This window comes from Globicephala melas, chromosome 10 (genome assembly GCF_963455315.2).
Source record: "Globicephala melas chromosome 10, mGloMel1.2, whole genome shotgun sequence".
NCBI lineage: Eukaryota > Metazoa > Chordata > Mammalia > Artiodactyla > Delphinidae > Globicephala > Globicephala melas.
In genome coordinates, this window is record NC_083323.1 from 12,766,440 (window position 1) to 12,838,528 (window position 72,089).

General features: G+C 40.6%; 2 long non-coding RNA genes across 2 annotated transcripts in view; both read left to right on the forward strand.

Annotated features, from left to right (window-relative positions):
• LOC132597922 (uncharacterized) overlaps positions 1-120 on the forward strand; it is a 2,930-nt gene extending 2,810 nt beyond the window's left edge. Inside the window, exon 3 of the long non-coding RNA XR_009565428.1 lies at positions 35-120. This is a non-coding gene — a long non-coding RNA (uncharacterized lncRNA). The remainder of the gene's footprint in view (positions 1-34) is intronic.
• Positions 121-12,606: 12,486 nt separating this feature from the next.
• On the forward strand, positions 12,607-42,959 carry LOC132597921 (uncharacterized). The gene is made up of 3 exons (XR_009565427.1): positions 12,607-14,984; positions 35,914-36,068; positions 42,660-42,959. It is a non-coding gene; the product is annotated as an uncharacterized lncRNA (long non-coding RNA).
• Positions 42,960-72,089: the final 29,130 nt, after the last annotated feature.

The following is a 72,089-nucleotide window of genomic DNA, read 5'->3' on the forward strand; positions in this document are numbered from 1 at the left end:
CCTGGTACATAACAAATGTTTTGATTTCTCGCAGTTGAGAGATTTGAAACAACACCCTGGATGAGGGGGAGACACAGTGAAAGCAGGAGATTCAGCAGCTGATGGCTGGCAAAGAGGTCGAGAGGGACACGCAGCTCTATTTGTTACAGAAATCCAACGTATACCAACAGCACTTCACAGGCAAGAAATGACTTTTTATTCTCTACACACTCATTCACTCAACAAATATTTATTGAACATCAATTCTGCATGAGATGCTGTGAGGCAAAACTAGAAATGAACTTTGAATCCAGCCTTCTTCAAATCAACCCAGTTCAGTTTGGAAAGGATGGATGAGGTAGCCCTGAAATGAGAGTCACTATAAAACCAAAGACTTGCTCTTTGCCTTCAAGGAGTCCAAAGTCTGGCTGGAGAGACAAGACTAAAACGCAAGGAGTAATTATATATTTAAGATATTAATCATATTATCTGTCACGTTAGTGCAAATATTTTGTCAGTTTGCTTTTTGCTTTTTACTTTGTTTATGTGGATGTTGACATGGAGAAACTTTTAATTTGTGTGTAGTCAAATCTATCAGTCATTTTTTTTCAGCCTCTTTGGGTATATGAGTGTGCCTATGAAGGCTCTGATTGTTTCTGTGTTGGTGGGATTTTTATTTTTGCTAACTGGCCTTTTTTTTTTTTTTTTTTTTTGCGGTACGTGGGCGTCTCACTGCTGTGGCCTCTCCCGTTGCGGAGCACAGGCTCCGGACACGCAGGCTCAGCGGCCATGGCTCACGGGCCCAGCCGCTCCGCGGCATGTGGGATCTTCCCGGACCGGGGCACGAACCCGTGTCCCCTGCATCGGCAGGCGGACTCTCAACCACTGCGCCACCAGGGAAGCCCTGGCCATTTTTATTTCTATGCAATGAGACTATATTGAATTGTAGTAAGAAAAAACTTTTTTTTTCCATTTTGCAAAGGATCATTATAAAATCAAACAGAATACATCAGAATTGAACAAAGAAAGAACCTAAGTATATCCAGGAAGAGTGAAAATGTGTTCCAAACCTTCTGATTAAGAAAACAAGGGACTTCCGGGAAGATGGCGGAAGAGTAAGACGCGGAGATCACCTTCCTCCCCACAGATACACCAGAAATACATCTACGCGTGGAACAACTCCTACGGAGCACCTACTGAACGCTGGCAGAAGGCCTCAGACCTCCCAAAAGGCAAGGAACCCCCCACGTACCTGGTTAGGGCAAAAGAAAAAAATAAACAGAGACAAAAGGATAGGGACGGGTCCTGCACCAGCGGGAGAGAGCTGTGAAGGAGGAAAAGTGTCCACACACTAGGAAGCCCCTTCGCGGGTGGAGACTTCGGGTGGCGGAGTGGGGGAGCTTCGGAGCCGTGGAGGAGAGCACAGCAACAGGGGTGCGGAGGGCAAAGCGGAGTGATTCCAGCGCAGAGGATCGGGCCGACGGGCACTCACCAGCCGAGAGGCTTGTCTGCTCGCCCGCCGGGGCGGGCGGGGCTGGGAGCTGAGGCTCCGGCTTCTGTCGGAGCGCCGGGAGAGGACTGAGTTGGCGGCGTGAACACAGCCTGCAGGGCGTTAGTGCACCGCGGCTAGCCGGGAGGGAGTCCGGGGAAAAGTCTGGACCTGCAGAAGAGGCAAGAGACTTTTCCTTCCTCTTAGTTTCCTGGTGCGCGAGGAGAGGGGATTAAGAACGCTGCTTGAGAGAGCTCCAGAGACGGGCGCGAGCCGCGGCTAAAAGTGCGGAGCCCAGAGACACACATGAGACGCTAAGGCCTTTGCTGCCGCCACCAAGAAGGCTGTGTGTGAACACAGGTCACTATCCACACCCTCTTCCGGGGAGCCTGTGCAGCCCGCCACTGCCAGGGTCCCGGGATCCAGGGACAACTCCCCCGGGAGAACGCACGGCGCGCCTCAGGCTGGTGCAACGTCACGTCGGCCTCTGCCGCCGCAGGCCCGCCCCACACTCCGTGACCCTCCCTCCCCCCCGGCCTGAGTGAGCCAGAGCCTCCGATTCAGCGGCTCCTTTAACCCCGTCCTGTCTGAGTAAAGAACAGACGCCCTCCGGCGACCTACACGCACAGGCGGGGCCAAATCCAAAGCTGAGCCCCTGGGAGCTGTGAGAACAAAGAAGAGAAAGGGAAATCTCTCCCAGCAGCCTCAGAAGCAGCGGATTAAAGCTCCACAATCAACTTGATGTACCCTGCATCTGTGGAATACATGAATAGACAACGAATCATCCCAAATTAAGGAGCACTGTGGATGAAAGGCTTTTGGTGCTGCAGCCAGGAGTCAGTGCTGGGCCTCTGAGGTGGGAGAGCCAACTTCAGGACACTGGTCCACAAGAGGCCTCCCAGCTGCACATAATATCAAACAGCGAAAATCTCCCAGAGATCTCCATCTCAACGCCAGCAACCAGCTTCACTCAACGACCAGCAAGCTACAGTGCTGGACATCCTATGCCAAACAACTAGCAAGACAGGAACACAGCCCCACCCATTAGCAGAGAGGCTGCCCAAAATCATAATAAGTCTACAGACACCCCAAAACACACCACCAGACGTGGACCTGCCCACCAGAAAGACAAGATCCAGCCTCATCCACCAGAACACAGGCACTAGTACCCTCCACCAGGGAGCCTACACAACCCACTGAACCAACCTTAGCCACTGGGGACAGACACAAAAAACAACAGGAACTACGAACCTTCAGCCTGCAAAAAGGAGACCCCAAACACAGTAAGATAAGCAAAATGAAAAGACAGAAAAACACACAGCAGATGAAGGAGCAAGATAAAAACCCACCACACCTAACAAATGAAGAGGAAATAGGCAGTCTACCTGAAAAAGAATTCAGAATAATGATAGTAAAGATGATCCAAAACCTTGGAAACAGAATAGACAAAATGCAAGAATCAGTTAACAAGGACCTAGAAGAACTAAAGATGAAACAAACAATGATGAACAACACAATAAATGAAATGAAAAATACTCTAGATGGGATCAATAGCAGAATAACCGAGGCAGAAGAACAGATAAGTGACCTGGAAGATAAAATAGTGGAAATAACTACTGCAGAGCAGAATAAAGAAAAAAGAATGAAAAGAACTGAGGACAGTCTCAGAGACCTCTGGGACAACATTAAACGCACCAACATTCGAATTATAGGGGTTCCAGAAGAAGAAGAGAAAAAGAAAGGGACTGAGAAAATATTTGAAGAGATTATAGTTGAAAACTTCCCTAATATGGAAAAGGAAATAGTTAATCAAGTCCAGGAAGCACAGAGAGTCCCATACAGGATAAATCCAAGGAGAAATACACCAAGACACATATTAATCAAACTGTCAAAAATTAAATACAAAGAAAGCATATTAAAAGCAGCTAGGGAAGAACAACAAATAACACACAAGGGAATCCCCATAAGGTTAACAGCTGATCTTTCAGCAGAAACTCTGCAAGCCAGAAGGGAGTGGCAGGACATACTGAAAGTGATGAAGGAGAAAAACCTGCAGCCAAGACTACTCTACCCAGCAAGGATCTCATTCAGATTTGATGGAGAAATTAAAACCTTTACAGACAAGCAAAAGCTGAGAGAGTTCAGCACCACCAAACCAGCTCTACAACAACTGCTACAGGAACTTCTCTAGGCAAGAAACACAAAAGAAGGAAAAGACCTACAATAACGAACCCAAAACAATTAAGAAAATGGGAATGGGAACACACATATCGATAATTACCTTAAATGTAAATGGACTAAATGCTCCCACCAAAAGACACAGATTGGCTGAATGGATACAAAAACAAGACGCATATATTTGCTGTCTACAAGAGACCCACTTCAGACCTAGAGACACATACAGACTGAAAGTAAGGGGATGGAAAAAGGTATTTCATGCAAATGGAAAGCAAAAGAAAGCTGGAGTAGCAATTCTCATATCAGACAAAATAGACTTTAAAACAAAGACTATTAGAAGAGACAAAGAAGGACACTACATAATGATCAAGGGATCGATCCAAGAAGAAGATATAACAATTGTAAATATTTATGCACCCAACATAGGAGCACCTCAATACATAAGGCAAATACTGACAGCCATAAAAGGGGAAATCGACAGTAACACATTCATAGTAGGGGCCTTTAACACCCCACTTTCACCAATGGACAGATCATCCAAAATGAAAATAAATAAGGAAACACAAGCTTTAAATGATACATTAAACGAGATGGAGTAATTGATATTTATAGGACATTCCATCCAAAAACAACAGAATACACATTTTTCTCAAGTGCTCATGGAACATTCTCCAGGATAGATCATATCTTGGGTCACAAATCAAGCCTTGGTAAATTTAAGAAAATTGAAATTGTATCAAGTATCTTTTCCGACCACAACGCTATGAGACTAGATATCAATTACAGAAAAAGATCTGTAAAAAATACAAACACATGGAGGCTAAACAATACACTACTTAATAACGAAGTGATCACTGAAGAAATCAAAGAGGAAATCAAAAAATACCTAGAAACAAATGACAATGGAGACACGACGACTCAAAATCTATGGGATGCAGCAAAAGCAGTTCTAAGAGAGAACTTTATACCAATACAATCCTACCTTAAGAAACAGGAAACATCTCGAATAAACAACCTAACCTTGCACCTAAAGCAATTAGAGAAAGAAGAACAAAAAAACCCCAAAGTTAGCAGCAGGAAAGAAATCATAAAAATCAGATCAGAAATAAATGAAAAAGAAATGAAGGAAATGATAGCAAAGATCAATAAAACTAAAAGCTGGTTCTTTGAAAGGATAAACAAAATTGATAAACAATTAGCCAGACTCATCAAGAAAAAAAGGGAGAAGACTCAAATCAATAGAATTAGAAATGAAAAAGGAGAAGTAACAACTGACACTGCAGAAATACAAAAGATCATGAGAGATTACTACAAGCAACTCTATGCCAATAAAATGGACAACCTGGAAGAAATGGACAAATTCTTAGAAAGGCACAACCTGCCAAGACTGAATCAGGAAGAAATAGAAAATATGAACAGACCAATCACAAGCACTGAAATTGAAAATGTGATTAAAAATCTTCCAACAAGCAAAAGCCCAGGACCAGATGGCTTCACAGGTGAATTCTATCAAACATTTACAGAAGAGCTAACACCTATCCTTCTCAAACTCTTCCAAAATATAGCAGAGGGAGGAACACTCCCCAACTCATTCTACAAGGCCACCATCACCCTGATACCAAAACCAGACAAGGATGTCACAAAGAAAGAAAACTACAGGCCAATGTCACTGATGAACATAGATGCAAAAATCCTCAACAAAATACTAGCAAACAGAATCCAACAGCACATTAAACAGATCATACACCATGATCAAGTGGGGTTTATTCCAGGAATGCAAGGATTCTTCAATATACGCAAATCAATCAACGTGATAAACCATATTAACAAACTGAAGGAGAAAAACCATATGATCATCTCAATAGATGCAGAGAAAGCTTTTGACAAAATTCAACACCCATTTATCATAAAAACCCTGCAGAAAGTAGGCATAGAGGGAACTTTCCTCAACATAATAAAGGCCATATATGACAAACCCACAGCCAACATCGTCCTCAATGGTGAAAAACTGAAAGCATTTCCACTAAGATCAGGAACAAGACAAGGTTGCCCACTCTCACCACTATTATTCAACATAGCTTTGGAAGTTTTAGCCACAGCAATCCGAGAAGGAAAGGAAATAAAAGGAATCCAAACCAGAAAAGAAGAAGTAAAGCTGTCACTGTTTGCAGATGACATGATACTATACATAGAGAATGCTAAAGATGCTACCAGAAAACTACTAGAGCTAATCAGTGAATTTGGTAAAGGCGCAGGATACAAAATTAATGCACAGAAATCTCTGGCATTCCTATACACTAATGATGAAAAATCTGAAAGAGAAATTAAGGAAACACTCCCATTTACCATTGCAACAAAAAGAATAAAATATCTAGGAATAAACCTACCTAAGGAGACAAAAGACCTGTATGCAGAAAATTATAAGACACTGATGAAAGAAATTAAAGATGATACAAATAGATGGAGAGATATACCATGTTCTTGGATTGGAAGAATCAACATTGTGAAAATGACCCTACTACCCAAAGCAATCTACAGATTCAATGCAATCCCTATCAAACTACCACTGGCATTTTTCACAGAACTAGAACAAAAAATTTCACAATTTGTATGGAAACACAAAAGACCCCGAATAGCCAAAGCAATCTTGAGAACGAAAAACGGAGCTGGAGGAATCAGGCTTCCTGACTTCAGACTATACTACAAAGCTACAGTAATCAAGACAGTATGGTACTGGCACAAAAACAGAAATATAGATCAATGGAACAGGATAGAAAGCCCAGAGATAAACCCACGCACATATGGTCACCTTATCTTTGACAAAGGAGGCAGGAATGTACAGTGGAGAAAGGACAGCCTATTCAATAAGTAGTGCTGGGAAAACTGGACAGCTTCATGTAAAAGTATGAGATTAGATCACTCCCTAATACCGTACACAAAAATAAGCTCAAAATGGATTAAAGACCTAAATGTAAGGCCAGAAACTATCAAACTCGTAGAGGAAAACATAGGCAGGACACTCTATGACATAAATCACAGCAAGGTCCTTTTTGACCCACCTCCTAGAGAAATGGAAATAAAAACAAAAGTAAACAAATGGGACCTAATGAAACTTAAAAGCTTTTGTGCAGCAAAGGAAACCATAAAGAAGACCAAAAGACAACCCTCAGAAGGGGAGAAAATATTTGCAAATGAAGCAACTGATAAAGGATTAATCTCCAAAATTTATAAGCAGCTCATGCATCTTAATAACAAAAAAACAAACAACCCAATCCAAAATTGGGCAGAAGACCTAAATAGACATTTCTTCAAAGAAGACATACAGATGGCCAACAAACACATGAAAGAATGCTCAACATCACTAATCATTAGAGAAATGCAAATCAAAACTACAATGAGGTATCATCTCACACCAGTCAGAATGGCCATCATCAAAAAATCTAGAAACAATAAATGCTGGAGAGGGTGTGGAGAAAAGGGAACCCTCTTACACTGTTGGTGAGAATGTAAATTGATACAGCCACTGTGGAGAACAGTATGGAGGTTCCTTAAAAAACTACAAATAGAACTACCATATGACCCATCAATCCCATTACTGGGCATATACCCTGAGAAAACCATAATTCAAAAAGAGTCATGTACCAAAATGTTCATTGCAGCTCTATTTACAATAGCCCAGAGATGGAAACAACCTAAGTGTCCATCATCGGATGAATGGATAAAGAAGATGTGGCACATATATACAATGGAATATTACTCAGTCATAAAAAGAAACGAAATTGAGCTATTTGTAATGAGGTGGATAGACCTAGAGTCTGTCATACAGAGTGAAGTAAGTCAGAAAGAGAGAGACAAATACCGTATGCTAACACATATATATGGAATTTAAGAAAAAAAAATGTCATGAAAAACCTAGGGGTGAAACAGGAATAAAGACACAGACTTACTAGAGAATGGACTTGAGGCTATGGGGAGGGGGAAGGGTAAACGGTGACAAAGCGAGAGAGAGGCATGGACATATATACACTACCAAACGTAAGGTAGATAGCTAGTGGGAAGCAGCCGCATAGCACAGGGAGATCAGCTCGGTGCTTTGTGACCGCCTGGAGCGGTGGGATAGGGAGGGTGGGAGGGAGGGAGACGCAAGCGGGAAGAGATATGGGAACATATGTATATATATAACTGATTCATTTTGTTGTGAAGTTGATACTAACATACCATTGTAAAGCAATTATACTCCAATAAAGATGTTAAAATGAAAAAAAAAAAGAAAACAAGGAAATGTGTATTATCTTTAAGAATTATTCCCATGAAAAATGTCAAATTAAAAGAAAATAAATCTTAAGCTGTATTGAAAATTGAAACTGGAGACCTTCCAGGAAGTTCCCTACATGGAGTCTGAGAACCCCTTTCCCCCTTTCCCCAAGCTGCCTTGTGTTGTTTTTCCTTTTAGGGGAAGCAGATGAGACTGTTAAAATGGACACCAGGTTTGAATATCCCCAAGAAGACAAAACCATTTAAGTCATGCAAGCAGAACTAAATTTAGTTTATTTCATGAACATAAGCTAAACTTAACTTAGGATATTTCTTACAAATGTCACTGATAATCATAAACAAAACTTGTCATCTTCTTAAAATAGTACAGGATAATAACTTTTAACCAATCCCCCATTGTAATAACCAATCCCTGTAAAGATTATTTATTAAAACAACTCCCTCATTTTTACTTTATAAGCTTCCTGTAATGTCGTGCCTCTCAGCTTCATGCGAATTTTGGGTTTGAATTTTCCCAGTTTGTGAACTGTTCTTTTATGAATAATAAACTCTTACTAGATACTCTGTTACTGATCTGGTTTTAATTTTTACTGTTTCTGGATTTTAGACAAGACACACAGGCTGTGGCTATTATCAATTATTTTTAAGCAGGGTGCCCAGGTCTGGTTGCTCATCTCAGAGATGCACCACCCGTTTGCCACATGGGAGAAAAGTGTTTGCAACCTCCCGTTTCATGTTCCTTTGTTGGCAAGCATACTCACTTGCCTGTTCTGTTGGTATCAACATCAGGAAGAAGTGTGCGTCCCTTTGGAGCTTAAATAAGACAAAAGATGATTATGAATTGATTTTCCCATAAGGAGTGACCTGTCTCTCCAGGAGGGGGTTATCTGCAGGCTGTTCTCTGCTTCCTCCAATAGCTGAGTGAGCAATAGCCGCCCTGGGTCTTTGCCACTCACACAGCTTAAGACTCCCACCTTCACAAGGCATCTGGGTAAAGGTGGTTCACTGAACACATATGTTGACTACTGCTCCTTCCATCACCAGTTTTTGTTCTTTGTTTTAAAGCTTGAAGTTATAAAGACAAAGAGAATAGACAACACTTTTGGGGAACAGGGAGTCAGATGAACCTAAGAAAGCTAAACTGAAGCAGTGGTGAAAGCAATTGCAGTGCTTCAGAGAGGCTCAGAACCAGGCTCGGGTCCAAGTAAATATGGAGGTGAATGTGGGGCTGCAAATACAGGAGTGACTGAAAGTCTATGAAAGGAGTTAAACCCCATCCATTCCCCCACCCTTCCAGAAGAGTGGTGTTTCCACCTTGGAGATAATGAAAGAAAATGGCTGATAAAATGAAAACGAGGAAGTTGTTTAACCTTTACAACGATGGGTTGTTACCATGGGTGCTTCCAGACGGCGGGTGATTGGCTAAAAGTGATGATCTGGTACCATTTTAGGAAGATGACTTCAGTTTTGTTTATGATTATCAGAGGCATTTACAGGAAATAACCTAAGTTAGGTTTAGCTTATGTTCTTGAAATAAGCTAGATTTTGTTCTGCTTATGCGGCTTAAGTGATTTTGTCTGTTTGGGGGATTTTCAAGCCTTGTCTCTATTTTATTTTATTGTAACAATTCTGACTAGAAATTCTCATAACAGATGGTCAAATGGATTACCTCATAGTAAAGCTCCCCAGCTTATACTAAGGTATAAGCCTTACTAAACCTTACCCCACCCACACAGGGCTTCCAATCATCTTAATGCTCCTCTCTCGTGATGTGAATAGACAGCCAAATATATCCAGATATTTGAGGAAAGATTCCAGAGACAGAGACATAAAAGAAAAGAAAAGAAAGGAAAGGAAAAAATGAAATGAAAACAGTAACTTGGAGAAAATAGAGACGCTTGCAGAACAAGAAAATTAAATGCTCAGGCAGATAAGGAAAGATACTATATTCATGTAACAAAAGCAAGATGCTATAAAAAGCAACCTTCAGAGAGCCAAGCAGAACTCTTCAAAATTAAAAATATGATAGTAGAAATGAAAAACTCAATAGCAAGTATAAAAGATCAATGTGAGTAAATATCTCAGAATAAAGATCGAAAAGAGAGAAATGGAGACTAATAGGAATTCTAGGGAGAGAGAATGCAGAAGACAGAGTGGAAAGTTATCTTTAAAAAAAAAAAGGAACATTTCCAGAACCTCAGGACATGAGTTTCTAGACCAAAAAGTCCCCGAATACCCAGCCTAATGGATGAAAAAGACTAACGTGGAATTTCACAGCTCTAGAGAAGATCCTTAAAGTTTCTAGAGAAAAAAAAAAAGTCACAATCAAAAGAAAAAGTAGCAGGATGACATCAGATTGCACAACAATAGCAAAAAAAAAGATAAAAGACAAAGAAACATTTTATAATTCTGAAGAGATTATAACAATGTTGAACGACCTTCAGTTCTATACTCAGCCCAAAGAATCAATGAAGTATGCACATATAATACATTATTAGATACGCAAACTTCTAAAGCTATACCTACTCTGCTTGCTTTCTCAGGAAGCTACTGGAGAAGGGTTCTACCAACATGAGGAAGTGAGCGAAGAAAGAGAAGATATGGGAGCTAAGAAACAGATGAACCAGGAGAGAGGAAAAGTGGATTCCCAAGGTGATTGTGGTGGTCCCTGAGACTGAAGCAAGAGGAGAGAGCAGGTGTCCTGAGATGATGATGGCTCTTAGATGATGAAGCTGATAAAAATGCAGGGTGTCTGAGCATGTTGAAGGGAGATTTACAAATGTGATAGGGCTTTGGAGATTTGTGATAGGGACACAGGAAATTATGTAACTGAATGAAAAATAAATTGTTAACTCCAAGGTTGGGGGGTGGGGCATGAAACAAGACAGGAAATGGAGTAGGTGTACACTGCCTGGCTCAGCTGTGAATGTGGTTACACAGAAATGGTAATATAACCATAGGATAAATTCTCATCTTCTAACAGTGGGGAGTCAACATATGATGGCCAGAACTGGGAGGTGATGATTCTGCAATATAGGTATATTATTTTGAGATAGGAAGTTTTATTCTAAAAGATACAACTCAAGCAGTAGAAAACGCTTGCCTCTGGGGAGTGGGGAAGATGAGGATAGGAGCAGAGGCAGGCCAGGAGCAAGAACTGCTATTTGTCATTATAAGCCTTTTAGAGCTATTTGACTTCTCATACAATATTCGGTATATCCTTAACAGAAATTAAAATTACATTTACAAAGCAGATAGAAGGCCGGTGATGTGCAGGTCATACCTGGATAATGTTTTGCACTGCATTTGATAGGAAATAAAAGGAGAGTGCAATGGGGCAGGGAATAATCATGCAATTTAGGAAAATTATGGAAATAAAATTATGGATCAAAGTTTGGCTTGGATATGAGGGGAGGTGGCCTAAGCCTGGCAGACCCTAGAACCTGAAATTTAAAGCTGCGAAGTGACAGCACACACACTGTTTAACCCAGTTTCCATGTGAATCCATTATCATTATAGGAAAGGTGATAATTTATCTTCATTCTACAAATGAGGAATCTGAAACTCGCAGAGATTAAATGACTTGGCCAAAGCAACTGACTCATGAGAAGTAGAGCTGGGATGTCAAATGCCAAGTTTCCAGTTTTGCAGTGCCTGTTATTCTAAAAAACTTGAGCCTGTCTCAAGGATGGATTATTGATACAGATAGCAAACAGCTCGAGAGGTACATTTATTTAAACAGTTATTGACTAACCATCTACATTCGCTGAGATGGTTACACGGTGCTCAGCCAGTGGTCAGTCTTCATTGCCCACATGTTTTGGAGCTGGATCCCACAGAGAAATTGGTAAAATAAGGTGACTCAAATACTAGCAGCTTTAGCTCAAGAGTGGAGGCGGCTTTCTCAGACCTCTTGCCTTCCCTGCCTGGTTCTACTACCTATTTTCCATTTGTCAGTGTTCCCTATTTATCTCTGCCTTTGGAAACGCTCCAGCCTCACTACTTGAGGAAATAAAATCTGGTCTTGGTCTCAGCTACAGTGACCAACTTGTCTCAGTTTACCTGGGACTGTCCTGATTTTAGCACTGAAAGTCCCCCACCCTAGGAAACCCCTTAGTCTCAGGCAAAATGGGACGGCTGGTCAACCTAGAGGAGGCATTAGCCACCTTTAGGAATAAGAGCTAGTTCAACCCACATGCTCAAAGATGATCCAACACTTTGAGAATGCTTCTCCGGGAACTCACTTTGTTTGTCTCTAGGTCGTGGCTTCAGCTGACTTGAAAAGCAGGGGGACATTTGTGTGCACATGCGTCCTTCTTGCTTTCCATCCCCTAATCTGATCCTCACTGAGCAAAGATCTGGCTACATAATCTTAAGCAAGTTATTTAAACAGTTTCCACCTCCTCTCTGGGACTAACAAGGCTTCATAGGGGTGATATAAAGATTGAATTATGCCATTTATCAAATGTTTACTACGTGCCAGAAATTATGTACATTATAACTATTTATATTCTGTCTCCCATCAATAGAAGGTTCATGAAGATGGGAATTTTATCTGTTTTCTTTACTGTCGTATCCCAGTGGTGGGGGGTAGGGGTGGTGTTGGAATATATATATATATATATATATATATATATATATATATATATTTTTTTTTTTTTTGCAGTACGCGGGCCTCTCACTGCTGTGGCCTCTCCCGGAGCACAGGCTCCGGACGCGCAGGCTCAGAGGCCATGGCTCACGGGCCCAGCCACTCCGCGGTATGTGGGATCTTCCCGGACCGGGGCACGAACCCGCGTCCCCTGCATCGGCAGGCGGACTCTCAACCACTGCGCCACCAGGGAAGCCCTTTTTTTTTTTAAATATATATATATTCTGAATATTTGTTAGGTGACTAAATGAATGATTATATTTAGTCCTACACAAAACTGTAAGGTAGCAATTCCCATCCCAGTTTTACAAGTTAGGAAACTGATGCTCACAGAGTTTAAGTAACTTGCTATGCCCACGAATGAGTGGCAGACTCAGAATTCAAAATCAGGTCTGCCCAGCCCAAATGCCAGACTCTTGGCCACTGTGCTAAACTAAGACAAGGCATGTGCCCCACACGGTACCCAGCCCATAGCAGAATGGTACCCAGCCCACAGTAGAATGTAAACCCCCTTCTTCTCGCTCTTCTGTACCTCACTCTTTGATCATTGCTGCCGCCAGCACAGAGACTTGTGGCCGATAAATTTAAAGCCCTGGAAACTGCTTCCTCCTGCCTTCCTAGCACACTGAGGTCTGTTCCAGTAGGAAGGCAGGGCCAATGGAGTGGCATTAATTGCTGGTGACTAGTGTGCACATCCGAGCGAGGAAGTGGCACCTTCCATCAGCGCTTGTCTCTTCACATCATCCTGGGAGTAATCTGACCCAACACACCATCACCATTTGACAGGAATGTCACTGCCTGGAGACCCAAAAATACTAAACAGGAAAGCTCCTGCAGAGTGACAGCCGGAACATCCGTGTCTGACAGTGGCGAGTGCTTGCTCACCCCATCTCTCAGCCCGAAGTGCCCCTCATCTGTGTCTGGGTCTGTCGAAAGTATAGGTGGAGGAACGCGTGCCCTCCTGGGTTCGCATCCTGCTGGAGCTCTTCTATGGCTGGATACTTACGCCAGCTCTTTGCCCTCTGCTTCCTCCTCTGGCACCTACCTTTTCATCCTTTTCCCAAAGGTCCTCTGAGTTCTTGGAGTTTTGCAGCTGTTCTTTTATTCGCTTTTATTCTCTCTTCCACTCCCAGAATTCACCTGCATATAGGACATACCCTTTGTCACTAAATTTATCTTTTTTTCCGAAACAAGATGAAAATAGAAAGAATACGTGTATGCATAATGTGGATTTCACTGGAGACTTTGGAACAACAGGCAGCTGTCAAGAGCCATCAACTCAAAATCTCATAGTGGAGTTTGTCCTAATACCAACAGGGGCCTCTTCTTGCCCCATACTGCCCCCTCACACTGCTTAACCTACCACTGCCTTGCAAAATTCTCTCACCCTTCTTTCTTTGCCCTGCAACTCCTCCTTCCAAAAAGAACCCTGGACCTCTGAATTCTTCATTTATGACTCAGAACACAGCAGGTTTCCCTACCTCAAGATAATCAGAAACAAAGGGCCTTAGAAGATAGTTGAGGTTAAACTAAAAAGTAAAAGGAAGAAACAGAATCCTGTTGTATTATTGTTAATATCAATGACTGTGTCGTCCTTGGAGATCACCGCTCTACCTCTTTGCACCCACAGCAGGTTGCCTGGGCTTTCAGGCGGTCCTCCCTGACCCCCGCTCTGTACTGCTATGTGTTGAATTAGTGCTTATGGCACTGCCCCCTCCAGTGGACCACTGACATCGCCCCTGGTGGTCTCTAACCTAACTTATTCCCCCTTCCAGGCTTAGCACAGAGCAGGTGTGCTGGAAGCCGTGTCCATTTAGGCTAATTAGGACAGATGTAAGACCCCAAGTTTTCCAAAGGGACAATGCCATAGCGGGATGAACTGATCACTTTACCCAAAGCACACGCAGCCCCAGAATCAGCTCTCACTGACCTTGGTGCTTCCTTTGGAAGAAGCCTTTGGATTCAGGTCCCATCTTTACTTCCAGTGAAAAGTGGCTGCTCACCTGCTGATGGCCCAGTGTCAGCTTTCCCCGCCCCGCTTACCCTTCTCTTCCCCACTGGGATTTTTGAAACCACCTCCTCCAGCGTGCACATAAAAGGCGAGTATGTGGCAAAGTTGAATCACCTGACGCTGTACAGTGTGTTGTCATTATTGTCACCGCAGTGTAATAAGACATGGTTTATTCATTTCTGAGAACTCCCAGCATTTCGTGCATCCTTCCCACCCCTGCCCGTCACTTAGGAGAATCTATCTTTTCTCACTCAACTTTTTCTTCCTTCCCCACCCTTTAGGAGAACTCTGTGTTTGCTTGGAGGTACCCAGACATACTGGGCAGAATCAGGAATCTGAGTAAAGAGCAAGAGAAGACTGGAGGGACTGGAGGGAAAGAAGATGCTTGCTGTCGAGTTCAGGTGCTCCTTTATTTTGAGCAATGGATGAAACTTCAGAGAGGTCATGTCATCTACATAATAGAGGTTGGTAGAGGAGGGGAGATAGCAAAAATATGGCAGCTGGATGCAGGTGAGGACTTGGAGGATGAAGGGTAAGGCCCTCTGTAGCTGTGACGTCCATCTAGTAGCCACTAGACACATTCAACTCTAGAATTTCGACTTCAATTAAGTAAAGTTAAATAAAAGTAAAATTTCATATCTTCAGTCATAGTCACGGTACAAGTCACAGTTCAAGCGCCCACCAGTCTCGAGTGGTGAGTGGCCACGGTATAGAACAGCATAGACGTAGAACACGTCCATCATCACAGTAAGTTCTTCTGAATAGTGTTGCTCTAGAGCTATTGTAGGGTGTGGAAAAAAAGAATAGAAGAAATTGTAAAGAATTATTATTGTGAATTATAACTTAGATATTTTTTATCCTAGATTTTCTTTATCCTATCTTATGCAAGTGAATGTTGGATTTTTCTTCCTTCTTTTTTTTTTTGGTCATGGAGATACTTTAGACAGCTAATCTTTGTTTTCTTTTGACTATAACTAGGTATAGAATTGGTTTCCATGAGTGCACGCCTCTATGAGTTCCATGGTTCTTCTTAGAAAAGCTTGCAAATATAGTTGTCAACTCGGGGTGTCATTACATAGGGGAGAGACTATGGGAGTTGGCTTCAGAAAATCTAGGTTCAAATCCTAACTTCTCCACCTACTACTTAAAGTCAAAGGACACTGGGTGATAAGAAAGGCTCACTTTCCCACTGGTTTCATCTTGTTATGTGGGAAGAGAACTGTCAGGCAGTGAACATTTCCTGAGCTCCCACTAAGTACATACTGTTCCACAGCTCGGTTCTGAGAGCAAATCAAATGTGAACACATGGGTCTTCTACAGGAACTCTTCGCATAGCAAAGAGATAGAATACAAAGCAAACAAATACCTCAGGGTATCTTCACCTAGATGTACAGACACAGGGCAATCTCAAAGAATCTGGAATCAGGTGGAACTTAGCGTGATTTGAGTAGGTCAGGCATCCTTTAGTCCTCGTCTGTCTCCTTGGGGCTATCTACCCACCTCTTAATTAGTCTTTTATGCCTGGAGGTGATTTTTATCTAGATCCATTAAGTCAAAACACTCACTGGTACTCCATCTCCCAGACTTTTCAGGCATTCATCGGCATAAGTGAAATGAAATCACTTTTGCAAAGAGCCCATCACCAGATGAGGGTTTGCACCTGAAGGTCTTCAGGTCTAAAAGGATGTTTAGATTGGTTTTTGTCAGATCAGGAATTTATCTGGCCTTCCTTTTGTTAGTCTTCTAAGAATCCTTCCCAGGGATCCATGCATTTGTAAAGTAGGATGGTTGTTTGATGGTTTTCGTTGGAGTTTAAGATCCGGAAGCCTGGTGAGAACTACCCCTAAATAAAACCATTGTTTAAGAGACCCTATGTCCTTCTCTTGCTTTGTCCAGATCATTGAACTGTGCTTCAGAAAGACTACAGAAAGACAGTGTTTTACCTAAATAGTGTAAAGACAATCAGGGACGCAAGTGCATTAGAATCACATATGCCCTAACCTCCTCCCTCAAGCCTATGTTTCACCAATTCACTGACACATTTTTTTCCTCCTGTTTTACGACTTGTGCAACTGAGCAAATGAAACCACATGCACTGAAGATGTTCTAACAAATCAAGCCCTAACAAAATATAACTTAAAAATCTTTTAGAGTCTTTGATAGAAGACCTGCTCATTCCCTCTCAAATATCCATTGACTTTCCTTGCTAACAGACCTGTCAAGATAGGCAGTGTGCTCAGCAAATAATTCCTACTTCCAGCCTCCCACGCAGCCAGAGTTGGTCTGTGACATCGTTCTTAACAATAACGACAGCAACCCTATTATGACATGTAGCATTTGCCCATTTCTGCGATGGGAATGCTTCCAACGTGGTTGATTTCAAGCCACCAATGGTTAAGAACTGGCAAGCAAAGTCCCTAAAGATTGAACAATCATCCCTTGCAGGCTAATAAAAGCCAGTTTTGGCAGACAACTAGTTCTAGCCAATTAGACATTGGCTGAGTTCCGCTGGAATCTCTGGGAATTTTTTGCTTTTTTCCAAAAGAAGATAATGCTGGAGTTACCATGGCTCTTTTTCCTGTCTTGAACATCAGTGTGATTCTGGAATTTCATCAGTAGTCTTGCAATCATAAGACAACAAAACGAAATGCCAACGTAGTAAAGTAGAAAGACGGAAAGAACCATAGAGCCATGACTGCGGCTGTGGAATCCCTACCTACAGTCTTCTTGTTTTGTGATATAAACAGATACCAGGTTTGTTAGCTGCAGGTGGAAGTACCTCATATGTGAAAGGAGGCTCTAAGCTGAGTGTGGAGGTGAGAAGCAGGGAAGAGATGGGTGGTGTTGAGGAAGTCACCATCAAAGCAGGAGGCTGAAGCTCATGTTACGTTAATGACCGAGGCACCATCCCCCCCTCCCCCATAGGATATTGTCCCCCCCTTTGGTGTTTGGAGGTTATGTATTCTTTTTTTTTTTTTTTTTTTTTTTTTTGCGGTACGCAGGCCTCTCACTGTTGTGGCCTCTCCCGTTGCAGAGCACAGGCTCTGGACGTGCATGTATTCTATTTTTATTATTCAAGAACTACCCTGGCAATTTTAACATACACACTTAATAAAGTCTAAAGTTAAAGTTAGTCTCCTCCTGAAAACTATAAGGAACTCAGAACATTTTAAATCTGACCAACTCTTTCCTTGTTTGTATAACATTGTTGTCAAACATTTTAGTTCTATCTAGTTTTTTAACCTTCAAATTATCCTCTTCTGCATTCTCTCTATTTTCTCCTCTGACCTTTGGAGAAACATATATTAAAATGTCTTTTATAGCTGGAAGTTTGCATCTTTTGATCACCTGCAGTCACTCCCCTAACCTCCTCCCATCCCCACCTCTGGTTCTCTGTTTCTAGGAGTTTTTGATTTTAGATTCCACATATTAGTGATGTAATACACTACTTGTCCTTCTCTGACTTATTTTTCTTAGCATAATGCCCTTGAGTTTCATCCATGTTGTTGCATATTGTAGGAGTTCCTTCTTTTTTATGGTTGAATATATATATATATATATTTTTTTTTTTTTTTTTTTCCATTCATCTCTTGATGGACACTTAGGTTGTTTCCAAGTCTTGGCTATTGTAGATAATGCTGCACTGAACGTGGAGGTGCAGATATCTTTTCAAGATCCTATTTTCATTTTCTTTGGATGTATGCCCAGAAGTGGGATTGCTGGATCACATGGTAGTTCTATTTTTAATTTTTTGAGGGGCTTCCATACTATTTTCTACAGCAGCTGTACCAATTCAAATTGCTACCAAAAATAAGTTCTGGGTTTGTAATGTACAGCATGGTGAGTAAAGTTAACAATTCTGTATTGTACGTTTGAAAGTTGCTAAGAGTTAGACCTTAAAAGTTTTTATCACAGGAAAAAAATTTTGTAACTACATGAAGTGATGGATGTTAAGCTTAATGTGGTAATCATTTTGCAATATATACATACGTGAAATTGTTATGTTGTACACTTTAAGCTTGCGCATTGTTATATGTCACTTATATCTCAGTAAAATTGGAAAAAATAATCAAATCGCAATCATTTAAAAAATGAAATAAAATGTATCTCTCACCTATATCTCTTCACATTTCCTTTGTACTTTGCATTTACTTATCTCTGTGCTTACATTCTGCATTATTTCTTGAGATATATCCTACAATTCAAAAAGACTCTGATTTTTTCCTAAATTTTTTTTACCACATCAGTTCTTTTTAATCTTTCTACTGAGGTATTTAAAAAAAAATACTACATATTCTGGGTTTCTTCAAGGTCTGGTGGTTCTCTTGCAAGTACACCTGATCATTTTTGTTCATTTCTTGTTCCTGTTTCTTTAATCATACCACATTTATATTATTTTATAGCCTGCATCTGGCAAGTCTATCTGTGGGATTGGGGTAAAAGTCAATTTTTCAAACTAGGGAGCAAAGTGCCCCTTGTTTGTGTGTTGGTCATGCTTAGAATCATGAGAACAGAATTGGAGATGAAGATGGCTATAAACGGATTGGAGCCAATGTCCCTAGGAGAGGCATGAATTCTGTGACATTCTTGCCAGCAGTACTAACCATGGCCTGAGTCCCCAGTGAGAGAAGGCTATCACCTACCAGAGCAGTACTTCCAGGTATCTACACTTCTGACCATTAGGCATTCTTGAAGTTATCCTTTTTTTCTAAGTAGAAACCAACGTTTCGAGTTTCTTCTTGTAGCCCATGGGTCTGATTTCTGGAGTTAACAGAACCAACTTAATCTTTATTTCTCCTACAACCTTTCAGATAGATGATTACAATGATATTCATCTTAAGTCAATCTCTTCAGATACACAGAAATAGTTGGTAGAAGGAAGGCACAGGGCATGCAGTATTTCCAAATCTCTAGCTCTCTTAGGATAATAAACTCCTTTATTTACCCCGAACCTAAGAGTTTACAAGGCATTTTCATAAGCAGCAGCTCCTTTATCTCGCATCTCTGGGAGAAGAGCATCACATCCCCATTATGCAGACGGCACCTATGAGGCTCTGAGAGTTTAGGTGACTTGCTCAGACTACAAGCTCTGAACAGTAGAGTGGAGTGAGAGTCAGTGCAGAGCTTCTGAGGCCAAATGCATGTTTTTCTCACTTGTTTTCTCTTAAGATCCTGCTCTCCTTCTGCCCATCCCTGTTCCTGAACAAACATTTTGATTTTATGATCTGTTGCCAGCTGCTGATTTATTTTGGAAGCAAGGATTGGCTGGAACTGAATGATACTGTATGACCATCCTAGGATTACAAACTGGAAAACTCATCAGGGGAGGGAACAGGGTCTTTATGAAAAAAGACGCAGAGAATGCCACTCCTTCGGAAGAGGAAATGCAAATGGGTTTAGGGTAGACAGCCAGCCAGCTTCATTCCTGGGTTCACAGTGGCTTTGCTGATTATGGGAGATAAGTCAGGGCACCCCATTCTGGGGAATGTGAGGGACATGATTTCTCAAAGGCTCTTTGTCTCAGTCAGAGCCCAGGTGAAAGGCAGTGAATCTGCCTCATAGCACTCACGTTTGCTCCAGCTTCTGGGCGCTGCTGGCTGGTACATGGTTTTGAGGCATCATTCCTTGATCCAGACAGATTTGATGTGGGTTTTGTGGCTTATCTTCAGAGACGCGTCACAGGGACTGGCATTCTAAAAGCATATAAACGCATGGGCATGGAGCTTACGCCATCCAGGTTCCAACTGAATCATTAACTTAATTTATTCTTCCAACAAATATTTACTCAGGGCTTACTCTACATCGGGGACTGTGCTAGGTGTGAGGGCACAGTGCGGAGCTGAATCAGACAGGTGAGGCTGCTGCTTTCAGGTAAGGCCTTGAGTTTGCCCCATAATAATAGCAGTGATGACTCTGTACCAGGGACCAGTGTCAAGTTCTTTCATGTAATTAGCCCTCACAATGACACTATGAGGAAGGAAGATGTCACCTGATAAGACAAACTTAGAAATGTTAAACAGTTTGTCCCCAATCCAGGAATTAGTAAACAGCAGAGCCAGGATTCAAACCTACATCTGTTGATATCAAAGACAGTATTCTTAACAAATCTCAGTGCCTTAGTTTTATGACCTATGAAAAAGAACTAAATAACCCTGACTTTTTAATTGACTCATTGTTAGTATCAAATAAAAACAGGTTTAATTTTTAGCTAGGCGCCGGGCCACCTGGAGTTGACAATATTTTTCCAGTCCCCCTGGGACCTAAGTGCAGTCACATGACTAAGTTCTACATAAAGAGAAGCGGTATATGTAATTTACGATCACACTCTTAAAGGGAAGAGGTATATTTTGCCTTTCCTCATATCCCTTTTACCTGATGACTGGAAAGCAGAGGAGAGGTGAGCTATTTTGTACCATGAGGCTGAGGGCAACACCTGAGGGGTGGTGAAGCCACAAGACGCAAAGAGTCTAAGCCTCTGTCACCATAGGGAGCTACAGCAGCCTTGGACTTGCTACTTGGCAGACTATTGTGGGAGGGAAATTAACTTTATCTTGTTTAACCTTTATTATTTTAGATTTCTGATACATACAACTGAACCTATATCTTTACCAGAATATCATCTATTAAAATAGAATTACAGCAGAAAGGACTTGTGATTAGGGATCAGGAATCCCGAGGTTCTTAGCTTTCTCAGTAACTTACTGTGTGACTTTAGGCAAGTCACTCTCCCTCTCTGAACTTTAGGTCTTTCCTTGTAAAGGTAAAAGGAGTATAATGAGACATAAGAATGTCCATTCCAGCTTGTGTCTGTGAATCAGATAGTTTTACTTATAATAGAGAGTTATTTATTCTATAACTATTTATAAAGTATCAACAATTTCAGGCACTGGGCTATGCACCAGAGCTACAAAGATGACCCAAAACAGCCTTGTTTTGGTTCACAAGATGTTTGTAGTCTAGAGAAGACAGTCATGCAAGTCAGCAGTTATCAACCAATGATATTTGCAATTTGACAAACATGACCGAAGGTGTAATAGGGGCATAAAGAAAAGAGCTCCCAGATCTGTTTGGGAAATTTGGGAGGAATCTACAAAAAATGGTGACAGCCAAACTAAAACTTGAGGAATGATCAGAAATCTGCCCTATAGATTGAGTGGGGGAGCAGGTTAGAAAAAAGGGCATTGCAGGTGAAAAGAATAATGTCATCAAAGGCATGGAGGAATGAATTAACACGGTGGGTCTGAGGAGGAGAAGATGATTCCAGATGGCCACAGTGCTGTCTTCGTGGAGAAGCTGGTAGGATGGGAGGCCACACAGGGGAGCAGGGAACAAGGGAGGAAGAAACACTGCTTGATGATCCTATTACCCTGGATGTGACGAGGCGCTGATGAAGAGGTTTACTAAGGAAGTGGCATGATCATATTTGCACAAAGGAGAAGTGATTGTGGCCAAAGCGCTTGTGGTACAATAAGTTAATGGGAATAAAAACAGAGTAGGGGCACAAGTTAGAAACTATCCCAGTAGCTTAAGGCACGATGCTTTGTGCCTGACTAGTTCTATGACAAGAAGATGGATTCAAGAATATTCATCTATTTGCAAGACTGTTTTCAATATAGATGAGGGGATAAGGAGAAGATGGTGTTAAATGTAGGTTTTTGGCCGGGAGGGACCAGAGAGATGATTACCTGAGATAGACAATGTAGGAAGGTGAGCAGGCTTCTATGTTTACGAGGAAAGAGATGAATTGGGAATGGATGTATTGAGGGAAGTGTCTGTGGGGCATCTAGGTGGGCTTGTCTAGTGACAACAGGCACAATAACCAACAGTTACTAGGAGACAGGCACTGTTCCAAGAATTTTTTGTGTACAGTGAGGCTTTTAACCATCACAACAACCACACATAGGTAGGACTACACTCCCCATTTACAGAGGAGAAAATAGAGGCACAGAGAGTTTAAGCAACCAACCCAGAGTCACATATTTAGTAAATGGAAGAGCTGGGACTTGAACCCTGGCAGAGGGGCTCCAGAACAGTGCTCCTCACACTGGATCATACAAGCACGAGCTATAACGTGATGGTGCTCCAAAGTAGAGCCAAAATTCTGAAGTAGGAATCTGGGCTGGGAGGAATCAGCACCCTCATTGCATGACGGACTATTAAGCAGAATGAGATAATTCCAGGAAGGAAATTAGAAGAGAGCCGAGTATGTGCCTCTGGAAAATATCAATATTTAAAAGTTGGGCCAAAGATCTCCAAAAAGATAACAAAAATGCAGGGATTAATATGGGTGATACCACACAAAAGAAGCAATTAGTTGTATGAAATACTACTGAGCACCTACCAAGCAGCAGGTATGGTGCTGTAAGTTTCACCGTTGTTCTTGCAGGTGTTTACTGGGGAAGAAGAGACATAAAAATGCTCAATATAATGTTGTGATACAGGAAATGTGTCCAGGGTAGTGCAGAAGCCCAGAGGAGAGAGCCCCTAATGACTCTGGTAAGTTCTAGGAGGATTTCACAGATGTAGGAGAACTTGAGCAGAGATTTAAAGGAAGAGCAGGAGTTACTTGATTGACAAGAAAATAAAAGGGTGTTCTAGTCAGAAGGAAAATGCTGTGTTCTGGATAAATTAGGAGTCATGTTTGTTAGCAGCAGCTAACCTGACAAAAATGGCTTACTGCAACAAGAAGCAGGCAGGAACAGGCAATGTCGTGTTGGCGTAGTGGCTCCACAATGCCCTAAGGCTCTAGGCTCTTTTCATCATTTCCCTCTGCCATCCTTCCTTAGCATTCTGTCCCAATGTTTATCACCTCATGGTCCCAAGGTAGCTGCTGGACTTCCAGACTCCTATGTTTACATTACCGTCAAAATGATAAGAAAGGGTCACAAGGCTGAAGGTGAGGGCTGAGGCTGTATTCTTTAAACTGTTTTCTCAAACACTTCACGTGGCCAGTACAGGTCCACATGGCCACACCTGGCTGCAGGAAAATATGAAGAGGTGAGTACTAGTAGCTGGGCACTTTGTTGTTCTCTCTTAGTGAGAAGAAAGGGAGAATGCATGATGGGTAGGTAATAGGTGTCTACCATGTTGCTGTAGAAAAATTGTGGGTCTGGAAGACAGGGGATCATGTCTCTAGCAGTAGCTATGACTTCAGCCAAATCAGGGAAAGGCTCTGTGTCTCAATTTTGCCTTGTGTAAAAAATAGGCAGTGAGTGATATGAACCCCAATGAACCCCACCATGTCATGCCATTATTAGCATTAGGCCCAAAGGCACATCACAAAGTGCTTGGGACTAAAAGTAAAAAGCTCCCCCCTATGTAAAAAGAAGCACAGCAGTATCCTTTTAATCATTTTGATAAGGAGACTCAGGAAATGGACCATCATTCATTCAGGAAAATGTCCTCCCAGGTACTAGGGGACATACGTGATGTGTCTTTAACTCTGCAGTGACATTTTTTAGCATGTGCATCTAATGCCTTAGACTTTATTCCAGTTATAGCAGATAGGTTTTTTTTTTATTTAAAATTTTTTTTTATTTTTAGCATTTAGATAAAGTGTGTATTGTTGGAACATATTGAAACCAGATTAATCTAAGGAATAACAATGCTGGAAGCACGAGGCTGCTGTGCTGGGAACTTGTCGTGCTGGGTGGTTAAGTAAAGCAGCCATAGCGAGAAAGCTGATAATGCTGGTATCTGATGTGGAGGAGGTAGTCCATGGGGCCGCCCCCTCCAACAATGCCATCTTCCTTCTTTATTTCCTGAACAACCCCGCCGGTGGCAGGGAAGGGGGCAAGCTGGCATTCTGGCTGCCTGCCTGCTGAGTAAAGCCAGGATGATTAATTTCCATTTGCAGAAGGCTGAATTATCTCTGCTCCCCACATGTTCACATGCGTTGTCCAATAATTTCTTTTGTCCTCCAACTTTATTTCAACATGAGTCTAAATGGGACTCTGGGCCAGCAAGTCAGGATCTCTAAAGGGCTGTGTCTTTTGGGAATTAGTATGTTTGCCTGAAGATGATACTCAATGAATATTTATTATTAATAGTAGTAACAGCTAATGGTTATTGAATACTTACTAGGTATTGGACTTCAAGTGCATGATTTTACAGATGATGAAACTGAAGCATGGGGAGGGTAAGGAACCTACCTAATGCCTTACAGCTAATAAACAGTACAGTTGGAATTCAAACCCAGCTTTCTGGTTCCTGTGTCCTTAACCACTACGATGTACAGTGACCAGATATGGCGCCCGCTATGCGCCAGACACTGTGTCAGGTATGGGAATGCTGTTACTGACCTTGAGGAAACAGGCTTGTAAACACGTGTTATAAATGTGCATTGAAATCTGGATGGGAAGGTGACACAAAGGGAAGAGGAAGGATCACGAGGAAGTGATGCTTGAGCTGTGTATTACTGGCCATCGAGTCAAGAGTCCTGACTGTCATTCCTTCCATATTCTTAGTGGCTCTGTGACATAGGGCAAAGTGACTTACCTCTCTGAGCTTCAGTTTTCCCATCTGTAAAATACCAGCTAGGTGGCAGTGAGCCTGTGTAACCTTGCAATTGCCACAGTTGGGTAAAGTTGGAAGGGTTTACTGCTGTGGACTTCTCTTATGCTATAGGGCGGGGTACTGGGACAAGGAATATTTACTTTCTCATTCCTCTTCCTTAGCTTTCACGCTCTCCCCTTGCTCCTTTATCTATTAGTGCATTTCATTCTGATGAGCAGCCTAGGACCAGAAGCCTTTCCTTGTACCTCAGATGGAAGCCTGGTGTGCCGCCCTCAGAACAGAGGATGTTGTAACTGTCCATGCACGGATGTGAGTCCCCCACATTGACAGGTTGGCTCACAAGGACCAGTGGACAGCCTGGCCAACCTCCCAGGACGTCCATCCCAACTCAGCTTTGTTATTCTTTCATCTTTACAGAACATATGTTTAATAGGAAACATTTGGGGATTCATGAATTGATTCATTCAATCAGTAAATATTTACTGAGTTCTTGCAGGCTCGCCCCGCATTCCATACCCCTCCCTCACCCCAGCCTGAGTGAGCCAGAACCCCCGAACCAGCCACTCCTTTAACCCCGTCCTGTCTGGGCAAAGAACAGATGCCCTCAGGCAACCTACACGCAGAGGCAGGGCCAAATCCAAACCTCAACCCCAGGAGCTGTGCAAACAAAGAAGAGAAAGGGAACTCTCTTCCAGAAGCCTCAGGAGCAGAGGATTAAATCTCCACAATCAACTTGATGTACCTGCATCTGTGCAATACATGAATAGACAACGAACCATCCCAAATTGAGGAGGTGAGCTTTGGGAGCAACTGTAGACTTGGGGTTTGCTTTCTGCATCTAATTTGTTTCTGGTTTTATGTTTATCTCAGTTTAGTATCTAGAGTTTATTGTCATTGGTAGATTTGTTTATTGGTTTGGCTGCTCTCTTCCTCCTTTATATAGATATATTTTTTTCCTTTTTCTTTTTTTTGAGTGTTTATGTGTTTGCTTCTTTGTGTGATTTTGTCTGTATAGCTTTGCTTTTACCATTTGTCCTAGCATTCTCTCTGTCCATTTTTTTTTTTACATAAAGTTTTTAGCACTTGTTATCATGGGTGGATTTGTTTATTGGCTTGGTTGCTGTCTTCTTTCTTTTTCTCTATTTATTACTTTAAAATTTTTTTATTTTAAATAATTTTTTTAAATTTTTTTATTTTAATAACTTTATTTTATTTTATTTTTTCTTTCTTCCTATCTTTTTTCTCCCTTTTCTTCTGAGCTGTGTGGCTGACAGGGTTGTGGTGCTCTGGCCAGGTGTCAGGCCTGTGTCTCTGAAGTGGGAGAGCCGAGTTCAGGACATTGGTCCACCAGAGACCTCCTGGCTCCACGTAATATCAAACAGCAAAAGCTCTCTCAGAGATCTCCATCTGAACGCTAAGACCCAGCTCCACTCAACAACCAGCAAGCTACAGTGCTGGACACCCCATGCCAAACAACTAAAAAGACTGGAACACAACCCCACCCATTAGCAGAGAGGCTGCCTAAAATCATAATAAGCTCACAGACACCCCAAAACACACCACCAGACGCGGTCCTGTGCACCAGAAAGACAATATCCAGCCTCATCCACCAGAACACAGGCACTAGAACCCTCCACCAGGAAGCCTACACAACCCATTGAACCAACCTTAGCCACTGGGGGCAGACACCAAAAACAATGGGAATTACGAACCTGCAGTCTGTGAAAAGGAGACCCCAAACACAGTAAGTTAAGCAAAATGAGAACACAGAGAAACACACAGCAGATGAAGGAGCAAGGTAAAAAGCTACCAGACCAAACAAATGAAGAGGAAAGAGGCAGTCTACCTGAAAAAGAATTCAGAGCAATGATAGTAAAGATGATCCAAAATCTGGGAATGAATGGAGAAAATACAAGAAACGTTTAAAAAGGACCGAGAAGAACTAAAGAGCAAACAAACAACGATGAACAACACAATAAATGAAATTTAAAATTCTCTAGAAGGAATAAATACCAGAATAACAGCGGCAGAAGAACGGAAAAGTGACTTGGAAGATAAAATACTGGAAATAACTACTGCAGAACAGAATAAAGAAAAAAGAATGAAAAGAATTTAGGACAGTCTGAGAGACCTCTGGGACAACATTAAACGCACCAACATTTGAATTAGAGGGGTCCCTGAAGAATAAGAGAAAAAGTAAGGGGCTGAGAAAATATTTGAAGAGATTATAGTTGAAAACTTCCCTAATATAGGAAAGGAAAGAGTCAATCAAGTCCAGGAAGTGCATAGAGTCCCATACAGGAAAAACCCAAGGAGAAGCACGTCAAGACACATATATATCAAACTATCAAAAATTAAATACAAAGAAAAAACATTAAAAGCAACAAGGGAAAAACAACAAATAACATACAAGGGAATCCCCATAAGGTTAACAGCTGATCTTTCAGCAGAAACTCTGCAAGCCAGAAGGGAGTGGCAGGACATATTTAAAGTGATGAAAGAGAAAAACCTACAACCAAGATTACTCTACCCAGCAAGGATCTCACTCAGATTTGACAGAGAAATTAAAAATTTACAGACAAGAAAAGCTAAGAGAATTCAGCACCACCAAACCAGCTTTACAACAAATGCTAAAGGAACTTCTCTAGGAGGAAACACAAGAGAAGGAAAAGATCTACTATGACAAACCCCCCCAAAAAAGAAAATGATAACAGGAACATACATATCGATAATTACCTTAAATGTAAATGGATTAAAGGCTCAAACCAAAAGACACAGATTGGCTGAATGGATACAAAAACAAGACCCATACATATGCTGTCTACAAGAGACCCACTTCAGACCTAGGGACACATACAGACTGAAAGTGAGGGGATGGAAAAAGGTATTCCATGCAAATGGAAATCAAAAGAAACCTGGAGTAGCAATTCTCATATCAGACAAAATAGACTTTAAAATAAAGACTATTACAAGGACAAAGAAGGACACTACATAATGATCAAGGGATCAATCCAAGAAGAAGGTATAATAATTGTAAATATTTATGCACCCAACATAGGAGCACCTCAATACATAAGGCATATGCTAACAGCCATAAAAGGGGAAATCCACAGTAACACAATCAGAGTAGGATACTTTAACACCCCACTTTCACCAATGGACAGATCATCCAAAAATGAAAATAAATAAGGAAACACAAGCTTTAAAAGATACATTAAACAAGATGGACTTAATTGATATTTATAGGACATTCCATCCAAAAACAACAGAATGCACTTTCTTCTCAAGTGCTCATGGAACATGCCCCAGGATAGATCATATATTGGGTCACAAATCAAGCCTTGGTAAATTTAAGAAAATTGAAATCGTATCAAGTATCTTTCTGACCACAACACTATGAGACTAGATACCAATTACAGGGAAAAAAAATCTGTAAAAAATACAAACACATGGAGGCTAAACAATACAGTACTTAATAACCAAGAGATCACTGAAGAAATCAAAGAGGAAATCAAAAAATATCTAGAAACAAATGACAATGAAAACACAATGACCCAAAACCTATGGGATGCAGCAAAAGCAGTTCTAAGAGGGAAGTATATAGCAATACAATCCTACCTCAGGAAACAAGAAACAGCTCAAATAAACAACCTAACCTTACAACTAAAGCAATTAGAGAAAGAAGAACAAAACAAACCCAGTTAACAGATGGAAAGAAATCATAAACATCAGATAAGAAATAAATGAAAAAGAAATGAAGGAAACAATAGCAAAGATCATTAAAATTAAAATCTGGTTCTTTGAGAAACAAAATTGATAAACAATTAGCCAGAGTCATCAAGAAAAACAGGGAGAAGACTCAAATCAATAGAATTAGAAATGAAAAAGGAGAAATAACAACTGACACTGCAGAAATACAAAGGATCATGAGAGATTACTACAAGCAACTATATGCCAATAAAATGGACAACATGGAAAAAATGGGCAAATTCGTAGAAAGCACAACCTTCTGAGACTGACCCAGGAAGAAATAGAAAATATACACAGACCAATCACAAGCACTGAAATTGAGACTGTGATTAAAAATCTTCCAACAAACAAAAGCCCAGGACCAGATGGCTTCACAGGCGAATTATATCAAACATTTAGAGAAGAGCTAACACCTATCCTTCTCAAACTCTTCCAAAATATTGCAGAGGGAGGAACACTCTCAAACTCATTCTACGTGGCCACCATCACCCTGATACCAAAACCAGACAAACATGTCACAAAGGTAGAAAACTACAGGCGAATATGACTGATGAACATAGATGTAAAAATCCTCACCAAATTTGGATGCTAGCAAACAGAATCCAACAGCACATTAAAAGGATCATACACCATGATCAAATGGGGTTTATCCCAGGAATGCAAGGATTCTCAAATATACACAAATCAATCAATGTGATACACCATATTAACAAATTGAAGGAGAAAAACCATATGATCATCTCAATAGATGTAGAAAAAGCTTTTGACAAAATTCAACACCCATTTATGATAAAAATCCTCCAGAAAGTAGGCATAGAGGGAACTTACCTCAACATAATAAAGGCCATAAATGACAAACCCTCAGCCAACGTCATTCTTAATGGTGAAAAACTGAAACCATTTCCTCTAATATCAGGAACAAGGCAAGGTTGTCCACTCTCACCACTATTATTCAAAATGGTTTTGGAAGTTTTAGCCACAGCCATCAGAGAAGAAAAAGAAATAAAAGGAATCCAAATCGGAAAAGAAGAAGTAAAGCTGTCACTGTTTGCAGAAGACATGATACTATACATAGAGAATGCTACCATCTTTATGCTATACATAAAGACGCTACCAGAAAACTACTAGAGCTAAGCAATGAATTTGGTAAAGTAGCAGGATACAAAATTAATGCACAGAAATCTGTTGCATTCCTACACACTAATGAAAAATCTGAAAGAGAAATTATGGAAACACTCCCATTTAGCATTGTAACAAAAAGAATAAAATACCAAGGAATAAACCTACCTAAGGAGACAAAAGACCTGTATGCAGAAAACTATAAGACATTGATTAAAGAAATTAAAGATGATACAAACAGATGGAGAGATATACCACATTCCTGGATGGGAAGAATCAACATTGTGAAAATGACTATACTACCCAAAGCAATCTACAGATTCAATGCAATCCCTATCAAACTACCAACGGCATTTTTCACAGAACTAGAACAAAAAATTTCACAATTTGTATGGAAACACAAAAGACCCCGAATAGCCAAAGCAATCTTGAGAACGAAAAACGGAGCTGGAGGAATCAGGTTCCCTGACTTCAGACTATACCACAAAGCTACAGTAATCAAGACAGTATGGTACTGGCACAAAAACAGAAATATAGATCAATGGAACAGGATAGAAAGCCCATAGATAAACCCATGCACATATGGTCACCTTATCTTTGATAAAGGAGGCAAGAGTATACAATGGAGAAAAGACATTCTCTTCAATAAGTGGTGCTGGGAAAAATGGACAGCTACATGTAAAAGAATGAAATTAGAACACTCCCTAACACCATACACAAAAATAAACTCAAAATGGAGAGTCTCAAAAAAAAGACCTAAATGTAAGCTCATACACTATAAAACTCTTAGAGGAAAACATAGGCACAACACTCTATGACATAAATCACAGCAAGGTCCTTTTTGACCCACCTCCTAGAGGAATGGAAATAAAAACAAAAGTAAACAAATGGGACCTAATGAAACTTACACGTTTTTGCACAGCAAAGGAAACCATAAACAAGATAAAAAGACAACCCTCAGAGTGGGAGAAAATATTTGCAAAGGAAACAACTGACAAAGGATTAATCTCCAAAATATACAAGCAGCTCATGCAGCTCAATATCAGAAAAACAAAAAACCCAATCCAAAAATGGGCAGAAGACCTAAATAGACATTTCTCCAAAGAAGATATACAGATTGCCAACAAACACATGAAAGGATGCTCAGTATCACTAATCATTAGAGAAATGCAAATAAAAACTACAATGAGGGATCACCTCACACCAGTCAGAATGGCCATCATGAAAAAATCTACAAACAATAAATGCTGGAGAGGGTGTGGAGAAAAGGGAACCCTCTTGCACTGTTGGTTGCAATATAAATTGATACAGCCACTATGCAGAACAGTATACAGGTTCCTCAAAAAGTAAAAATAGGACTACCATATGACCCAGCAATCCCACTACTGGGCATATACCCTGAGAAAACCATAATTCAAAAAGAGTCATGTACCACAGTGTTCATTGCAGCTCTGTTTACAATAGCCAGGAGATGGAAGCAACCTAAGTGTCCATTGACAGATGAATGGATAAAGAAGATGTGGCACATATACACAATGGAATATTACTCAGCCATAAAAAGAAACGAAATTGAGTTATTTGTAGTGAGGTGGATGGACCTAGAGTCTGTCATATAGAATGAAGTAAGTCAGAAAGAGAAAAACAAATACCGTATGCTAACACTTATTTATAGAATCTAAAAAAAAAAAAAAATTGTTCTGAAGAATCTAGGTCCAGGACAGGAATAAAAATGCAGACGTGGAGAATGGACTTGAGGACATGGGGAGGGGGAAGGGTAAGCTGGGACGAAGTGAGAGAGTGGCATGGACATATATACACTACCAAAGTTAAAATAGATAGCTAGTGGGAAGTAGCCGCATAGCACAGGTTGATCAGCTCGGTGCTTTGTGACCACCTAGAGGGGTGGGAGGGAGGGAGACGCAAGAGGGAAGAGATATGGGAACATATGTGTATGTATAACTGATTCACTTTGTTATAAAGCAGAAACTAACACACCACTGTAAAGCAATTATACTCCAATAGAGATTTAAAAAAAAAAAGACTTGTATCCAAGTTATATACAGAACTTCTATAACTCAGTAATAACAACAACAACAAAACAACTAAAAACATGGGTAAAAGTCTCTAACAGAAACTTCATAAAAAAGTATGTGAATATCTAATAAGCACACATAAAGGGAAATGCAAGTTAAAAGCACAATAAGAAGCCACTACCGAACAATGAGAATGGCTAAAAATTTTAAAGTAATAATAGAAAGAGAGAAAGGAAGGAGGAAAAAAATATCTGACAGAACCAAGTGTTGACCTGTATGTGGAGCAAACACAACTTTTATTAATTTTGATATAAATTGATAGAAACACTTTGAAGAAAGGTCTGGCATTTTCTCATAAAACTGACCATACACTTACCCCATGATCAACAATTCCAGTCCTAGATTTATCTAATAGAAAGGAAAATGTATGTTCATAAAACACTTCTAAAAATGTTCATTACAAATTTATTCTTAATAGTTCAAAACTAGAGCCTGCCTACACATGTATCAATAAGGGAATGGATAAACACATTTTAGTATATTGAAACAACAGAATAGTATTCAGCAATTAAAAGGAGTAAACATAAATATAACAACGTGGTGTAGCTCAAAGGCATTATACTAAGTAAGAGCAACCTCCCAAATGGTGTGATTCCATTTATATAAAGTACATATGGTGTGATTCCATTTATATAAAGTTCTGCAACAGACAAAACTAACCTGTGGTGGAAAAAAATCAGAACAGAAGTTGCATTGGCAGAGGGAATGTGGAGTGTCGCCTGAGAAAAGGCATTCAGGAACTCTGGAGTGATGATTCTATTCTATGTTTTATAGGGATTTGCATAACACAGGGATTGCATACATGTATTTGTCAAAAGTCTAAGAGAATGTACACTTAATATTTGTGTGTTTATTACATGTCAGTGTTACCTTAAAAGAAAATATGTAAACAAATATTGCATTCAAGTTAGTAATATATTCTGGAATATTTAGGGGAATTGACTGATGTCTACAATTTACTTTTAAATGCATCAAAAATAAGATAGATTGAGGGATGAATAGAGGAAAAGACAGACAGACATGTAATAAAGCAAGTAAAGTAAAATATTAATGGTGGCATCTAGGTGGCAGGTATATAGGAACTCACCATAAATTCTTTTAACTTTTCTGTATGTTTGAAATTCTTAATATTGGAAACAATTATGCTGAACCAAAGAAGCCAGACACAAAGGAGTACATATTGTATGATTCCATTTACGTGAAGTTCTAGAATAGGCAAAACTAATCTCTAGGGATAAGAACCAGCTCAGTGCTTAGCTGAAAAGCAAGGGGAGTCGACCAGGAGAGAACATTTTGGGATGATGGGAAGTCTCTAAATCTTGATTGGGGTACTGTTATGTGGGTGCCTACATTTGTCAAAATATTTCATACTGCTCACTTAAAATGGGTGCATTCTTTAATTGTATCTAAATTCTAGCTCAATAAATTTGATTTAAAATTTTTCTCTACTATTCTATAATCAAGTGTCCATCCCAAGCTTCATCTTGGTGGGGGAGGGGTTGGATGGGCATATCTAATGCCTCCTAGACTGTCTTTAGCCTACAGAGGCTCAAACCTTCCCCTGCTCTTATTGGTAACATCCTCAGCTGGCTTATCCCTGGTGCTGACAAAGGGTCCATACTTGGTAACAGAGCATCTCAGAGCAAGTCTAGGCTGGCCCCTCTCCTTTGCTCCATGGGGAAGGGCGCTGGCAGTGATGGAAGCCAGCTTAGGTGAGTTGTGTCTGAGGTGCAGGGGGGCACTGCATGTGTCATCACCTGGTGTGGGGAAATGGGAGCTGACAAGATGCTTTGAGGCAGGGTGGGGACACAGAGGCAGAAGCTGGGCCATCCTTTCTGGATACTGCCATGGGCTTGGGAATAAAGTCCTTCAATCCACCTGTGTGAGCACATGCTATGAAAGAAGTCATGGGGTGGCTCCAAGTCAGGGTAGCACGTTGAGTCCATGGAAGTCCCTAGAGCTCTTCTTTCCTCTTGGTCCTCTTCCCAGGCTCAGGTGGGTTTTATTTTACGACCAAAACACACAAAGTGGGGGCTTCCCTGGTGGCGCAGTGGTTGAGAGTCTGCCTGCTAATGCAGGGGACACGGGTTCGAGCCCTGGTCTGGGAGGATCCCACATGCCGCAGAGCAACTAGGCCCGTGAGCCACAACTACTGAGCCTGTGCGTCTGGAGCCTGTGCTCCGCAACAAGAGAGGCCGCGATAGTGAGAGGCCCGCGCACCACGATGAAGAGTGGCCCCCGCTTGCCACAACTAGAGAAAGCCCTCGCACAGAAACAAAGACCCAATCCAGCAAAAATAAAATAAATTAATTAATAAACGCCTACCCCCAACATCTTAAAAAAAACACAAAGTGTCAGATACCTTTCTGAGGACAGCTTCTGGATACTCGGTCTGAGATAAGGGAGATAAGGGAGACTGCCTGTAGTGATCTGACGATGCCAGTCTGTTTTCTTCCCATCTGATTTTTAACTCAGAGCATCTCTACTCTTTAGCTCATAGACTTCCGAGAGTTTATGTTCCTTTTTGGCACCTTATGAAGCGAGGGTGGGGTGAAACAAATTCATTCTCTAGCAGAACTCTGACACATCTCTTTAAATGCTTATGTTTCCTAGGAGACTGGCAGCTTTTTGAGGGTGGGGGTAGCATTCTGTTAATCTCTCTGCCTGAATAGCCTAGCATAAGCCATGGCACTGTTTCCAAACGGACATTTATTTTCTGAGCATCGCCTACATATATTAGATATCATTAGGGGACAAAATAAAGAGAAGACATATTGTTTTTCCTTAAGGAATGTGTTCTCCTGTCATGAAGATAAAATATTTCCACATAAAACTATTAGGAAAAAAACACAAGCGAGTACAAACTTGGCTCTTGGCTTCTGTTTAGTCAGTCTCCCGTTCCTCCTATGGGAAGGCAGAAATCAGGAGTGGTGTGTGCCGAGTGCAGTTATTATGAACACTGTCATGGAAGGACTATATTGATTGGTGGATTGGTGTAGTTTAGATAGACAGGGAGGAAAAGGGGAATGACTTCTCAGCAGAGGACTGGTGAAATCTGGAGATGTGCATTATTATTATTACCATTGTTTATCCATTTGAGACTTTCCGTCTTTTTTTTCTTTTCTTTTAAAGATTTTAAAAAATTAATTGATTTATTTATTTTTGGCTGTGTTGTATCTTCATTGCTGCACGCGGGCTTTCTCTAGTTGCAGCTACTCTTCATTGTGGTGCGCGGGCTTCTCACTGCAGTGGCTTCTCCGGTTGCAGAGCACGGGCTCTAGGTGCGTGAGCTTCAGTAGTTGCAGCATGCGGGCTTGGTAGTTGTGGCTCATGGGCTCTAGAGCACAGGCTCTGTAGTTGTGGCGCACGGGCTTAGTTGCTCCACGGCATGTGGGATCTTCCCGCACCAGGGATCAAACCAGTGTCCCCTGCATTGGCAGGCGGACTCCCAACCACTGCACCATCAGGGAAGCCCTGAGACTTTCCATCTTAAATGCCTTCAGATTTCTTATCGCCCAAAGATGTGGGCTCCTTTTTCCTCTACTCTAAGTTGTAGGATAGCAAAATCTCATTGGCAATCCAAAGAGAGCGGTCTGAATGCCTGCTCCATGAGGATGCTGCTTGGCACTAGAGTCAAAATTTTTTGCACGGGGGTGAAAACAATGATTTATATGCATGTATTATTTCTCCCACTGGAGTGCAGGCTCCTTGAGAATTGGTGTTATGATTCACCTCTAAGACCAACACCTTAGCACCAGGCCCAGAGCCATATATAGGTCAAATACTCGTTGTCTATTTGCTTTAGCAAACACAAGTTATCAGAACTTAGTGATCAGTTTTTTTTTCCTTACAGCTAAGCCCCCTGAGAGCTGGTTTTAAAGAAGAAGGAAGAAGGAAAGAAAAGCTCAGCACTGAGTTACCATTTGCTGAGGATTTACCATGGGCCAGACACTGCTCTGGATGACAAGCGTGAAAGATCCCATCTAATCCTCACAAAAACCCCATGAGGTGGGTATAATCTTTATATCATAGTGAATAAATATGGGCTCAGGTTAAGTGACTTTCCCAAGGTCACAGAGCTGGATAAGGGGATTTGCACCCATCAGATGGACTTTAAAACCCCTGCCCTAGGGACTTCCCTGGTGGCGCAGTGGTTAAGACTCCGTGCTCCCAATGCAGGGGGTCTGGGTTCGATCCCTGGTCCGGGAACTAGATCCCACATGCCTGCCACAACTAAGGAGCCCACCTGCCACAACTAAGACCTGATGAGACCAAGTAGATAAATAAAATATTAAACAAACAAACCCCTGTCCTTTCCACGATGTCAGATTATCTCCAGGTCAGATGTTCCCTTCTCTCCCTTCTCCATTGTCTCCATTTTAAAACCGGGCACTCATCTCTGCTCCCAAGCAACTGGCACACCTCTCTAGGATAGCTCTTATCACACGAGATTATTCATAATTATTCATCTGCTCACCTATGACCTGCTGAGAAGTGCCTTATTCTTCCCTTTATTCCCCATTCTCAGCTCTGTGTCAGGTCTACATCACACCCACTCCATAAATACTTTTAGAAATTAATTAAATCCTCCATTTCTAATTATCAAATACGTTATCTTTCGTGGAGTGGAATAGAGGGTTACACCTTACAAGAACTGTGACAGAGAAGAAAATCCTCCCATTAGTCCATTCTTTTCTGTAAGGACAAATCTTTTTGGTCCGCCACAGGTACGTGGTTCTCTTCAGGCACACCTGCCGTAAGACAAGGGCAGGAGAATTATCCCCATGCCCCCCCTGGTTGGAGGGCCTGGAAATCTCCGGGTCTTGATGCTCTTGAAAGGACTGACCTGCCATGGGATGCTTAGTGAGTCCAGCTAAGCAGGGCTAAATCAGAGACTCTCTTCTTTCTAGAAGTCTGAAGCTGCTTCACCCTCTCTTCTTACTGCATTTTCTAGACCTTGTGGCCACAGTATGTACTCTCCAAAAGCAAACAAACAACAACAAAAAGAAATAGTACCCTCCGTCTTTCTGTATGGCTCTTGCTATATACCTGTGCTTTCCCTTCCTTCAACATCAAAGCTCAACTTTTCTTTAGCTATTTCATTCTCTCTGTCTTTCAGAATTCATGCTTGGGCACCAAGCAGACTCAAGAAAAGACTTCTAAAAATTGCCTGCCATTCCAGAGAGGGAAAATACAGCAGGACAAGCCCAATTTCCTCAAGAGGGAAGGGGAGGCAGCCATCTTGGCTGCCAACTCATTCCAACATCCAAGCAATCCCTGAATTTACTTGGCAAAACACAAACCAGCAATTGCCCAAGACAAGAAGTGAAGTGGTTTTTATTCTTGCCTGCCTTTTTCTTACCTCCATGAGAGAAATGACTGAAAGATTTTTATCTTGCTCTCCAAAGAACCAATCTGGGCCCAACGGAAAAAAAGCACTCCTCTGTTGTGTCCAATGATGAGAATATTTCTAGGATGTTTCAAAGAATCAATCATGGGCCTAGAGCCTTAGGAAACATAGTGGGTGCCACAGTTTGGAGAAAATGGGTGTTTCTGTGAAGAAAGTAAAGCAGGGCTTACTTCCGATTGTCTTAACCTTAGCTTGTTCAGACTCATCTCTGTCCTCACCCCCTAAACTTCAGCATCTTAGGAACATGAGTGCAATGACTTCTGAAACCAACGACCTGGAGTTAAGCCAAACCTCACAGGTTAAGTTCCCAGACCTCCACGAACCTGCTTTTAATTCAGACATCAGTCACAGGACTGGGGGTTCCCAGGCCCCCTTGTTTCTGACCAGCTGTTGCAACTCAGGGGTTCTCACTACCTCTTCAGGTTTGATAACTCACTAGAGTGATTTGTAGAACTCGGGAAAACGCTAGACGTATAATTACATTGTTGTCATAGCAAAAAGATACAAAGGGAGAAGCATAAGGTGAGGTGTGGGAGGACCCCAGACAGGAAACTCCTACTGGGCGAGGACGTGTACCCTTTGGTGCACTGTGGAGCTCACTGGAGCTTATTACTGGGGTTTAATTACATTAGTATGATTGCTTGGCTCATTGGCCACTGAACTCAATTTCCAGCTGCTCTGTCCTTCTAGAGGTGAGGCTGATGCCCCATGACACAAGACCCCAACCCTCTAATCACATGGTTGGTCTTTCGGGCATGACCAGCCACCATTCTTAGCATCTCATTAGCATAAACTATTTAGCAGTCCACCAGGAGTCACCTAGTTAGCATACATTATCAGGTGATCAGGTGTGGTCAGAGGTACTCACCAGGAATAACAAAGCATCTCTTAGTACTCAAGAAATTCCAAGGATTTAGAAGTTATCCCCAGAAATGAGAACAAAGACCAACTAAATTCTTTATGACACAGTGAGGAAGCCCAGATTCAGTCTGAAACATGATCTAATGGATTTTGCCATTTAACTCTTCTCAGCCTTTGTCTCTTTAGACTGAATGATCTTAACTGATTTAGGGTGCCGCCAACTCAGCATAGGATTCTGAGGGTTCAAACGCCTGAATGTCTTCTTGGATCGCCCATCTCACCGTGGAATCTTGGAAAAGTCTCTTAACTGGCTGAACCTCAGTGTCTCCAATCACAAATGAAAATGTCAGACTGTAATATCTCTATGAACTACATCGAACTGATGATTCTATGGCTAAGGCACTAAAGCGCTCTGACACTCAATTTCCTCATCTTTAAAATGAGGGTTGGATTAAATGATTTCTAAGGTCTCTTGCTGAGCTAATAATCATGATTTAAGTACCTTAAGACCTTCTCAACGTGTAAGGAAAAGATGACTCATCCTTATTCCACATGGCCATAGCATTTTCTAGTGTATTGTTCTCTCCTCTCCAGGAATAAGATGTTGGCTGGCTACTACCTTATCAGCAGCCTCTCACACAGATTCATGAGAGGATGCCAAAGATTTTTCTATCTTAGTTCTGGGAAAATGAAAGAAACAGAAGGTAGGAAACAGGAATAAATTTAAAGTCTGTGCCATAGAATGCTGGGTAATGGACCAGCCAAGAAGGCATGGCTAAAAGAGTTTTTGTCCCCTAGATGCATCTTAATTTTTCATTAAATACTGTGTTGCAACATAAAGGAAACCATTTACAGGAAAAGGACCTCAACTGCAAAATGTGGCCACTTTCTAACTGTCAAGCATACGTGTTTTTCTGGAGGCCCATGAAACTTTCGTACTTAAAAATATGGGGCTTCCCTGGTGGCGCAGCGGTTGAGAGTCCGCCTGCCGATGCAGGGGACACGGGTTCGTGCCCCGGTCCGGGAGGATCCCACATGCCGCGGAGCGGCTGGGCCCGTGAGCCGTGGCCGTTGCGCGTCCGGAGCCTGTGCTCCGCAACGGGAGAGGCCACGGCAGTGAGAGGCCCGCGTACCGCAAAAAAAAAAATAAGTAAAAAACTACATGATAATGCTGCTGATACTCCCCAAAGCAAACAAAGAAAATCTATTTATTCCTGGGTCTGACCCCCTGAACCAATAGCTTCTAAACTTTTTGATCATACGCCTCCAAAACGGGTATACAATTTGAGCACATCCCCCAAACATATATCATTTATTTTTATATCACACATATGTCTTATTTTATTAAACTGTATCTATTTTACACAAAATAATAGAAAGAAAAGAGAGCTAAGTTAAAAATAAATTTATTTGCAATCATTTTATTTTACGTGATAATGAAGCAGGAGGGAAGGAAGCAGGGCACAACCTTTGAAAGAATGGCATAGCCCGAGGACATTACATAAACTGATTAGAACTAAATGGGTCCAAGATGGCGGACAAGTCGACTTTCTCCACTAGACCTTGAGCCTCAGCATATGCTCACATCAGCAAGCTAAAGGACACACCCACAGGCGCCATGACAGTTCCAAGACCGACCATAAGGATCAAAAAGTGGGTGGTGGCCCAATTCCTGGAAATCCCTGCCCCTTCCTAAAATAGTTGGAATACTCCTCCCACTCATTAGCCTATGAAATTACCCACCCCTATAAAAACTGACAACCCCATACCCTGGGGCCTTTCTCACCTTCTGAGATGGCCCACACTCTGTCTGGGGAGTGTCCTTCTCTCTAAATAAATCCACTTCTTACATATCACTTTGTGTCTCACTGAATTCTTTCTGAGATGAGACCTCAAGAACCTGAACTTCATTAAATCCTGAAACCAGGTGTGTGATCTCAGTTGGAAGACTGTGGGTTTTGGCCGGGTTCGAGTCCCAGCTGCGTGGGTTCAAGTCAGGGCACAGAGGTCCAAGTCCTAATCTGAGGTGCATGCTTTCAGTAACAGCACAAAAATCATGTTTCTTTCACTAAAACATCTCAATGTTAAAAATATTTTAGTGAAGACAATGTGATGAAATATGCTTTATTACTTTTGGAAATTATAGTTCGTTATAATGTGATACAACACTTTGAAGATTTGGCTCAAAATCCAGTTTATTTTATTTAATTTATTTATTTATTTTTGCTGTGTTGGGTCTTCGTTTCTGTGTGAGGGCTTTCTCTAGTTGTGGCAAGCGGGGGCCACTCTTCATCGCAGTGCGCGGGCCTCTCACTATCGCGGCCTCTTGTTGCGGAGCACAGGCTCCAGACGCACAGGCTCAGTAGTTGTGGCTCACGGGCCTAGTTGCTCTGCGGCATGTGGGATCTTCCCAGACCAGGGCTCGAACCCATGTCCCCTGCATTAGCAGGCAGATTCTCAACCACAGCGCCACCATGGAAGCCCCAAATCCAGTTTATTTTGATGTTTGATTTTAATGGTCATCATAGCTGAAAATTATAAAACCAAATAGTACAGGATTCAAATAGAAGAATGGTGTCATTGGCTAGGCTGATTAAATCATAATAATTATTTTTCAATTATGCAAACGTTTTAGTTCATATCTGATAAGTATATTTTTATGATCCCTCAGATTCACCGCTTTTCCTACAAACAAAATGGGAGGTACTGCATTGCTATATATGTGTGTGTGTGTGTCTCTCTGTCTCTCTCTATGTATTATATAATACATTAAATAATATATAATATGTATATAATATTTATTATATTTATATTTAATATTTACATATTTATAATACACTTCATATTTTTAGAACAGTTTTAGGTACATAGCAATTTAGTAGACATTAGAGAGTCCCCATAGAACCCTGTTCCTTACCTGCACTGCTTCCCCCATAATCAACATCCCATACCAGGGTGATAGATTTATGACAATCAACCTACATTAACCCATTACTATCACCCAAAGTCCATAGTTTACATTAAGGTTCACTCTTGGTGTACATTCCATGTGTTTTGACAAATGTGTAACATGTATCCACCAACAATGTATCACATAGAATGGTTTCAGTACTCTAAAAATCCTGTGTGATCCCCTATTCATCCCTTTCTCCCCCAACTCCTGGCAACCATTGGTCTTCTATGGTTTCCATACTTTTGACTTTTACATAATGTCATATACTTGGAATCATACCGTGTGTAGACTTTTCAGATTGGTTGCTTTCACTTAGTAATATGCATTGAAGGTTCACATCTTTTCATGGCATGATATCTCATTTCTTTTTAGGGCTGAATAACATCTCATTGTATGAATGTACCATATTTTGTTTATCCATTTGCTTACTGAAGGACATTTTGGTTGCTTCCAAATTTTGGCAATTATGAATAAAGCTGCTGTAAATATCTGTGTTCAGGTTTTTGTTCAGATATGAGTTTTCAACTCTTTTGGGTAAATACCAAGGAACACATTGTCAGATTGACTAGAATTGGACACACCAGTGTCAATATTTTTCTTAAAAAAGATACAGTTGTCTACATATAGAAATATTTATAGATATTATATATAAGGCAATTAGTAGACACACACATATTTTCTCATTCTGCTGGCTGAGTGGACCTGGAAACAAAGTCACCTCAGTAGCAATGAGACTACCTTGCACCCAGATCTTGGTTTTTAATAACATTTTCTAATAAAAGGAACCAGTGCTCTTGGAGAAGTGGCTGATTCTAAGACTGGGGCAGTGAATTTACAAGATGACTCTGGGGCATCTTGTAGTTCCAGAAAGATAAGAAAGTGCTTTTTTTTTTCCATAAAAGTACAGTGATGGAAGATGTAAAAGGGACATGGGAGCATATTGAAAGGAAAGGAAAACCTTTCCCAAAGGAAAACCTGGAACAATTTGAACAACAAAATAAGATAATATTCTACTCGAAGTATAAAATAAAAATGTATGAATGCACACTGATGTAATAAATTAATGAATAGGTAAGTGAGGGAGAAGAGATACATCACCCACACAGAAGAACTCCAAATAACTTACACAGATAATCCACCCTCAAGGAGTTGGAGCATCTCTCTCCACTCCTTAAGTGTGGACCATACATGGTGATTTCCTTCCAAAGAGCACAGTATGCAAAGAGGGAAAAAAGAATACAGGGGAGAAACCTGACAAACGCTGTCTTTACCAGATGATCAAGGTTAACATCTTGAAGTGAGAATTCATGATGCTAGTATGTACCCTTGATATGACGTAATGAGAATGGCGTTTTACCTCTGGTTTTCCTCCCAGGAACTCATCATCCCAGTCAAAACATGAGAAAAACATCAGAAAATCAATTGAGAGGCAGTCTACAAAATACTGCCAAGGTCATCAAAAACAAGGAAATTCGGAGAAACTTCATAGCCAAGAGGAGCCTAGGAAGACATTATATAAATATTATGTAAATATAAATATAATGTGATGTCCTGGATGTATCCTGGACCAGAAGAGGCATATTAGGTAAAAACTAAGGAAATCTCAGTGAAGTAATGACTTTAGTTAATGATAATGGATCAATATTTGTTCATGAATTGTGATAAATATACCTTAGTAACGTAAGATGTCAATAATAAGGGAAAGTGGGTGCAGGGCATATGAGAACTCTGTACCATTTTCTTAATTTTTCTGTAAATCCAAAACAATTCTAAAACTAAAAAGTTATTTAAAAATTTTAATTGATATTAACAAATTGCTCCATTAAAATGCAACAATATATACTTCCACCACCATTGTGTGAAAGTTTGTTTCTCTGTACCCTTGACAAAAGTGAATATTATCAATCCTTCTAATATTTGTACACTTGAAAGGTGGCAAATGATATCTCACTGTTTAAATTTGCATTTTTAAATTACAAAAGCGATTTAGCATCCCTCTTCTCATTGATTGGTCATTTATAGTTCTTTTTCTACAACTGTATGTTGCTATCTTTGCTCATTTTTCAAACTGGGTCATTGGTGTTTTTCCTGTGTAGAGCTTTTGGTGTGGTTAAAAAAATAATCCTTTTCTTTAATAAGTTTGCAATTTTTTGCAGATTGTTTTCTTTTGACATTCTTTCATTTTTTAAAAATATGCAGAATATTTAAACATTTTTGGTAATCAAATCTCTCTTAATTTACAATTTCAGAGTTTCATCACACTTCTGTTTTATTCTCAAACTAAGTCCTCAGAAGCTTGATTACCCTACATGGGTCCCTTCAAGCTAGTCCCTAATTATTTTAGGTGTTCTTGAAAAGATGTCTCACATGGGTTCACAATCCAGTCAGCTGAAATCCCTCCTGGGCTTTGCTCTCGTTCTTCTGCTGCCATGCCACTTGTTTTCTGAAAGCCACGTGGAAACAGGTGGCACATCAACCCCCTGGAGACACTAATCTCCAAACCAAGAGTGCTGTCCTTCCATCATGTCAGGTTCCAGTCCTCAGGATGTCGGAATAGGTCAGTTCAGTGCAAATACATTTTAAAATTTGTTTCCTGTATATCTCTGATAACTCACCAGTTACTCTTAATATCCTTTGCTGATTTCTCCTAACTTCCTGGTGATTAAACGCCAGTTTTATGCTGCAGGACCCAGACCTTGACCTCCTCTTTAGCAACAATCATTTCTTGGATGATCTCAGTTCATTTCATTTCAGGCTTTAGCTAGTGTTTCCCAGTGGTATACATTTCCAGCTGTAAATCTACTCTGGACCTCCTCTCTCCTCTCCAGACTCATATATCCAAGCCTAGTCAGCCTTTCCACTCATTTAGTTAATAATCATTTCAAGGGTCACGTGTCCAAAATTGAATTCCTGACCTTTGCCCTAGTCTTCAACACCCCAGTAACCGGGAACTCCATTATTCCGGCTACTCAGGCCAAATGGTCGGAGTCACTCCTTACACTTCATCCCATACCTCATATCCAATATGTCTGGAAATTCAGTTAGCTCTGACTTCACAATACATCCACAATCCAAACATTTTCCAATACTCCTACTCATAAGACCTAGGTCACAGTCACCACCGCCTCTCTCCTGGAATACGCTGACGTCTCCGAATTGGTCCTCCCACTTCAGGCTTTGTACGCATCATCTCTTCTCTATACAGCTACCAGAGAGATGCTTTTAAAACATGTCAGAATATCTCACTTCTCAGCCTAAAACCCTCAAAATGGCTTCCCCTATCACTCATGAAAACCCCAAACCTTACAATTGGCCTCAGGTCCTAAATGTTTCTGGCCCCCTGCTTTCCCCCTGAGCCCTCCCCTCACGGGGCTCTTTGCTGTTCCTTGAATACACTAAGCGTGCATCCACATCACGGCCCGGGCCCTGGCTGTTTCCTCCACCAGCACACTCTTCCCCCACCAGATAACCACACGACTCACTCTCACCTCATTGGGGTCTCTGCTCATATGACGCTTCTCCACAGAGGTCTCCTGCAAACACCCTAAAATGACAACTGCCCTCACTCTCTGTCATCCTGTTACTTGCTTTATTTTCCACCTTTGCGCTTGTTGCCAGCTGACACACTATTGTTGTTTATTTGTTTATTGTATAACTCCCCCCACTGGAGTATAAACTCTGTGTGGAAGAGATACTTTATTATTTCACTAGTTGTATCCCCAGCAAAAAGGATAATGCCTGGGGCTTAGTATATAGTCACAGATATTGGTTGAATAAGTGAATACACCCCATTATGTGCCTGGCAGCCAATGTGACGTAGCCCCCGACCTCTAGATCTGATCCTGATCTCACCTCTTTCCCTTTTTCCTCCTAAGCTGTGGCCATATTTATTTTCCCTGGTGTTTCAGAGACCAGCACATTGGGCCACTTCCTGTTTTCCTGATGAATAGAATTGAATTCTAAGGGCCTTGCAAACTGGAGAGGGGACCAGAAGGAGAGCAGAATAGGATCTCTGGGAGCAATTACACAGTATGACATCAGGGCGCGTGAGCAAAAGCACGAAGTAGAGACGGCTAATGAGTACCTTGTGCCAGATCTATAGTCAACGTGGATGCAGAGATAAGTGAACAAAACTCATTTGTCTGTGCCCTTTTTCCTTCCACAGCATCCATGTTCTCTATTGGATTCCAATTCCTAGCCACTCTTGGAAAAGGAAGTAGGGCAACGTGGTGGAAAGAGTCCTAGATTCTTAGAAAGGCTTGGGTTAGAATCCTGCCTCTGATACTGAGAGCTGAATGAACTTGGACACATCATTTAATCTTTGGAAATGTCACTTTCCTCATTCGTAAAAGGCAGCTAACAATGACTACCTCAAAAGGTAGGAAAAAACCTTAATGTCCCAAACCCAACATAAAACAAGAACTTAGTAATGTAAATTGAACCTATCAAGCTGGCAGGAAGTGATCAACCTTATATATGACCTGACATCTGTCTGGCTCTATTTATAGCATCCACTGATGGAATCTGGTGTGTTTGTCTTTCTTTTAGACTCTTTCCCACTCCTTTCTTCCTTGAATATCCTCTTGTCTGATTCTCTGGACCCATGAAATGTTTACATCAATCTGATTCCTCTATGCACAAGACGGTGAACTCTAAGTTTTAGAACAAAGAGAAACAGAAGAGAAGGTAGTTGGGTATTTTTATCTGGAGAAGTGGAGGAACCAGTTCTCTCTCTCTCTCTCTCTCTCTCTCTCACACACACACACACACACACACACACTGCCCACGGTGATGGAAAGGAAGATACTTCCATATCCCTGCCCCCACACCGCCGGCTACAAAAGCAGAGCTGCGTAATAGAGCCCTGGGACGCCCCCTAAATGCATCTCCCCTGGTGTGATATCAGCAGGTTCCATCATTAGGAAGCAGCAAGGGCAGGTGAGGGTTTAGAATAACATAGGCCCCTGGGGCACGCAGAGCTGCCTTGATGAGAACAGGTTGGGGCGCCCTCAGGAGCTCTGGTTTCTGACCCACGGGAGGAAAAAGAGGCTTCAAGAATTAGAACTAAACTTGAATTCTGGAAGGAGGAACTGTCGCCAGCACCAGTGAGAGTTATCCCAGGAGTGACATACTTGAAAACATTAGAGAAATTAAAAGCCACCTCCAGGATGTGTTTGTCTGAGCTGCTACTGCTATTTCCTTGGGCTCCCCTCTGAGTTCCAATGCACTGCAGAATAATTCTCACCTTGATTAAGACAAATTTTTCTTCCCAGCATGGTGTCCTCAAAAGGACACCTTTTAGGGCCATAAAACTCTGTTTGAATTCCATCTCTGCCAGTCAGTAGTGGTTGGCTTCAGGAAAGTTACACAACATCTCTGAGCTTCAGTTTCCTATCTATAAATTGAGAGTAACAACATTTGTCTCTCAGCGTTGTTTGAAGTATCAAATGAGAGAGCATATGTGTAATATGAATATGGTGTTGTCAATCATTTCTCATTTGCATAGAATGTTTCCATGTGGCAAAGCCCCTGTCTCTTTCCCAGTTCTCTGGAGATTTTCTTAAGTAGGGGTATAAATGTTAACCGAAGGGAATGTGACTTACATTCCTATCATTGGTGCTCCCTGCCCGTATTATTCCTCCCATTTTTCCACCTCACCAAGATCTGTCCTCACCTCCTTTTCTCTTCAGAAAGAGAATATGGTCACCCATGGACTATTCTGCATAGCCTGTCTTCCAAGAACTGGTGTCTTTGAACTGTCTTGTATTTCTCACCTCTGCTATCAACCAGGGAGGCCCAAGTGTCCTATCCTTATAAATAAAGGTAACAGAGTACGCAGGAATGCATACTTCTCTGCTTTAACCCTTTCTTAATCCTTTCTTCATATAGTCATGACAGTGTTTCGTTAAAAATTCCTAAGGATTTCACTCGTCTGCTAGAACGCTCAGGTGGCTTCCTGTCTCAAGAAGAGGTACAGGCCTTTACAATGACCTGCAAGCCCTTCCTTTGTCCTTCCCTCTGGTTTTCAGGTTTCTTCTCTAAGCTGAGAAGCAGCTAAGAGTGCTAAGGTGTGTCATTCCTTCATTCTTCACTCTAGGTGAGCACTAGAATAATCTTCCTAAGTAACCAGTCTTAGTACTTCACTTTTGTCTTAAAATGGTTTACCAACTTATGTTTGTTTATTGGGGAACACTGAAGAAATTAATTGAATTCATGAGCTCTGTAGTCAGGCTCCACCCCCTTGGGGTCTGTGTAACCCTAGGAAACTAAATCCCATTTTGCCCATTTTATTTATAAAATGAGGATGATAAGGATACCATCTGTAAAATCTCCAGTACACTGCCTACCAACTAGTAACTAATAAATAACTGACAACTAGTTTTGCTGAATTATATGGCAGAACCCAGACTCCTATTGTATCAGGTAAGACCCTTTTTAATAACATCTAAACCTACCTAACTTTTAGATGTATCTTATCTCTCTGTCCTAATGGATAGTGCTTTCAAGCTGTATTTAATTTTTCATTGTTACCTAAAGAAATTATGTGTTTCCATAACTGCCTTGCCTTGGTCTCCATTTCTACCTGGCAAGGACCCACTCAATCTTCAAGACCCAGTTCAAAAACTGGGTCACGATAGTAGACTGAATTCACCTGCTTTTTATACCTTTTGCATAAAAATCCCTTTGGATGATAGAAAAGGTATTATAAAAGACAGTAAATACTGAACAGCACTGGAAAATGTAAAAGGATGCCATCAGTGGGCACTTTTGATGTATATTTAAAATATAGAAAGAAGTCAGAATATCTCTACTTCTGACTATCTGAGAAACTTTTAGAAAAACTCCTGAATAAAAAAAAATACTTGGAAATGATGGATAAAATATTATAAGCGTTCTTTTAAATGCATAGCTGAGCTTCTGAGAAAGAAGGATAAATCTCCAGGGATCTGAAACAGAGGGAGATGTGAACATTCAAGTTGTAAGCTGCCACCCATGTAGAGTCGATCCTGGGAGCATTTGCTATGCTTATGAACCAAGAGGTTTGAGTTTTAGTGGCTGTCACAGAAGAAAACAAGGTGTTTGTTTTCTTCTTGCAACTGAAACTCTGCACAAACCTGGAACCCTCAAGAGGCTACACTGTGGGTAAATAGCGTGTTAGGAAAAAAATATCTCCTGTAACAAAGGAGGCTGCAAGGGGAAGCACCTGTTGCAGCATGGGTTTTGGGAGGGAAAACATCTCCCCTGTATATTTATACTCCTGGGCTGCCCATTAGGAGGAATTGAGGTTCTGAGACACCCCAAGCACATCAGGGTCCCTCTCAATAACAAATGAAAATCTCTCAGGAAAGAAATGCCTTCAGTTTAAGCTTCACAGGGTTTTGAAAGCTGGAGATGTACTGAAGAAGATAGCCAAGTTCAAGAAGGAAAGCATGAGAAAATCAAATCAGAGAGAAAGATGCAGCAGAAAGAATAAACACCAGAGTTAGAGCCACAGTAACCTCAGCAAATAGAATTATTTGATTCAGAATATATATATACACATAGAAAATTAAAAGCTGAATTGAAAATAGACAAAATGAACAATATACAATAAAAAATACAAAGTAGGGTTGACAAAGAACCAAACAGATCTTCTTATAAATAAGATATACTTTTCCCATATAGGCCATTACCGAGTCCTGAGTAAAGTTCCCTGTGCTATACAGTAAGTCCTTATTAGTTATCTATTTTATATATAGTAGTGTGTATATGTCAAAAAATCTAAATTGAGTGGATACATGTATATCTGATTCATTTTGCTGTACACCTGAAACTAACACAACAATTTAAATCAACCATACTCCAATAAAAAATCAAAAAAGATATACTTATTGTTATTAGCAGTTTAGTAAATGGTTTTAAAAAGAGAATAGACAAATTTCTGAAATGGAATAAATATTAGGAAACTTTCAGAATGCAACCCAGAGAGTAAAAGAGAGAGAACAGGTAAGGCACAGAGAGTAAACAGAAATTTACAAGACATATTGAATCAGATTTCCAGGGAAGAAATTGAGAGAATGGAGCATGTGGCAACTGTTGAAGATACAAAGGGTAAAATTTTCCATAATTGATAAAGGAATCATGTTTTCAGATTTAGGAAACAATGAATACCAATCAGGATAAATTTTTTAAAAATCCACACCTGAACACATTGTTATAATACTGAAGAACACAAAAATAGAGGAAATTTGCTAAAGCAGGAAAGAAGGAAAGACAGAGAGAAAAATAGCTTCAATTTAAAATTAATAACTTATTATTTACCAGGAAAAAAAAGAGTCAGTTTATTACTAAAAGTTCCTTACTAACAAATGTCAGAAAGACATATGTCAGGAAGAAGAAACTTGTGTCCAGAGGAAGGACTTAGATATGAGAAGGAGTAGTGAGCAATTTAACAGATAAATGTGGTAGAGAATTTTAGAAGTATTATCTATATGAAACAATGATAATAATAACAACAACTAACTTGGAAGTGTATTAAAGGCAACTTGGAAATAACAATATACTGGGTAATAATAAAAATAATATACTCATATGATAGCGAAATTCTTCTAAGTTCCTTGTATAATTCTGTAGGAGATTGTACACTTAATTAAATTTTAATGATTAATACAAAGAGAATAGCAACAGTGTGTAACTAAGAAAAAATGAACAAAAAACTATTTGATAAATTAAAAACAAGTCAGGACATATATATACTACCAAATGTAAAACAGCTAGTGGGAAGCAGCCGCATAGCACAGAGAGATCAGCTTGGTGCTTTGTGACCACCTAGAGGGGTGGGATAGGGAGGGCGGGAGGGAGACACAAGTGGGAGGGGATATGGGGATATATGTATACATATAGCTGATTCACTTTGTTATACAGCAGAAATTAACACAATATTGTAAAGCAATTATAGTCCAATAAAGATGTTTAAAAAAAAAAAGTCAGGAAAAGAGAAAAATAACTATAAAATAGAAAGCAAAGTAGATGTAATTTCACATATATATGAATATACAAATATATAATATGTATATACTGTATCTATATAAAAGATATTTACATTATTGTATATAAGATAATCATGTGTAGTATTATATACACATGTAAAAATATATATATATATATATATATATAGGATTTTTATAACTTGGTGTCATGAGTGGAATTGTGTCTCTCCACTCCCCAAATTCATATGTTAAAGTACTAATCCTTAGTACCTCAAAATGTGATCTTATTCGGAAATAGGGTCATTGCAGGTGTAAATAGTTAAGGTGAGGTCACCCAGAAGTAGAGCAGACCCCACATCCAATATGCCTGGTGTTCTTAGAAAAAGGGTAAATATGGACACAGAGACACGAGCAAATTATAATAAGCACATTTTCCAAGTTGTCTGGACATAAAATAATCATACAAAAGATATTTGTTTTCCTATACACCAGCAACAAATGGTTAATTAGATAATGGTTATTTACAAGGCAGAAAAACGATTAGATACACAGAGGAAAAAAAAATCTAAAGAGAGTGTGCAAGACCTTTATGATGAATATTATGACATAGTATTGTTATAAAACATTATATACGGACTTCCCTGGTGGTCCAGTGGTTAAGACTCTGTGCTTTCACTGCCGAGGGCCCCTGTTCAATCCCTGGTCAGGGAACAAAGATTCCACAAGCCGTGTGGCGGTTTGTGTAAATTACATACAAAAATGGGAAAATAGCCTGTGTATCCTGATAGCATTAAGATTACAATGCCGTCTCTTATGCCCAAATATGTGTAAATGTTCAAATAATTCTAGTTAAAATCCCAACAGGGTTATTTGTGGACTTTAACAAATTGATTCTAAAATTTATTTGGAAAATTGATGGGCCCAAAATAGCCAATTTCTTTCTGAGAGGGAAAAATCTGGTGAGGGGACATGCCCTATCAAATATCAAAAATAAATTCTCTAAATACATAATATTTTTAAAACATGGCTTTTAAAAGGAATAGACAAATCAAACAATAGACTAGGATAAAGAGCCTGGAAACAAAACTGCATAAATAGAAACTTAACAAATTAAAATAGGCATTGCAGGGCTTCCCTGGTGGCGCAGTGGTTGAGAGTCCGCCTGCCGATGCAGGGGACGCGGGTTCGTGCCCCGGTCCGGGAAGATCCTACATGCCGCGGAGCGGCTGGGCCCGTGAGCCGTGGCTGCTGAGCCTGCACGTCCGGAGCTTGTGCTCCGCAACAGGAGAGGCCACAACAGTGAGAGGCCCGTGTACCGCAAAATAAATAAATAAATAAATAAATAAATAAAATAGGCATTGCAGACCAGTGGAAAAAGGAAAGTTTATTGAGTGAAAGATGTGGGGCTATTTGATTATGTATAGGGGGAAAATGGATTCCTAACTCATTCATATATAAAAATATATTCTAGGTGAACTCAAGACCTAAATATAACAAGCAATCTTTTTAATCTTTAAAAAAAAAAATTGAGAAGGCTAGCTATATAAACTTATGGTAGCAAAGTTTTATTTTAATAAAACACAAAAACATAGAGCATAAAGAAAAGTTACCTTATACTACATTAAAATCAATAATTTTATAAATCAAACTTATGTAAATAAGTATAAAGACAGACCACAAATTGGTAGAAGATACCTGCAATTCAATATGATCAGTAAGAATTACTAACTAGAACATATAAGAAATCCCTTAGCAACAAAAAGATAAATTAACTAATAAAATGTTAATTTACAGAGGAAATAACAAAATACCCCCAAAAATATGAAAAGATACTCTATTTCACCAATATTCAGGGAAATGAAAATTAAACATACGAGATACCCTTTCATACCTACCAGTTAAGCAAAATTTTAAAAATATGACAATACTAAGTATTGTGAGGATGTGGATAAATGGGAACTCATATGCTGTGGTGAGGTTGAAAATTGTTTCGAACACTTTGGTGAACAATGTGACAATATCTATTATAGACGAAGATGAACATACTTGATGACCCAGCAATTCCAGTTGTGATTATAAATCAGAACACCAAAAACAAAACATCAAAGGGAAAGAAAAATAAGGCATATTGGATTGGTCTAAAGAAGAAACAAGTACAGAAAAAGTCAACTCTGAGGAGAAGCAACTACTGATGTTAAAGCTAATTCTCCCACAGAAACTCCCAAGAAATGCCAAGCTAAGAGTGAACATATACAAAGGTCTAGAGGGAACATGAAGAAATCATCAGATAAATTAATTAAAGGACTAAATTGGAAACAGCTGCGCACACTGAACTTCTCTCCCTCCTCCATTTTGAACATCTGGTGGCAATGGCTTTTGCCCGTGGGAAAAAGCCTTGAGAAATAATATAAAAACAAAGGGAATAATTTTTCTTGGAAGGGCTCTTAGCATAAGTGTTGGCACTGGAGAAATAAACATATAGTCTGAGGTAAATCTGTAAGAATATACGTACAAACATAGAGAACATTTCATTTTTGAAAAAGTCAGTTCCTGTCAAAGTCTCCAACAAAGTAGTCGGAAGTGTAGGTTTAACTTGGGAGACTTAACATGTTCTGTGTCCAGAGAAACAAGATATGACACTCAGATGTTAAGGCACAAAAACTTTATATATTCACCCTTCCCTTCATTTGTCATCACTCATTAAATGCTTTTGTAATGTTTGTAATGAATTTAGATTCATCGACAGGTAAACGAAGATAGGCAGCCAATCGAATAAAGTGTATAATAGCTTCCACTCTAGTGTTCAGTCTAGCCTTAAGCTACTGACCAAGAACAGCCAAGAATCATCAAATATTGGAATGAACACGCACCTCGAAAGAGGCATCAGACTGAATAGTTTGTCCCCCCCCCCCCCCGCAAAAAAAAAACCCCAAGTACAATTGAGGATATAGAGAAAGTGCTTCAGAATAAATAGAGTTAATATCCTTAGGGAGATTAAAAAACCATCTGCTATGAAATAGAACCATAGTTCCGGAACTTACAAATAGGATAATTAGAAAAAATATATTAATAAATCAATGAGAGAATATGAAGAGCTGAAGCTTCAGTTAATGAGCTAAAAGACTGAACCAAGTAATTAGCCTAAGACTAGGGGGCACTAAGACGAAGAGTTGAAAAATATGAGAGAAGAGTTAAGAGGTATGAAGAGTAGATACAGAACTTCCAATATCTGTCTGTTGGTATGTTCGGAAGGAACAATTGTAGGCAAAGAAGAGTGGTAGGCAGAATAATGGCCCCCCAAAGATGTTTATGGCTTAATCTCCAATCTGTGAATATTGTATGTTACATAATGTAGTAGACTGAATAATGGCCCCCCGGATATTTCCTTGTTCTAATCCTCAGAACCTGTGAATGTTAATTTATCTGGCAAAAAGGGACTTTGCAGATATGATTAAGTTAAGGATCTTGAGATGGGGAGTTTATCCTAAATTATTCTGGTGGGCCTGCTGTGCTCTCAGTGATCCTTATAAGAGGGACACAGGAGGGTCAGAGACAAAGGAGAAAGTGATGTGACAACAGAAGCAGAGAGTGGAGTGATGTAGCCAGGAGCCAAGATAAGCCAGCAGCCTCCGGAAGCTGAAGAGGCAAGGACCAGTGTCCTCCTTGGAGCCTTCAGAAGGAACCAGGCCTACTGACACCTTGATTTTAGTCCTTTAAGATTCATTTTGGACTTTTGACATCTGGAACTGTGAGAGGATAAATTTTGTTGTTTTAAGTCACTAAGTTTGGGTAACTTGATAAGCAGTAATAGGAAACTACTGCTCATGAGTTGCAGATAAATTCAAACTTGCTAATCAGCTGTCCTTAAACATCTGAAAACCAAAGTAATTCACCATATTAACAGACTAAAAATGAAACATTATATGATCATTTAAAAAAAAAGAAGAAAAAGCATTGTAAAATTCAATATCCATTCTTGATTAAAAAAAAAAACTCCCAGTGAACTAGGAATAAAAAGGAATTTCCTTAACCCAACAATGAGTACCTACTGGAAACCTACAAGGAACGTTTAATACTAAAAGACTAAATGATTTCCCACTAAGATCAAAAACAAGATAAGGCTGTCCACTCTCAACACTTATACTCAACATTGAATTGAAAATTCTAGTCAGTGTAAGAAGGCGAGGAAAGGAAATAAAAGGAATCCCAAAGAGAAAGAAGTAAAACGCCTGAATTCAATGATGACATGATCATCTACATTAAAAAAACCACACAGACTCTACAAAACTACCAGAACAAATACGGGAATCTAGCAATGTTGCAGGATACAACACCAATACACAAAATCAATGGCGTTCCTATATACTAACAATGAACAATCAAAGAGTGAAATTATGGAAACAATACCATTTTAATGACATCAAAAGTACTTAGGGATAAACCTAGCAAAGGGATAAATCCACGCACATGGGAGACTATAAAACCTTGCAAAAGAGGGTCTAAATAAATGAAGAGCTGTGCCATAGATTGAAAAACCCAATAACTCAAAAAGATGTTAGTTTTTTCCCCAAACTGATCTGTAGATGCAACACAAACCCAATAAAAATTGTCCCCAATTTTTTTTGTAGCTGATTCTAACATTCATATAGAGATACAAAGAACTAAAAATAGCCAAAAGCAGTTGAAAAAGTACAAAGGATTGAAACTATTTGATTCCAAGATTATTCTAAAGCTACATAAATCAAGATAGATGCTGGTGTAAAGATAGACAAATAGATCAATGGACCAATGGAGATTTTTCACAAATATACCCACACTTACATGGTCAATTAATTTTTGATAAAGGTGCAAAAACAACTCAGTGGATAGAGTTTATGGTTTTTTTCAACTATATACGATATACAACTATATTTTTTCATTGCAAGAGCAATGGTTGATCAATCTATCATCCACCATCTATATCTGAGCTTATATTTATGCTTTGCATCATGTAAAATTAACTCTAAGAGAATCATAGACCTAAATGTGAAACCTAAAATGGTAACATTTCATAAACCTCTGGAAAATGCATACTAATGTGTAGGGCAGAAAGAAGATCAGTGGTTGACTGGGGGAGGGTGTAAGGTGGAGAGGTGAAGGAGGGAGGGATGACAAACAGCATTAATAAACTTTTGGAGATAATCTATATGTTTATTTTCTTGACTTCTGTGATAGTTTCATTGGTATACACATAGGTCAAAGCTTATGAAAATGCATTCATTTTATCATATGTAAATTCATACGCTTTAAATGCATTCGTTTTATCATATGTAAATTATACTACATCAAAGCTGTGTAAATAAAAACTTGCAAAAAATGATAGTTGAATAAAATTCAATTCAATAAGTTATAATTGAATAAATTACAATTGAATTGAACTGAATAATTTGCAACTGAGTAAATTTATTTTACTGAATAAAATTTTAATCATTTAAAAATCAATAAATGGATAGTAAATCTAAATGTGAAAGAGAAAATAAAGAATCTAGAAGATAACATAAGAGATATATTCGTGACATTAAGATAGGCAGAGTTTTGTCAAAGTAGATACAAAGAAGCTAATGTTAAAGGAAAAAATTGGATAATTTGATCAAGTTAAAATTAAAACTTCTGTTAATTAGACAGCATTAAAAAAAAAGTAAAAAGGCCCGGCACAGAGTAAGGATAGGTAGATAGGTGATAGATGATAGAGTATATTCTGAACAATTCCATTTAACTAAAATAAAAAAGGGCAAACCTAATCTGTGGATATATAAGTGAGACCACAGTTGCCTTGATAGGGAGTGAGTTGTCAGAGGCTGTGGTACAGGCAGGTTTCTTGGGTACTGGTGATGTTTTATGGTTTAATCTGGGTGGAATTGCAAGGTGTATTCACAGTGTGCAAATTCACTCAATTTATGATATGCACACTTTTCTGCGTGTATGCTATCCTTTGAATTTATTTTTTAAAGAATAAAAACTGATTATAATAATTAATAAATACTTCTGAGTTGTTTTACATAAAATAAATGCTGTTGAAGAATTCCATAAAAAAGAAAGAATGTATGTTTTTGTTCACTTATAAATGAATTCAAATTCTAAAAAAGAATAAATGAGGAAAACCTTTACTAATGAGGTTGTGTATCGTTTCATTCATAGGTCTAATAATCATTTGTACACCCTCTTTTGTAAAGCACCTTTTAAAATATCTTGCCCATTTAAAAATTATGCTATTTATCTTTTTCTTAGCACTGTGTAAGAGTTCTTTATATACTTAGAATACAAGTTCTTTATTTCTGTCTATCAATCTATCTATCTATCTATCTATCATCTATCTATCATCCATTTATTTATCGTCACTCTGTGCCTTGCCTTTTTACTTTTTAAAATATTGACTTTTAATTAACAGAAGTTCTAATTTTCAAACAATGGTGAGAGGCAATATCAGGAGAGAGAATTTTTGAGGTTTTGAAACAATTGAAATTACAACAAAATATGAAGATTGCAAAAGAAAATATAAACGGGAGGAAGGAAGAAAGAAAAGGAAGGTGTGTGGGTGGAAGGAAGAGAGCCTTCCAGAACCAGAGCCAGAAGAAAGATGGTTATCCATCCTGAAGATGATCAACAGGCCACAGGACCCCTAGTGAGGCACTAAGGAGAGGATTCATGTCTTATGTGGTAGGTGAGAAGAACCGAGAATCATGTTGGGGGCTGAGATTAAGCTGGTGGCTATCAAAGGCATTTGTACCAAACAGGAATTCCTGAGTTAAACATTGCTCACACTCTGAAAAATTAATTTTTCTCACGACCAGGAAATCTAGAGTAAATGGATGCTGGTGTAGGGTCAACAATTCAAGAATGTCCAGATGATGTCTCTGGGATCTCTTGTCTTTCAGCATCTGCTTGTTGTCTCATGGTCTCGAGAGGGATACTGTAAGTTAGGATTTCATGTCCAACATCCATAGTGGAAGAAGAGAAAAAAGACAAAGAATCTATGCTCTGTCCCTTTTAAGTGCTTTTCTAGAGCTCCTTCATGATTTGGGTTTGTATCTCTTTGGCTAGGGCTCTATCACATGGCTACACCCGGCTGCAAGGTAACCAAGGAGATGGGGATCCTGGGTAGGAGTGTGTCTGTTAATCAGCAGGCTGCCACTGCACTCAATTCTAGATCTAACTGGTAGACTTGATTCCTTGTCCAGTCTTTTAGGACTGGAATGCATCCTTACTTAAAACTTTCTATGGTCCCCATAGCCTTAAAATGAGCTTAATCTCCTAAATATGACATCTAAGATTTTCATGATCTGGATCCTGTCTACCTCTTTGTCCTCATTTACTAACCCCCTCTGACTGGCACATAAAACTCCTCTCCTGAATAATTTGCTATTTCCTTTGCATGCTAGGCTACTTTACCTCTTCTCAGATGCAGTTCCTTCTGCCTAAAATACCTCTTACTCCCCTGTCTAATGAGTGGTTATCCTTCCCGACACCTCTTTCAGGAAGCCCTCCCTGACTCCAGCACAGAATGCTGTCAGCACCCATCCTCCGGGTTCCTGCATCACCTGTGCCCTTCCTTTCAGAGCAGCAACCAATCTTTATCACAATAGTCTGCTTATTTGTTCTATATCCCTTATTGAATTGGGAGTTTTAGTGGTAGAAACTATGTTGTTTGTCATTGCAATCGCAGTCCCCGAGATAGTAGTTGCTAAATTAATGTTTATTGAATGAATAAAGGATAACAAGAAAGGAAATAATATGCCAGCTCTATCATTCTACCAAGCATAAACCTCAAAACACTTGGAGAAGGCATTTCTCTCCCACAAGATAAAGCAACATCTGGTAGGCATCTGCAAGTCCTCCTCTGTTGAGAAACTTCTGGGAAATCAGAAATGCATGTAATAAAAGGTCTGGGCTTTCTTCTTCCATAGGGTGTTCACTGAGCCCCATGGAGAGCTATGGGGAGGAGCTTAGGGGAGCAGCCAGGCAGAACCTGATCATAGATCAGCTGTCAAATTGCAAAAGAAATCTTTCTCATGCTGGACAGATTGCTTGCTGAAGATCATTAACCATTTAGGACACATGATTTTTTTTTCCTCTATAAAATTGCTTTCAAACCTAGCAATATGAAAATGAAACCCCATTATGACAAATTCGTCTTTCATTCATTATCAGAATCTCATCCTTCAAGTGTGATTAGGGAGAATTTGAGGTTGTCTCCCACTCCCTGAGTTAGACCAGGATCAAGAAAATGGTGACGTTGGTTGAGAGGGGATGAGATTGGGTTTAGAAGAGGTGGCCTCCATCTACTTATATATATTGAGCTCTTACTATGTACAAGAAACTTCACACAAATTATTACATTGATTCTTAACATGATGAGGTAGGTATTATTATAATGACAAAAGTGGATCTCGAAGAGCATAAGTAAATGGTACAAACTCACAGGCAGTGCCAGAACCAAGATCTGCCATTATTAGTTAATTAATTTATTCATCCAATAAATAAATAATTATTGACTGCCTAATGAAAATTCCATCCCTGGATACAAGAGTCAGAAAAATGTAGCCACAAGACATAGTATTTTGCTGTCACAACTGAGAGGGGTGGTACTAGCATCTAGTGAGTATTGGCCAGGGATGTTGCTAAATATCCTACAAAGCACAGGACAGTCCTCCCCCCCAGCAAAGAATTATTCAGCCCCAAATGTCGATAGTGCTGAGGTTGAAAAACCCTGATACACACACAGACACATAGGCACACACACTTCATCACCATGGCCGCCAACCCTCTCACTCACCATTTCTTTATAAATACTTCAAAACTGATGCATGTCAACTCTAAATTCAGAAAATCCATTTTATTGAAACCATCCAGATTATGGCACTGTATAGACACATGTTATGATTGAATAAACAAATTAGGAGTAGATAAAAACTGGAATTTATAAGATTAAATTAGTGTTATTAATTTAACCCATTAGAGGTACTCTAAGCACTTTTCCATGTCTTTAATAATTATATTAAAAAATTAAAGACTGCAATTTTCACAAGAAATGAGTAACTAAATGGTAGGGAGCTTAGGATTCTCTGAGGTGTTTTCGTTTGAAATTTGTAATAAAATTTTTCCCTACAGAAATCCAAGAAGATACCAAGACATTCTTGTTTGTAGAAGTACAAAGCAAAATTAATTCTTTTTATAGTAACAATAGCAAGAAGAACAGTAACAATTCAGTCGGACTTCCATGTCCTAAAAACTGTGTATATCTCTTCAGAGAAAGAAAATACAAAGATAGCTTAAATCATATTGGAAAAAAACTCATAAAATATTTGCACAATTAAAAACTGAGGATACAAAAATCTAAAGATAGACACTAAATTCATGTAAGTGGCCTCTTCACAAATCATCCCCAAACCCTTAATTGCCTACTCCTATGCCTGATTCACTTTATAGGAGCTGGTGACAGCAAGGAACTTAAAAAAATATTTATAGAATAAAGAATGAATAGCAGGCAAAAGTCCTTGAATTTACATTTTTATGACTTGGGCAATAGCACAGAATAGTGGCAAAGGGTCTGGGTCTTCGAGTTGTACAGCCTAGAATCAAACCTGGCTCTGCCGTTTATTACTTGTGTGACTGTGGGCAATTCACTAGCCTGTAAGTAGGGTAAGAATAGAACCCAACTCATACTTTTAAATGTTTAATAGAAGTAATGCACTTCAAACCATGCTTAGCTCATACTAGATGCTACATAAATATTAGGTGCTCTCAGATCCGTGTTGTTGCTATCGTGACAGATATCATTATTTTTTGTAAACTGATAAGTGGTTGGAGAGTTGGGGTCATTCTAGAAGAGAAGCAGGCAAAGGAAAGGATCAGAACTGTGCAGACCGGAGACCCAGCTGAATTTGCTACCTCAGTTGGACCCATTCACTGTCACAAATTAGTGGTCACTTCAACGTTATTTCCTTCCTGAGCTCCCAAGCCCTAAGGAGTGTTCTCCTTCTGTACCATCTTCATCTCTCACCTGCCTCCTAGTAAGACTCTGCGTTTACTCTTGCCACACACAGTCCCAATTTCTATGCAAAAGCTGAGGGATCCTTTTAAAAAAAGAAGTTAGACTACGCCACTCCTTGGCTCAAGACCCTACGATGACTCCTTATTTCTCCAGAGTGACAGACACGGTCCTTATGATGACACTCCGGGCCTTCCATGGTCCAGTTCCTCCCACCTCTTTGTCCTCCTGCTATTCTCCCCTCCCTCGCTCCACTCCAGCCCCTCAGGCCTCCTTACTGCTTCTCAAACACACACAACATGCTCCTGCCCCAGGACCTTTGCATTAGCATTTCTCTCTGCCTAGGGTGCTCTTCCCACATTTACCCATTTACCCACATAGCTACTCTTTACTTCACATCTTTGCTCAAATATCCTTTCTCAAAGCAGCCTACACCTGCCACCCTATTTAATAAAGCTGCCTGCCTCCCCAACTCCAACCCCTTGGCCCACCTGATCCTTCTCCCCCTGCGATACAGTTACCAACCATTACCCTCTCCTGGACCAACCCATAGCATCCAAAGAGGATCCCCGCCACTACCTTTGCCACCCAGTCTAATCCCCACAGCAGCGAAGATGTACGGCATTCACTGTACTCCAGTATATTACAGAGTTACTTAATTGTTGTGCATACTACTTATTTCCTGTCTTACCCTGCTAGGATGTAAGGTCCAGGAGGGCAGAGATCTTTGTTTCGTTCAATGATATCTTATAAGTACCTAGTACAGTGCCCGGCACACAAGAGGAATTCAAAACATGAACCATGAATGAATCCCTTTCATTCTTATCCAGGCCACATGGTGACCAGACTCTCCAGTCAACGAGAGCCTTGGGAACATTTATCTATTCATTCAATCATCCACTCTCCCTACTAAGATGTATTGAGTGTCCATTTTGCTTTCTGCCTTTGGCTTAATATTAGCAAAACAATGAGGTCTTATCTCTAACTCTTTCCACCCATTCATTTTATACTCCATCCTCATTTAGTTTCTTAATTTTCCCCAAGCATGCAATGTGCTTTCAAACTCTGAGGCCTTTGCCCCTGTGATTTCCTCTGCCCAATGAATAGTAACAAATAATAGCTAACATTAATTGAGTGCCCTGTTCTAGTGCTTTAAGTGCATTTACTTATTTAGTCCTCATATCAACACAGTGATTTAGGCACCTTTAATATCCCTGTGTTGACAATGGAAGAAAACCAAGGCCCAGAACGGTGAATTAAATTATCTAATGTAATTGTGAATTAAATTGTCTAATGTAGCTGGTAAGTGAGTGATTCAAACACAGTCCATTTGATTCCAAAATATCTCCTCTTTTAACCACTATATAATAGAGGAGGGCCCTTTTCTGTTCTTTCTATGCCCCAAATCTTGCCTCTGTCTAAATTAGGGGCCATGAACTTAAAAGCATTCAGGAACCAGGCAGGTAACAAAAATATGTGAAGGCATTAGATGTAATTAAAGGGAGTAGTAGGCCTGCAGTAAATTAGGAACTTATCTAGTTTTCTTACAAACACTGTATGTGTCAACCAAAATGTGTTTCTGCTGGATTCAGTCCATAGTTTGAGAATCAGCAACACTGCTTTGGCTACATCTCAGAGGTCAGTGTTAGTTACTCCCTCTTTGGTGCTCCCATAGCCTTTGTGTACTTAGTACTTCATCTATAACAGCACCAAGTAGGTTGTTAACACACAATTGACTGAGTGCAGATATATGCAATATGGTGTTGTCCAAGGTGTCCAGGTGCCTTCCTTAACCTTCAATCTGGTAAGGAGACAGACCTACACTAATGGTACTCAATAAGGAGATAGACCTACACTAATGGTATCCAATATGGAGACAGACCTACCCTAATGGTACTCAATATTATAGCTGCAGCGATAGAAGTCTGTCCAGGATCAAGTAGGGGAGCAAAGGAGAAAGGGGTGAAAATGGTCAGTAAAGACAGCAAGGAGGCAGAGACTGTTGAGTCTTTAAAGATGACCAGATGACCAACTACCCGTCGGGTGAAGCCATGGAGGGAACAGAGAGCAAGGGCATTCTAGGCAGCATGACTCAAGTCTTGGAGGCTTGAACAGCCTGGAATTATCAGAGAAATTCAGAAATACCCATCTGGCCAAAACTAAGGAGGTACAAAGGGGAGGGGACAGCAGAACAAAAAGCGAGGCAAGAGTTTTTGTTTGGATACAAAATTTACACTGTGGGCTAAAGAAAGTACTGAAGAGTTTAAAGATGACAAACACCATGACCAGGAAGGTTAGGTACAAGATAATTTGAATAGGTGGGTGGGAGATAACATGCTTCTGGATTTTTTGGATGGGAAAGGAGGCAAATGAAAAATATTTGAGAACAATAAAAATTTTGAGAGATGGAGAATATATGGAATCTCAAGGACTTGTTAACTAACTGGGTCCAGGAGAGTGAGAAATAGTCTAAGATGATGGCCAGATTCTTGGCTTTGGGAGGAGGAGCACCTAGTAGTGTCATACAAGGACATAGAGAGTATGGATTAGAAGAGCAGGGTTTGGGGAGATATACTAAGTTCAGTACAATTTCAGATGCTTGAGACGTATCTGGGTGGAGGTTCTTAGCGAAGTTTTAATACATGGGTCTGAAATACAAAGAACAGCTCTGGGCAGTAGTTGAACCTGTGAGAGTAGACGATTTCAAGTGTATGCAGACTGAATAGAGGGGAAAAGATAAGATCCAGGACAGGACTCTGGGGAAATAAGAAGATCTAAGGGGTAAGAAGAGAAATATAAGGCTGCAAAAGCCGCTGAAGGAAGTATGATCAGAGATCAAAAGAGAATCGCAACAGAAGGAGAGCAAGTCAATGTCACTGAGGATGCAAAGTGCCCACTGCATTTATCAACAGAGTGGACGACGGTGACTTTGCTGGGGGCAGTGCCAGTCAATAGATAAGGAGGATCTTGGTGGTAGCGACTGAATGGTGATAAGTAAAGAAGTGGAGACAGCAAGTGTAGAAAATTATTTTCTTAAAAAAACAATATCTGCTATTTTTATTTTTTAAACAATTTTATTGGAGTAGAGTTGATTTACAATGTTGAGTTAGTTTCAGGTGTACAGCAAAGTGAATTAGTTATACATATACATATATCCACTCTTTTTTTTAAGAATTCTTTTGAGGAGCTTGGCTCTGAAGATGGAAGAGGGAAGCAACTGGAGGGAAATAAATGCCTGAGGGAGGGTTTTCTTGCCACAGAAGACATTTGAGTACTTTCTTCATCTGAAAGGAAGTAGCCAAGAGGAGAGAGAGTCTGAAAATACAGTGTCTGGGTTGAGGTGGGAGAGCATGAGATCAACAGCACTGGTGGAGGATGTCCACACGCAGAAAAGAGACCACAGCCTATGAGCCTGGGAGAAAGGAGGTGTAAACGCAAATAAATGTATATTTTAAGCGTCCCACAGGAAGTGTGGGGAGGTCTCATCTGACACCATTGATATTCTCAAAGAAGTAGGAAGGAAGGACCTCCATTCTGAGTACCATTTTCATAATCACATGGCCCACCCTCCACAGAGTTGCTTCTGGGCTTCTGTCTCCATGTGTCCTTGTACTTTCCCAGGCAGTTGGAGGGCTTTTGTTGCCATAACAACATGATGTGGCATTTTAGATTAGTTCTTAAAGTATGTGTGTGTGTGTTCGTACCCACAAATGGACTTGAGTGTTCTAGTAAATGTGGTGTAAATATAGGCTGGAGTGTCTAAGAGCGCTAGACTAGGTGTTTCTGTGATTATGCTTATGGATAATAAGTTGGCAAGAGTTTGTGAGTCGTTTTTGTGTGTCAGTATGTGGAGATGGAGAGGCAGCAAGAGAGTGTGAGTATCTCTTTAAGGTATAAGTGTGTTTGAGTACGTTAGCATGATGAGGTGTACACAAGGCAAAGTTGGGTGCCTAGGCGTGTGTGTGCAGCTTGTAGGTTTCTGTGGGGAAAAGCTCATAGGTGTATGAGTTTTCAGTGGGTACGATCAAGTGAGTAGGTACATGTCTGTGTATGTATATCTGTGTGATAGTAAATGTATGTGTATGTGCATATGGGGGTGTGAGAGTGTATATATGAATCTGAGTGTGCATACACAGGTAGCTACCAGAGCCTACTGTATGGCGTTAAAGTCCTCATGAAGACTTGTTAAAATTTTCTGTATGCTCTATTGCACTCTCCACACAGATTTCAAATTTTATTTTGACCATCTTCTATGTCAGTAGACCCTGTGAGCTGGTCTTATGTTTCACCTGGTGTTAGGGGGAGTCACACGCAGGGGACTTTGTGGAAACCTTGTAGGTGTGTAAATAAGACAGTGATAAAGAACAAGTGTATCAGAGGGTATGTAAGAACGGTGGTGTTGTGTATATGTTTGAGTCTGCATATAAGTTGTATGTGAGAGCCGACTTTGAGAGAAAAGGGAAAGAGCTCGGCTCTCTTTCGATAAGTATTTATAGGGCAAATTCTACATGTCAAGCTTTGTTCCAGATGTCGGGCAACAACAGTAAACAGAAAATCCAGTTCCATCTCTCCTAAAGCTTACATCTAGTGAGGTGTGACAGACCATAAATGAATAAGCGGATACATAACATGTAGGGGGTGAGAAGTATTTAGAAGAAAAATAGAGCAGGTAAAGGGGCTGAAGAGTGATGAAAGGCACTCTTTTATATAAGATGGTCCAGGAAGGCCTCTCTGGGGAGGTCCCCTCTGAGCAGAGGCTGGTTTGGGATGATGGAACAAATGGTGAGGTAGCTGGGGGAAGTGTTCCTGAGAAAGGAAAAGCAGGAGGACCCAAGGGGGGAAGGCATGTGAGGTGTTGAGCAAGGAGGCCAGTGTGGCTGGAGCAGGGTGATGCAGGGAGAGGGTGGAATAGGAAGGACGAGAGATGGGTCAGGAGCCGCAACATCAGAGGCTGGCATGTTGCTCTGAGTGCGCCGCAGCAAGTCAAAGGAGAGTTTTATCAGAGAAGCGCCATGAACTGACAGAAGCTTTGTAAGGATTTGCTCTGTGTGCTGTGTAGCATTTGGATTCAAACAAGAATAGAAGCAGGGAGACTGAGTAGGAGGCAGCTATGGCCGAAGTCCAGAGGCAATGAAGAAGGTGAGAAGAGGGGAGACCAAGGACACATCTAGAAAGTAACTCAGAAAGGACTGGATGAGGCACTGGAATGCAGTGTGAGAAAAAGCAAGGACTCAGTGGGACTCCAAGATTTCTGGCTTAAGCTACTGGAAGGATGAAGGTTCCATTTACAAAGACGGGAAAGAATACAGGAAGTGCAGGATTAGGGATGGAATCAAGAGTAAGCTACTGGACATGCTAAGTCTGAGACGCCTGCTGGATTTCTGAGTGGAGATGTCAAGTAAGCATTGTTCGTAGGAATCAGCAGTTTGACAAAGAGCTCTGAGATGGAACTAGAAATTTCACAGTTAATTAACAGCCTATAGCTGGTATTTAAAGCTTTGAGACAGAGTACAACCATGTAGAGAGCACCTAGAACTGAGTCCTCGCGTGGGGAAGTTGCCCCAACATGTTGAGTTCAGGAAATGCAAGAGGTCTCACAGAGAGACCCTGAAAAGATGCCTCTAGGAAGGTAGCAGGAGAGCCATTTGATTCTGTTGTCCTAAGACCCAAGTGAAGAGAAGAGTCCAATGAGAAGTGAGTCATTATACGTGTCAAATGCTCCTGATAAACAAGTTAGATGAAGACTGAGTAGTGGCTCGGGTTTGGCACCATGGAAGTCATTAGTACTTTGACTTGAGCAACTTCCATGAAAAGGTGGAGATGGGAGACTGACTGGAGCAGGTTTAAGGGATGCAGCAAGCTGGGTGGGGACAGACATATTCCAGCCTATTATAAGGCACCAACAACAGCTCTTGTGGCCGTATGGCCCATTGGCTGGGTAGGGTGTGGATTAATAACTTGTTCCTGGTTCAGAATAAGAGAAAGCAGTGGCAGGGGTTCCCTTTGGAGAAGTTAGACACATGGTGACATTCTCCAAGGGCTGATAGTCATACAAAAAGGGAATTTACAGCTCCACGTTCAGAGTTGACCAGTGTACGGTGAGGAAAGAGAGGCACCCTATAGAGGATCTGAGCTGCCAGGACACCAAGTCCACCCTCTCTATTAGGGGAGTAACCAAGGCCCAGAACGATCTCCATGATTAGACCAGGTCACAGAGCAAGCTGAAGGAGGAGCAGAACCTTGAGGGTCTATGACTCTCAGTGGTTTACTTTTTCTAACCTCAGGTGGTAAGATTTCTTGGGCCAAAAGTCTGCAAACCAGAATCTCCAAAAGATTTTACCCAGGGATATTGAAAATTATGTTTCTGGAACTTAATGATTTCAGGCAAGCATTTGAATTCTACTAAAACATAAAATCCTCCTGAATCCTTAAGTATTTAAGTTATCATAAGTTAATATAAATAAAGGATCTGAGATCAGTCTTTGACCAGTGGTAGACAAAGGAAGTATGAAGGCTCTGATCATCATGAAAGGTAACAGAGCTGGGGAGCCTGATGGAAAACACGGATGTGCCCAAAGTTTAAATCTGCTTGGGTCACAAAGCACCGAGCTGATCTCCCTGTGCTGAGGGAGGAGATATGGGGACATATGTGTATGTATAGCTGATTCACTTTGTTATAAAGCAGAAACTAACACACCATTGTAAAGCAATTAAACTCCAATAAAGACATTAAAAACAATCTGCTTGGGTGAGAACACCAATCAAACACGAGACAGGGCGGGAAGATCTGGTCTCCAAACCAGTCTGTGTCACTTGAGTATCACATGATCTTAAGCACGTCATTTGTCCTCTTCACGTCTTTAAGACATGAACAATAATCCTCTAACAAAGGCTGTTCTGAGAACTGAATATTGTTTAATCCTCATTCAACAAATAGTTTTTAGAATTCTTTAGAAGCGCTTGAGCACTGGGCATAGATAGATTTGTGCTCCTTGGGCATAAACACTGTCCTCAGCTCAGGGCTGCTCCATTCTCTTTCCAGCTGCTCCCTGGGTGGAATGCAGAGCAGGGGTGAGCGACCTGACCACACGGCCAAGGATAACACCCCAAGGAAGCCAGAGGAACAGGCCAAATGCATCAAGGGTGCTTTTTACCTAATGTGTGCTCTGGAAACTGCCCTATGGAAACCAAGTTTGAAGAAAGTAAATCCTATTTTCCCTCCACCTCCCTGTAATGTCAGAGGAGGGTTATCTCCATTCATTATTAAACTTCTGTTTATTTATTTATTTTTAATTAATTTATTTATTTTTGGCTGTGTTGGGTCTTCATTTCTGTGCGAGGGCTTTCTCTAGTTGCTGCGAGCAGGGGCCACTCTTCATCGCGGCGCGCAGGCCTCTCACTATCGCGGCCTCTCTTGTTGCGGAGCACAGGCTCCAGACGCACAGGCTCAGTATAAACTTCTGTTTAGGTTTAAGTTTCAAGGAGATCATACCTGATGTCACTGCCATTTACACATGTGTGCTTTGGGAAGAACTTCTTACATTCCCTGTGGCTCAGCTTCTTCATTTGGAAAATGGGACAAATATAGTATCTTTCTCATAAGGAGGAATAAATGAGTTAAAATGCAGAGTGCTTAGAAAAGTGCCTGGCACATGGTAAGCGCCATTATTATTATTATTCTGTGTAAGGACAGCTTTACGTTTAGATTGCTTCCACATAAGCCTATTAGACAAATTCTTCAAATACTAGGCTGCACTTCCAATTTTGCAAGAAAGCTATGGGTCTCTGCTAAGTATTAGGATATAGGATTGGCTGCATGTAACGGAGACCCCGAATAAGGGTAGCTTAAGCAAGATGAAGGTTCATTCTTTCTCACAAAAAGGTTGAGCTGGAATATATTCTCCACAAAGCCAGCATGAGGCCTGTCTCCTTCTCTCCTGTTACTCTGGCTTCCCTGGAGTTTAGCCCATGTCTGCATGGCCCACAGTGGCTCACCACCCTCCCCATTTCAGCCTGGGGGCAGCGGGAAAGAGGAAGGGGAGACCATGAACTGGAGGCGTGGTCATCAATTCGGCTTGCCCTCCATTGGCCAGGACTAGTCCCGAGGCCACATCTGGGGTGCTAATTCTCTATGGCCATGTGCCTGACCTCTAATTCTGTTATTCTGGAAGAAGGGCAGAATGCATACTGGGGGACAAGCCTCTGTCACACTCTTGGAGTTCACAATAGAACATCTGTTTCCAAATTTCAGGCATTAGGGCATAACCAGAGCTTAAGGCGGCAGTTCAGAGCACAAATTCTGGCTGCCTCAGTTGAAATCCCAACTTGTTGCTCACTGGCTGTATGACCTTGGGCAAGGTACTCGAGCTCTCTGTGCCTCAGTTTCCTTCTTTGTAAAATGCAAAAATAGTACTATCCAACTCATAAGAATTAATTATACAGACAAATCTATATCTATATCTAGCTTAGACTATGCTCACTTTATAGCAAGCACTATTAAAATGTTTGCTATTATTGTATTGATGAACTCTTTGTTTTTACAGACGTCTTTTTTTTTTTTTTTGCGGTACGCGGGCCTCTCACTGTTGTGGCCTCTCCCGTTGCGGAGCACAGCCTCCGGACGCGCAGGCTCAGCGGTCATGGCTCACGGGCCCAGCTGCTCCGCGGCATGTGGGATCCTCCCAGACCGGGGCACGAACCCGTGTCCCCTGCATCGGCAGGCGGACTCCCAACCACTGTGCCACCAGGGAAGCCCCTAGAAGTTGGTTTTGAACCAGGTCTGTCTGGCTCATAGCTCCTGCTTGTGTGTGTTTACACTCTATCTCTCACTCTTAAGACTTCATACTTGTGATGTACAAACGCTGTCATTGTGTGTATACAATGTGCCCCACATACACCAAGGACCACTTGACAATCTGGCACCTAAACAAGGGTGCCATTTGCATGCAAACTCCACATGTGTTAGGGTCACTGGGTATCAAAGCCAGGTCTCCTTTAGGGCACTGAGAATGAGCAATTTCATTAACAAATGAAATAGAGATGTATCAGGACCCATGACATCCATCCACAGCCATTACCTGTACCCTAGCTGTCGCATTCCATGTGGCTGCGTACACAGAGGGGATCTCAGATCAGCAGATCAACAGTGGCTTGTCTGAGCTGAGCGCTGAGCAGAAAAGTCAATTACAGAGAAACGGCCAACACTTGGGAATATCTCCTTCTTGTGGGTTATCAGACCTTCACATAGCTAGAGGGAATTGTAGTAAAGTTGAAGAGCTGCTACACTGAAAAGGAATAGGCTTCTTAAATTCATTCCATTTTAGCCCTGAGGGGTAGACATAGGGCCATGGGACGGAAGTTACTGGGGATCAGACTTGGCTTGACACACAAAAGAGCTTTTTATTCATTAGAAATGTGCAAAGATGGAAAGGGTGACTTTCTAAGGTAAGAGATCCTTATCACTGGAGGTGTATAAATACAGCTTTCATGAATGTTTTTAGGAGATACTGACGATAACATTCAAGCAATAAATAAGTGGTTGTAATATTAGGAATTCCTTCTCTTACAAATGGGTCAAGGTTCTGATAGCAATATTGCCAAGGAAGTTGGGAATACCCAAATCCTAACCTCATCCCAGTGACATCTTCCCCGTGAGGTTCTTGGGGAAACTGTACTTACAAGGAGTAATGGAAAATGAGAAACAAAAAGAATACTTTATGATTGATTGGGCCAGTGTGTTTTACCCCAAAGGGAAAAACTTATATCGCTAGGTTGCAGCAAAAGCCCCACCTATACGCCCATTAGGATTTCCATCTTCCTTCAAGCCCCAGTGGATCTTAGAATCACAAGTTTTCTGAATTGTGGCGCTGGTAATGAAAACAAAATGATGACATGCTTGTTAGACATGCATGCAAGGAAGAAAGGAGAGGAAATCATGATAACCAGATGTTATGTGGGCTCTAGCTTGGCTTCCAACCCAGCTGCATGGAAGTAGCGTGGAGGGAATACCCACGTGCATTTATGCAATGTTTTGATGCATGGTGGCACTGTGCACTACCAAATGTGGTATAATGTGCGATCTGGACTGTGACACAGAGATTGATAATTCTCTTGCCCTCCTAGAGGATTGGCAAGGATGGGGGAGAGGAAACTTCTCCTCCCACCTGAACATTATCCCCCTGGCACTTAATAGATGAATCAGACTGTGGAAGGGCCAACGAGTAAAAGCTGCAGTGAGGTGAACCTTTTTTTTTTTTTTTTGTGGTACGCGGGCCTCTCACTGTTGTGGCCTCTCCCATGCGGAGCACAGGCTCCGGACGCGCAGGCTCAGCGGCCATGGCTCACGGGCCCAGCCGCTCCGCGGCACATGGGATCTTCCCGGACAGGGGCACGAACCCGCGTCCCCTGCATCGGCAGGCAGACTCTCAACCACTGCGCCACCAGGGAAGCCCCGTGAGGTGAATTTCTGAATCAGTTTTAGGAAGGAGTTTCTAATGGAGTTGTTTCCAAAATGGAACAGGCTGCCTATCATAGTACAAGTTCCCTTAGAGCAAGGACACTTTCTTTCTTATTTCTATATCCTCCAGGATGTCTAGCAAAGGGCTTGTTGTGGAGCAAGTGTTGAGGAACTGTTTGCTGAATATGGGCTGAGCACATCCCCACAAAGGCCAAAAGAACATTCCGAAGGCTCCAGAGGAGCTTCTCACATGAAATAGGTCATTACGATACCTGGGCTCTGAAACATCCATATCTAAAAGTCAGTGCTTCCACGTCTTGGCTATTATAAATAGTGCTGCAATGAACATTGGGGTGTTTGTATCTTTTTGAATTAGAGTTTTTGTCTGGATATATGCCCAGGAGTGGGACTGCTGGGTCATATGGTAGTTCTATATTTAGTTTTTTAAGGAACCTCCATACTGTTCTCCATAATGGTTGTACCAATTTACATTCCCGTCAACAGTGTAGGAGGGTTCCCTCTTCTCCACACCCTCTCCAGCATTTATTGTGGATAAAGAAGATGTGGTACATATATACAATGGAATATTACTCAGCAATAAAAAGGAATGAAATAATGCCATTTGCAGCAACATGGATGGACCTAGAGATTATCATACTAAGTGAAGTAAGTCAGACAGAGAAAGACAAATGTCATATGATATCACTTATATGTGGAATCTAATAAAAAATGATACAAATGAACTTATTTACAAAACAGACTCACAGATCTCAAAATCAATCTTATGGTTACCAAAGGGGAAACATGGGGGAAAGTGATAAATTAGGAGACTGGGATTAACATATGCACACTATTATATATAAAATAGATAACTAATAAAGACCTACTGTATAGCACAGGGGACTCTACTCAATGTTCTATAATAACCTACATGGAAAAAGAATCTGAAAAAGAATGGCTATATATATGTATAACTGATTCACTTTACTGTACACCTGAAACTAACACAAGATTGTAAATCAACTATACTCCAATAAAAAAAGTGAAATGGCATAAAGCAAGCTTTCAAAAATAAAATAAAATAGTGTCTTGAAGTTTGAGCCATATTTGTGTATTTCAAAAGGGGGTTCATGCATACTGTGAACCCTGGTAAGAGTTAAACCATAAAACCAGTCTTCTAAAGGCATGGATGTGATTTTTATTGATAGGGGAAATTGAGATTATCTGGAATGATAGAAAGAGTTTGAATTAAGAGTCAGAGACCTGGATTGAGGTAATGATTGGATGAGATAATAGAAGGTGATAGATTGTAAAGGAAACTTGCACAGTCATTGCCTTAGACTGGCTTGGGTC